Below are 71,106 nucleotides of genomic sequence, written 5' to 3'. Positions count from 1 at the left end.
GGCCAAAGAAAAGACTCAAAGTCCAGTATCCTGCACAGGGCCCCATGCTCGCTCTGCAGTGCCACAAAGACTCAAAAGCATTGCTAAGTTAACAGATAGCCCCAATCTTATAGGGAAGGCCCTAGAATAAGCTGTAATGCAGCTTTGTCACAGGCCTCTCCTGAGCTCTCTCTGAAATGAATGAAGAAAATGGACCCCCTCCACAGACAAGACTGAGGCCTCTCAGGTCTGTGGCTATGTCATGTGCAGTGTCTACCTGACCCAGAACTCAGGGGGAATAAGCTACTCTATAAACCAAGAGACAAATCCGCACTACAGGAGTGAAAAAACATGACCAAGACCTTGCGGGGGGGATGGGGGATAGCTGATATGGGAGGGCACATGCCTAGCATGGGCAAGGCATGAGTTCAATCTCCAGTACCCATGTCCATCCTCTACACACACACACACACACACACACACACACACACACACACACACACACACACACACACACACATGCCCTTGGTGGTCCTCAAGCACTGCCTGGTAAACTCACTAGCTGAGGAGGAATCAACCCCTATTTAAAAATACAGAAAATAAGAAACAGAGAAATAGTACAGTGGGCAGGGTACTTTCCAACCATGTAGCTAACAAGGATTTGACCCCAACACTACAGAGTCACTAAGAGTATCACTGAGCACAAAGCCTGAAGTTACCACCTTGTTGGTGTCTGATAATCTGGATGATCCAGACTCCGAACACCAGAAGAAATCATTTCAGCATTTTCCCCCTTCTTTAATGACCCACAATTTGGTAATATAATAAAGAAATGGCCACCCACGCATCCACCCCTTTGTTAAAAAGTAAAAGGGAAAAAGCTTCTGCCTTTCTGCAGAACTCTTCTTCAGGAAACCCCTCCCATAATCAGGGGATTTCTCTGCCTTCTTTCCCTTTTTTTTCTTCCCCTAATAAAGTCTTTCCTGGGGCCAGATTAATAGAAGAGTGGTAGGCCATTTGTCTTGCAAGCTACTGACCCTGAACAGACCCTAGTTTAATTCCCAGCATTCCATGTGATCCCCGAGCCTTCCAGGAATGATTTCTGGGCACAGAGCCAGGAATAACTCCTGAGAGCTACCAGGTGTGACCCAGAAACCATTAAATAAATAAAAATTTAAATGAATTTGAAAACAAATTAACAAAACTGTGGCCCTTTGTGACAGCCACCCTTGCAGGCTAATCAATGTATGGTTCCTATTCCCAATGACATTCTGGAACCTGATCCATGGTCACAAACCCTATTTCTCCAATTTCTGCCTACACTGGACCTACAGGGAGAGCACAGGCCCTAATTGTCCAGTATTATGACTAACTGCAGGGGTGAGAGGAAACTGTGGAGAGGAGATGGATTTCCCCAATGGTTCCTAAAATAAAGTCAAAACAGAAGGGCCTCAGGAGAGCCTCTTTCTGTCTTTCCATTCCCAACTCTCCCCACTGAAGCCAGACCCCAAGGAGGGACAAAAACCCTGTAGATATCACAGGGCTACCAGCAACAGAAGGCCGGGATACCTCCCAGAAACCTCATCTTCCAAGAGAAAGAAAGCTGGACTTGACTATCTCTCATGAAACTTGGGGGAACTGTGGAGAAAGTTTTCCCAGGTACTGGTCCTTGTATGAAGTAGAGCTTCTGTTGATAGGGAGTGGCCACATGGTACAGTGCTCAGGACTTACACCTGACTCTATACTCAGGCAGGCTTAGGGGACCATATAAAGTATTGGGGATGGAGCTAGATTTGGATTTGGATGCATGCAAAGCAAGTGCCTTAGCCTCTGTAAGACAGCTCTGATCCCTCTGATGATTGATTTTTTGTAAGCATGTGAATGTATTTCCAAATTGGGAGACAAATATAAATACAATAAAAGGATGCTCTAGCATGCCATGGAACATTGCTCCATTATAATAAGAAATAAATTAGTGATGCACAAAAATAACTGGGTTGGGTTGTAAAGATAGTATAGCCAGTAAGGTACTTGCCTTGCAAGCAGCTGACCTAGCTTCTATTCCCAAACCTGCCAAACTATATTCCTGAATATAGTGCCATGAATTGCCCCTGTGCACTGCCAGGTGTAGCTCAGATAAAGCATGGGTTAATAACATAAATAAGGGCCGGATTGATGGCACAGAAAGTAGGGTATTCACCTTGCACACAGCCAACCTGGGTTTGATTCCTGGCATCCCATAAGGTTCCCTGAGCTTGCCAGGAGTAATTTTTGAATGCAAAGCCAGGAGTAACCCTGGGCACCACCAGGTGTGAATAAAATAAAACAAAACAAACACACAACAAAGAAAATCAAAAGCAAAGTGTTGCTTTAAATAATAAAGAGGTCCTTTGGGTGGGCTAGAAGAAGATGGAGGCCTTTGTCCTTTAGCCCTGGCCACGTGGCTCCATCCTCCATTAACCAGCGGGTCTGCAAGTTCAGGCGGCAGCAAGAAGATAATCCACTCACTGCAGGCTTCAGGAAATATCAGCTTTATTCATGCCCTAGCCAACATGTGTGGCTTCTATATTATAACCATTTACGCATGCTATCCTTAGCTTGCCCTACGTCTTAGCCTTTTCCAGCCATGTCTCCTCCTATTACCTCTCCATGCTGCCAAAATCCCCTTACCCCTTTCAGTCAAAGCCTTATCTAACCTTCCCAAGACCCCTCCTATGAATGGGAGGGTCTTGCAGGTAAAGTTACATGTAAATCCGCTCCCCAAGACCCCTCCCCAGAATGGGAGGGTCTTGCACGTAGTTGCACGTAAATCTGAGGTGTGGCAACAGCAAAGCAAGATAAAACAAAACAAAAAACATAATCTTGCCTAAGACAAGCCACTCATACATATAGCATGGTTCCATTAATAATTATCTACCATGCATATTATATCATGTATTAATTTTGGTTGAATAAAATGGATTAAAAATAACATTCAGGTGAAAGGATCAAAAAGTGATGGCCTATATACACAATGGAATACTATGAAACCCTAAGAAAGAATAAAATCATGCAATTTACAGCAATAGGGATGAAACAAAAGGATATCATGCTCAGTGAAATTGGTCAAAGGAAAGGGACAGATACAGAATGGTCTTTCATATGTGGGAAGTAAAGATAGAGAGTGAGGTAGCAATAAAAGTTCAAAGGTAATATAAGAGAACTAATCCACACAATTGAATTGGGGGAATGTTGGGAGGGAGGAATGTTGGGGTCCTTGGAGAGGGAGTAGTGCTTATGCTCATAATGGCTGACATGCTGGTATTATGTCCATGAGAAACCATTGGTAATAACATTGTTAGCCACATAATCTTTTAATTATTTAATTTTTTAACAAATAAAAACAAAAAAGAGGAATAAAATAACATTGACAAAAGAAAAAAAATTCCCAAGTGTCTAGAGTCTAGTACTGCAGAATCCATTCACCATATCTATTGCCAGACTTGGCAAGACTGTGCCTGATGTAAGCGGAGAAGGAAGGATTCCAGTGTTAATGTGGGTAGTGAAAATTCCTGTTGGAGAGGTTGTGGTGACTCCCCTGCCAGGTTTCAGTCTATGGACAAAGAGAAATGCATGGAGGGTTTTCTTCTGGAGTGGGGGAAACCCTCTGCTAACTCTGGGCTGGAAGAGGAAGAGCTAAGAGTTTGTCGCAACACTTCTGTTATTCTTGGGCCAGAAAAAAAAAAACTTAAAAGATTTCGCAATTAATTTTCTTCCCTCCTCGAATTGCTGTTCAATGAATTACCCCTGTGTTGAGCCCTTCCCCGCCCTCCTTTCCAGCTGGCTCAGTTCCTTATCTGACCCCTAGATTTATTATCACCTCAGCCTCTACTGGTACCTTTAGAGAGACAGAGCTACTGGAGAAACTCAGATCAGCCTGCACTGGAAGGACTTGAAGATAGGATGAAAACCAGGCCATTCTGTGTGTCCGTGGTCCTCCTGCTGCTGCTACAGCTCTTCAGGTTTGGAGAAGGGACCTCCAATCCTGGGTTCATAGCCAGGATCACCAAAAAAGGCATAGAATATGGTAAGGGGGTCCAGTCACTCCTTTGGTCCCACTCTAACTAAGCAAGACCGAATCAGAAGCTTGGATTTACTTTGAGCATGGCCCCTCTAGGCTTCCGTTTTTTCATTTTAGCTGAGATGAAGAAAAAGCCAAGAGAGGTCTGTGGTCTGTGGGCCACCCATCCTAGAATTGCTGAGCATGGGTTAAATCAGATTCTAGATATTCACTTTTGGTAGAGTCCAGGCATCCACTTTCTTACTTTATGACCCTGTACTAGAGCAATAGTCACGTGAGGAGGGCTCGTGCCTTGCAAAAGATTAACGTGGGATCGATCCCCCAGCACCATATATGGTCCTCTGAGAATCACCAGGAGTGATCCTTTTGCACAGAGCCAGGAGTGAACCCTGAGCATTGCCAGACTATATATATATATATCCCAGTGATGATCCCTAGAGTTTGGCCTCAGCATCTGAGGTCTGAGACAGAGATCTCAGTCTCTCAGTCTAATACTGAGACCTCAGGAGCCCCACTATAGTTCATCTTTGCCCTCATAATCTGGTTGAAAGGGTGAATAATAGTGATTGCCTTTAACCTGACACTTGAGTCCATGCTCTCATCTAATTCCAGACTGAGAATGGGCATCAGTATTATTTTACATTTTACAGCTGAGAGAATTGAGATGTAGGAAATTTAAGGGCCTTACTTGGAATGACAACTTCTGCGGCAAATCTGTATTCAGTCTCAGCTCTGTGGTCCCAAAGCCTGGCCAAGTGACTGTCAGCATGAAACCCCTCACTGAATGTACCAACTTCTTCCATCATATCTTCTAGCCCATCAGTATGGAATGGCCTCTCTGAAGAAGGAGCTGTCCACATTCAGGATTCCAGACTTCTCAGGAGACTACCATGCCGGTTGGTTTCTAAGCGTGAGCTATGAGTTTTACAAGTAAGCTCTCTGTTCCCCACCCCAGGGTTGGGGGAAGTGAGGGCACCAGGACTCTGGGATAGGGGGACAAACAAGGGAGCATCTCTTGGAACAAAGGCAAAGCAAGCATGACTGTGGGGCTTCAGGAGGGGGTTCTACATTTTTTGAATCAGGTTGATGAAGACCCTTGGAAATGTCACAGGGCCCTTGGTTAGCCCTGTGACCCCCCTGCCACCCCTTCAACTTTCCTGCTTGCACATATTAGGGACCTGTTTTTGAGATACATGTTTTCTTCCAGAGCCTACAGGGCATGTTGACCAAGGACTTTAATTCTTTCTATAAAATATTTCATTGGATTTACCCACCACCTCTCAAGGATAGCATGCTCAAATATTTCCAGTGAGGCATGAAAAGGGTGAACTCTGGTTCCCTCATCAGCAAGCCTGATTCCTCACCTCTCACCTCAAAAGGCTTAGTCTCCCTCCAGCTTTCAGACATTCAGTCTTAGAGTCCTCACCCTTATTCTTTCTACATTCTTTCCTTGGGAGCCTGGATTTTCCTTCCCCCTATGTTTGAAATGGATCGATCCCAGGAATCATTTTCCACCCTTGATACAAAAAGTTGCCTCCTAGAAACTTCCTCAGATCTCTTTTAAACAATTCCCTAAAGGCTGTGGGCAAGGGGCTATTTTAAATATTCACACACAATATCCAAGCCTTGCCACTGATTGCTCAGTTCCTCTAGCATAGCCCTAGAGCACCCTTACCCTTGGTTTTCTTGGTGGTTTCCTGGAATCTGTGCCAAGAATGGGGAGCTCTTCAAGGGCAGAAACTGGAATTTTTTTTAAGACTGGAATTTAGATTTCTGTTCTTCCAGTGTCTAATCGAGTTTTATAGAAAAGGATCCCCAGAACTGTTTATCGACCCACAAATGTAAATGTAAAAGCCCACTGGAAAGTGGGTGATGCAGCTGAGTGAACCAGGCAGAGCGATTCTGTCCATTAGGATCAGCCAGAAAAGTCAGCACCTAAACCTGGAACATTAATGAAGGGAATTTCATATAGGGCATCTGTGCTAAGGTGTTTCAAAGCTGAAAAGTTTAACAGAGAATGGGAAGCAACTCAGAAACAAGGAAAAACTCTAGTTCTAAGGTCTCTAGAGCAGGGAGGGCAAAGAAAGGCATTATCAATAGACATAGGAGCTAGGGCTTCAAAGAACTGAGATCACTGGCTGATTCCCTAGGATATAATTTAGCACTGCAAAGACACAATGCTGGCACGGAGAGGAGATACCTGGTTTCTTCTTACATCCCATCCCCTCTACTCTGTGCTTTCATTGGCTCATCCTTGAACTAGTTACAAAGGCTTCTGGGAAATATAGTTTGCACAGCTCATACCCATCTATTGTAGGTCAGAGCAAGAGTAGCACTGAGAATTGAGCTAAGAGCAAAGAGACAAATGGCCTGGGACAACATTTGCATCATTGCTGTTGGGAGTTGAAAGGGTACAGTTGCATTCACCCACAGAAACAGAGTTATAAAGGAAAAAGAATATTTGTTCTCCCTTAGTCTATCTGCACTCTCTCTCTCCCACTCCTTGCAGAAATCTAGACTTGTTTTTAATTCACATGTTTAGTGTAATATTTTCCAATATTAAAATGTTAGACCTATGGGGCTGGAGTGATAGCACAACAGTAAGGCATTTGCCTTGCATGTGGCCAACACAGGATGGACCCCGGTTCGAATCCCGGCATCCCATGTGGTCCCCTGAGCCTGACAGGAGCAACTTCTGAGTGCAGAATCAGAAGTAACTTCTGAGTTCTGCCGGGTGTGACCCGACTACACCCCCAAATGTTAGATCCTGGTTCATATTTTTAGAAACACTATACAGAAAAAATTTTTGAGGTCACTGATGGGTGGCTGAGATCTAAATTATGAGCCCTTGTTTGAAGGATGGAGTTGGGGGCAGTGGAAAAACTGATCACCTGACATGTGGAACAAGATAGGGGCTGAGCTACCAGACCAGATCAGAGCAGGTTGGGGGCATGAAAGGCAAGAGGAAATCTGGGGTGTCAGGAGTAGGGGAGCTTCTGGTGGAAGCAGAACCCAGGTGGACCTTAAGGCTGGGAATGAGAAAATTAGATCTTCCTTTGTAGTTTAAGAAATTTCATTTGAAAAAATATGGTTTGAGATGCAGGGGTGAGGGAGTGCTGGGGCTCCTTCAGAAGATTGATGTGCCCCTCCTTTTTCCTGCAAGTAAGAATTTCCCTTCCCTGCCAGTCTGCAGATTCGAAACTTCCAGCTGCCAAACTCAGATTTGAGTCTTCTCCCCACGCAAGGGGTCAGAGCTACCGTGTACAACAGTTACCTGTACCTCCAAGGAAGCTGGAAAGTGAAAAAGGGGTTCATGTGAGTACTACTTGGGTCAGAGGAGGTCTCAGTTCAGAAATCAGAGAGCTAGCTCAGGTGATCCCCCATGAGCAGAGCACAGGCAAGGCCCTGCTTGATCCAAGCCTGCCCACACCTAAGCACAGCTGACACGTGTCACCAAAAATAATACAGAAACAAAATAAGCCAACTCAGGGCTGGAGAGTTCGTACAGGAGTTAAGGCCCTCTCCTTTTGTGTGGCTTGCCCAAGGCTAGTCCTTAGCCCTATATCGTCCCTGGAATGATCCCACAACACAGAACTGGAATGTGCCCCAAAATAATTTGGTCAAAACCCCTCAAAAAAAAAAAAAGAAAAAAGAAAAAAAGGAAAGAAAAGAGTGGCAGCACAATGGTAGGGCATTTGCCTTGCACGGAGACAACCAGGACTGACCTGGGTTCAATCCCCAGCATCCCATATGGTCCCCTGAGCCTGCCAGGAGCGACTTCTGAGCCCAGTGCCAGGAGTAACCCCTGAGGACCACCGGGTGTGTCCCCCCACCCAAAAAAAAAGGATAAGAGCTCAGCTCAGAAATGCAGTGTTTAAAAAGAAAGAAATGCAGTGTTAATACAATAAAATATCTGTTGAAAGGCAATGGACAGTGTGCCTACTTTACAGCAAATTCACAATAAACATGGAGTGGTGTAAGAGAAACTCACAGCTGGTTGTGGGAGACAGGGAGACAAATCTAGGAGGGTTTTTCTTGGGTGTTGGCAATTTGGGCCATACCTGGCCCAAAATTGATGGCATACCTGTCATCAACTTACTCCTTGCTCTGCACTCAGTAATCACTTCTGGCAGTGCTCAGGGGACCACATGAGGTGCCAGGGATCAAACCCAGACCAGACTGTGCAAGCACATGTTCTCCTCACTGGCCCCAAATCTGGGAGTATTTTATCGGCTCCTTTTTCTGAAAGTAGCTTATGACCCACCATCTGCTTCTCCTCCTCCTCACCAGAACCCTCGAGGGTACCTTTGATGTGAAGGTGAGTGACATTTTCATCTCCGTTTCTCTGAACTTGGCCAAGGGCCCATCTGGCCGGCCCAGAGCCTCCGTGTCAAGCTGCAGTAACTCCATTGGCCACATTAGTGTTACCATCTCTGGACACTTAAGGTAAGTGACACCCCCAGCCCTGCTGGACCTTGTCAGTTCCTCTAGTCCATGCTGGCCCAAGTGCAGGATTGAAGAAGCTTCCCTATGAGCAGTGGGGTCCTGGGTGCTATGAGCCAGGCCCATTCTTTTTTTTTTTGGTTTTTGGGCCACACCCGGAAGTGCTCAGGGGTCACTCCTGGCTGTCTGCTCAGAAATAGCTCCTGGCAGGCACGGGGGACCATATGGGACACCGGGATTCGAACCAACCACCTTTGGTCCTGGATCGGCTGCTTGCAAGGCAAACACCACTGTGCTATCTCTCCGGGCCTGAGCCAGGCCCATTCTTACCTGTTTCTAAAAGCAGCATTGCACGTGGACACTGAGCACCCATGTCCTTACCAAAAAAGATCTGCTTTACCCTGAGCACTACTATCTTTAATGGCAAACCATTAAGTGACATTCTGGGCAGGGATGATGCTGAAGGAATAACATCAGGATGACAGGATGACCTCCGGGCCCTTTTGTTTGGGTAGTAGATACTACATCGCCAGCAGGAAATAGGATGACTCAGATGGCAGGCTTAACAGACAAGGAGCTAAGCAATGAATATTAACTGGAGTGTGGGCAGGGTCAAGGAAAGCATAAATGGGTGCTGAACCCTGAGGGACTAGACGAAGTAGAGAGCTATCACCTCCTTTCGGGCTAAAAGGGAGAGAGAAGAGGCTGTTACCAGGGCTGAGAAAGATCTGGAACTCTGAGGAATGGTGATGGGTTTTTAGCCCCGAGATACAGTGGGGAGAAGCTAAATCCTTGCTCCTTACTTCTGAGCCTCCCAGCAGCCAGAGCAGAGAGTGGGTCTGTAGGTTCACCACAGAATGCAGAGAGGGAAGGAGCTGGCAAGGAGCAGCTGCCAGCAGAGTCAGCCCTGCCTGGGACCTCTTTGCTTAAAACATTTTCATTAGGGGAAGAAGTCAAGGGAACAAAGAGCCAAGAGAGAATCTTAGGATTCTTTAATCCCGTCCCTTTCAGAGGAACTCATATTTGGGGGGTTCATTGTTCATTCATTCTGCTGGCAAATCTATCTTTTTTGCACAAATTCTACAGTCTTTGAATTTGAGTTTCCCATTAGAGAAAAAAGCTTTTAGTTAAGTTGCCCAGAAAGATAATACAGCAAGTTGGGTTCTTGCTTTACATGCAGCCAATCTAGGTTCAATAGCTGGGACACCATATGGTTCTCCAAGTACCACCAGGAGTAAGCCCTAAGTATAGCTATGGGTAGCCCAAGAACTAAAAAAAAGAAAAAGGGAAATGGGGAAGCAGGAAGTAGGCAGAAACTGTGATGGAGATGTCCCATGCTAGCAGGGTTGCAAGCCCAAAATGGGAGTGTCTCATTGGACACTTGTCATTGTCATATTGAAACTTTGAGAGATCAGCAGGAGCCAAGTGAGCTTCTTTCTAAAATTGGGCAGTAGAAAGTTTTGGGGGGTTTTGGGAGTCAGAAATAGAATTATATATTAGTATTTTGTTTTATTTGGGGATTTAATTGTTGTCTTGGTTTGGGTAAGGATCTTTCAATGCCAAAGATGGGATCAGGAGCTCCTTGTGCAAAGTATGCACTTTATTATTATCATTGTTTAATTTTTTAGTGAAGCAAGATTTTTGTTTGTTTGGTTAGCGTGGGGGCCACACCTGAAGCGCTCAGGTTTCCTGACTTTGCACTCAGGAATTATACCTGGTAGTGCTCAGGAGGATCATATGGGATGCTGGGGATCAAGCCTGATTTGGCCTTGTGCAAAGCAAGTACCCTATCCACTGTGCTACCACTCCGGCTTACCAAGATGGTTTTTATTGAATAGAACTTGCTTAAAAATAAATAAATGAGAAAAATAAAATACATTTTTGAGGAAAAAATATGGACTTCTCCAGAATAGAAAAAAGCAAAGAAGTATCAGAGAGAGAATACAATGGGTAGGGTGCTTACTTTGCACTAAATCAAAACTGGGGTGGATCCCTGATATCCCATATGTTTCCCTGAGTCCTTCAGGAATGATTCCTGAATGCAGAGCCAGGAGTAAGTCCTAAGTACTACCAATTGTGACCAAAACCCAATAAATAAATAAACAAACAAATAAATAGGCTTTTAAAAGGAAAAAGAGCAGGCAATGGGGGGCAAGCGATAGTACAATGGGTAGGGACTACCATGCATCTGATTTGGGTTCGAACTCCAGCATTCCATATGGTCCCCTAAATCTGAAAGGAGTGGTTCCTGAGTCCAGAGCTTAGAGTAATCCCTAAGTATTGTTGAGTATGGCCCATAAACCAAAAATGGGGGAGCAGGCAAAGATACATGCAAGTGTGTTCAAAGAAGAACACAGGCTTGAGGAGCAAGCCATCTTCTGGCCATGGAGTTTTAGCTCTGTTAAATGACCCCTCTCATTTAGATATGACTAGAGCAGTTGAATGGAGGGCAGGGAAGAAGCAGAGGCATTGTCCACATCAGCCTAGGGAGGTGAGGGCTGGACACAGGTCTGGTGCTTCAAGGTATATGGAGACAGTTGAGCAGAAGAGATCTCGAATGGTCCAGTATGGTCCTGCATAATCCGTGTGAGACAGAAACTTTAACTGTTCATCTATTACCCAGCATCAGGGCTCTGCTGACCTCAGAGCTGGCAAGCTTTTCTGGAAACCACACCCTAGTCACAGCTGTTGGGGACCCTAGTTGTGTTATCTCTTAAGCCCATTCAGAATACAGGATTGAGCCTGACTAGGGGTTCAATTTGCTGTTGGAACAGAGCTCCAGAAAGCTCTGCGTGTTTTCTGCAGAGGCACAGAAGCGCTTGTGTCTGAGATTACCCAAGAGTCTCTAACATGGTAATCACTCCATAGGCAGAGTCCACTAGTAAAGAAAGTGATATGGGAAAGAAAAGGGTTGACCTAGAGTCTGTCTAACAGTTTCCTGTCATCCACCCAGCCCCTCACGTTCTCTGGATCAGGGGAAATGTATGAAGCTGATTTCTGAGCCAGTGGTGACTAATGTGGGTTGAGATATTTTTTCTGAAGCAGGTTAGACTCACAGTTTGGGTCCCAGAAAGAATTCTTCTCAACAGCAACCATAGTGCTGAGCACCAGGCACATTTAGGAGCTGGTTGAGTCTATAAAGAAAGGGCTCATGGCTGAGCTAATGGGAAAGTTGTTGGGCATATTAGGAGGAGAGCTAGATTTCCTTCCCTTCTCCTACCTTAAAACACTTGGGAAATAAAAAACACCTGGGATGGGGCCAGATGGGTAACACAGTGGTAGGGCATTTGCCTTGCATGCAGCTGACCCAGAATGGGTACAGGTTCAATCCCAGGCATCCCATATGATCCCCCTAGCCAGGAGAGATTTCTGAGCACAAAGGTAGGAGTAACTCTTGAGCACCACTGGGTGTGGTTCAAAAACCAAACAAAAACAAAAACAACAACAAAACCCCCCCAACACTTGAGATGTTTTTTTTTCTTTATCTTTATTTAAACACCGTGATTACAAACATGATTATAGTTGTATGATTACAGTCATGTAAAGAGCACCCCCCTTCACCGGTGCAACATTCCCACCACCAATTTCCCAGATCTCCCTCCTCCCCACCCCCCTACACCTGTACTCGAGACAGGCTTTCTACTTCCCTCATTCATTCACATTGTTATGATAGTTTTCAGTGTAGTCATTTGAGATGTTTTTAAGTGGATAATTCAGACTAAGAAAAAGGTCTCTTTCTCCCTCTCCTTTTTTTTTTTTTTTGGTTTTTTTTTTTTTTTTTTTTTTTTTTTTGGTTTTTGGGCCACACCCGGCATTGCTCAGGGGTTACTCCTGGCTGTCTGCTCAGAAATAGCTCCTGGCAGGCACCGGGGACCATATGGGACACTGGGATTCAAACCAACCGCCTTTGGTCCTGGATAGGCTGCTTGCAAGGCAAACGCCGCTGTGCTATCTCTCTGGGCCCTCTCCCTCTCCTTTTAACTCTCCTTGCCATCCCCCTACTAACCAATTCTTGCCAGAAGCAATCTACGTGAGGATTATTGTTTGTGGTGCTGGGGATGGCACCATATATGTAAGGGAAGTGCTCTGCTCTAGCTACTCTCCCTGGTCCTTAAGCAACCAGAGTCTAAAGTAGCAATCCTTAGAGACAGAGAGAGAGAGAGAGAGAGAGAGAGAGAGAGAGACAGAGACAGAGAGAGAGAGAGAGAGAGAGAGACAGAGAGAGACAGAGAGAGAGACAGAGAGAGAGAGACAGAGAGAGAGAGAGACAGAGAGAGAGACAGAGAGACAGAGACAGAGAGACAGAGACAGAGACAGAGAGATAGAGACAGAGAGACAGAGATAGAGACAGAGAGACAGAGAGAGAGACAGAAACAGAGAGATAGAGACAGAGAGACAGAGATAGAGACAGAGAGAGCGAGAGAGAGACAGAGAGACAGAGTCAGAGACACAGAGACAGAGAGAGAGGAAAACTTTCTGCCATAGAGGCAGACTGAGGGTGGACAGAATGGAAACTGGGAAAATTTGTAGAGGGAAATGAACTCTGGTGAAGGAATGGGTGTTGGAACACTATATAATCAAAACTCAACCATCAGCAACTGTACTTCACAATGATTCAACAGTGTTATGAAAGGAGAGGCACTAAGGAAGTTCTCTGTTTCCCTCTGGGGCCATACACCCATCCTGGGCTAGTGATCAAGGACTCTATTAGCTGAATCAGGAACTAGGTAGGACCCATTCAAGACCTGGCTGTGCTAAGCCAAGGTCTGTCTGTAGGGAAGAGGCTTGTTAAGGTAAAAACATTACAGAGAAGTTCAAACTACAGTTACACATGGTTAACACCCTTGCATTTCTGATTCCTAAGAACAGTGTAAAATTCATCTGGTTGAATTTATTCTTGGAATAGAATAGAATAGAAGTGCAGCACATTGGATATCCTTCCTCTTAGCATCTTGACTAATCAAATGAATTCTGACCTTCTTTCCTCATTCTTCTAGCTGGATCCTGAACCTCTTCCATGAAAGAATTGAAAACAATTTGAAACAATTCTTGGAGAAAAAGGTAAATATAAGGATTTCAAAGCAGCTCTATCATGAGTAACACAAAGCACATTGGCAGGTGGAGTTGGTATTTGGAAATAGCTCTCTGAAGTACATGGTTATATGAAATTTCCAATTCACCATGCAGAGGCAAAGTGCAAGGCCATTTCTAGGATTGTATGGCAACAGATGGGCATTAGGAACTGACTGAGGGGTTAGTAGCTTGTTCTTGACGATATTGGCAAGATTTGAGAAACTTGGGGCCAGAATGGTGGCGCAGCGGTAGGGCATTTGCCTTGCACGTGACTGACCCAGGACAGACCACAGTTCGATTCCCCAGTGTCCCATATGGTCCACCAAGCCAGGAGCAATTTCTGAGCAGATAGACAGGAGTAACCCCTGAGTGTCACCAGGTGACACTTGAGAAACTTGCTCCTATCTTCACACCATATACACTCACAGAAGGAAATGTCAAACAAAAAGAAATTGCTTTTAGTTTTTGAGCCACATCCAGCAGTGTTTGGAGGTTGCTCCTGGCTCTGTACTCAGGAATTATTCCTGGCAGGTTCAGCAGATCATATGGAATCCCAAGGATCAAACCCAGATTGGCTGTGTGAAAGGCCAGCACCCTACCCACTGATCTACTGATCTGGCCCCCAAATCTAAATATTTTAGGAGGAAACCTAGGTAATCTTTCTTACTTTCAGGAAATAGTTTCTTTTTAAAAAAAATTGGGGGGACCTTGTTTTGCAAACCTGTTAATGCAGGATTTCATGTATAAAACATTCTCATGCAACACCTTCCATTAGAGTGTCCTCATTCCTCCACCACTGACCTGGTGCTCTTTGTCCCGCCCTGCATAGCCCCTCTGCCTCCTTCTCTCATTGAAAACTTCCTACTGAAGACCAGTTCTATTGCCCTAATATGTTTCTTTATATCCCTTATCTGACAGAGATCATTCTATCTCTGTCTTTCTCCTGGATAACTTCACTCAGTATGAAGCTTTCCAGATCTATCCATATAGCAACAAATTATATGATTTTATATTTTCTTAAAGATATTCATTGTCTATTAAATCATAGTTTCTTCATCCATACCACTGTTTTTTTGGGGGGAGGGGTCACATGCAGCAGCGCTCAGGGGTTCTTCCTGGCTCTATGATCAGAAATCGCTCCTGGCAGGCACGAGATCTCAGGTTTTGAACCACCGTCCTTCTTCATGCAAGGCAAACACCTTACCTCCATGCTATCTCTCATGCCATAGCACTGTTCTAAAACAGTTGTGTTGTTTCCAAATTTGGATTATTGTGGATTGTACTGCAGATGTCTTTTCTGAATAGATGTTGAACCTTGGAGTAAATGTTGAGAAGTGGTATTGCTGGTTCATATGGAAAATCAATTCCTAATTTTTTAGTTAAAAAAAAAGTTGGGGGCCGGGAAGGTGGCACTAAAGATAAGGTGTCTGCCTTGCAAGTGCTAGCGTAGGACAGACCGTGGTTCGATCCCCCGATGTCCCATATGGTCCCCCCAAGCCAGGGGCAATTTCTGAGCGCATAGCCAGGAGTAACCCCTGAGTGTCACTGGGTGTGGCCCAAAAACCAAAAAAAAAAAAAATTCTTTAAATGGGCCCAGAGAGATAGCACAGCGGCGTTTGCCTTGCAAGCAGCCGATCCAGGACCAAAGGTGGTTGGTTCGAATCCCGGTGTCCCATATGGCCCCCCGTGCCTGCCAGGAGCTATTTCTGAGCAGACAGCCAGGAGTAACCCCTGAGCACTGCCGGGTGTGGCCCAAAAACCAACCAACCAAACAAACAAACAAACAAACAAAAGTTGGACCAGCAATGAATGAGAGTCCCTTTTACCCTACATACATCTACACCAATACTGGTTTTTATTTTTTTTGTTTTGTTTTGTTTTGTTTTGTTTTTTGGTGATAAGTGCTAGCTTCAGCCTCCTCCCTTGGCTATTAGGTGCACAGTGACCAGTGACAGGGTCACAGATGGCACTGACAATCTCCTTGCTGGGTCTCCTTGCTCTTCATCTTCTTATCACTAGTCAATCTGCTTCATAAGGCAGAGAATGATGCTTCTACAGCCTTACAATGTGTGTTTTGACTCTGCCTCTTTGACAGACAAGACTCTGTTGGAGTCTGAGAGACCAAGGTGGAGGGCAGAGCTGGGATTACATCCAGAATCTGACTGAGAACCCAGATACCCATCAGCAAAGATTCAAGGAGGTAGCATGCAGTCAAGTATGATCCTGGTGCAATACTCATGAGATACTCTCTGAACATGCCTTCAGTACTGGCCATCTGTGCACTGAATATCCAGGGCAACAGACTAAAGCTGGGCGTCAGTTGTGGTCTCTGTGCTTTGGGCCCAAAAGATCCAGATTATGTGTACCTAATGGGAGCAGAAGCAGGTGCCAGAGAGGCTCAGCCCAGCTAGTGGACAGACAATGAGCCACCCTCTGATTATTTAATGGATTGATACTTTGTTTGAGACATGATTGGGAAGTTTTAATACATGACTGGTAGTAACTGAGAGGTCAGTTCACCCTGTTTGCTTACACAAAGCTCAATTCCAGAGAAAGGAGGGCTGGGGGTGGGGCGGTGAATGAGAGATCAGCCAATGTGCACATAAAATGGCTAATGTCCTAAGATGGAGGAACTTATGCTAAGTCTTAATTCAGAGTGGTTTTACACAACTAAGTAACAGTATCTAGTCAGCAATTTTTTAAACCTTTGTATCATTTTCCCAGTTATATCTCTTTTATACAAAAATATACCAGTTTTCCATTGATAAGAATAATATCAATTTTATGGGGATCTTTTAGGGGTGGGTTACAGGCATAATAGGTGGTGCTCAGGACTTATTTCTTGCACTACACTCAGGGATCATTCGTGGTGGTGCTCAGGGAACCATATGCAATGCCAGGAACAAACCTGGATCTTCCACATGCAAGGCAAATGATTTACCTGTTGTACTATCTCTTGAGCCCCCCCCCCCCCAAATTCAATACTTTTAATTAAACAGATAACATTTTACAAAAGCAAACATATAGTAAAAGGAGCTAAACACATGCCTTGTATCTGAATGATTTCAATTTTATTCCTACTTGCACCTGATCCCCTGAGCATTGAATTGACTGTCCAGTTGGCCAACAATTATTGGAACAACACTCCCTTCATCCACCAAAAAAACTATATAAGAGGGACCTGAGTGATAGTACAGTTGTAGGGTGTTTGCCTTGCATGCAGCCAACATCAGATGGACCCCAGTTCGATTCCCGGAATTCTATATGGCCCCCCAAGACTGCCAGGAGCGATTTCTGAGCACAGAGCCAGGAGGAACCTCTGAGTGCTGCCGGGTGTCTCCAAAAACTCAAAAAAGAAAAAGAAAAAATAAAACTACATAAAGAAAATACTAGGGACAAGAGCAATAGTGCAGCAAATAAGGCTTTTTGCCTTGCATAGAGCCAACCAGGTTTCCATACCTAGCATCCCATATGGTCTCCCAAACACTACCAGAAGTAATTTCTGAATGCAGAGGTAGGAGTAACCCGAGAGTGATAAAGTGTGACCTCAAAAGAACATTAAGGACACACACACACACACACACACACACAACTAAGTAAGTAGATAAGAAAATCAAGGTTGGGCTGGAGCAACAGCACCATGATAGGGTTGTTTGCCTTGCACTTGGCCAACCTGGGACTGATCCAGGTTCCATCCCAGCCCCTCATATGGTCCCCCAAGCCTGCAGGAGTGATTTCTGAAAGTAGAGCCAGGAGTAACTTCTGAGCACCGCTGCGTGTGGGCCAAACACAAACAAACAAAAAAAGTCAAAGTTAGGAAATATGGCTATGGGCTTCTCTTAGGCTGCACTCCTGTGCTCCCTTGGCAAGTAAATTGATGGCTGCCCAGGAATGGAGTTCTCTCAGTACTTTCTGACTTTGCTTTGGCTGCTTCTAAAGACTCAAACTGGTAAACCAGACCCTTTGCCCCTTGGCAGCCACCTGATTGATCCTAGAAGAGTCCTGGGGTGAGGAAAGGAGCTTCTGGCCAGCGGGTGAGGCTCTGATTCATTAGCTGCCGCTGCACCTCAGAGCTTTTGCTGTGTCACCACCACTTTGGATGTTCACATTCCTTACCTCTTAGCCACAGGGACTCCATGAGCACTTTCTTCCCAGCAATAGCTGAACCCTAGACTGTGACACATGGTATGCCCACATTTTTTTTAACTTTATTAAAAGATTTTTTGTTTTATCAAAGAGGCCTGATTTACAAAGTTGTTCATAGTTAAGGGGAGATTGTTTTATTTGTTTGTTCTTTTATTTTTAAGGCACTGTAGAATTACAAAGTTATTTGTGTTTGGGTTTCAGGCATGCATTGCTTCAACATCGACCCTTCATCAGTGTCCACATCCCTCCACCACTGTCTCTCTCCCCACACCTCTGTCTGTTTTCCACCTGCCAGTCTGCTTCTTTGAGAGGCACTTTTTATTGTTCCTTAGATTTTGCACTGTGGTTTATAGTAATGTTACTGATAGGGTTATATCCATAGTGTTTCCACACCTTTCCACATATTCTGGTTGAATACTTTCCTCCACCATAGTTGTTTCCCCCTCCCTGTCCTATCCACCAGCCCCTTGGGTGGCATGTTTCCTACTGAGTACCAGTTCTCATGTTCTTTGTTTCAATTGCCTTTGTATATTCATTATTCCACCATTATATTTCTTTATATCCTGCATATGAGAGATCATTCTATGCTGGTCTCTCTCCCTCTAACTAACTTCACTCAGCATGATATTCTCAGGTCCCTCCAAGTAGCAGCAAATTGCATGATTTTATCTTTTCTGATGACCAAATAGTTTTCCACTGTGTGTATATACCATAGCAACTTTATCCAGTCATCTAGTCTTGGACATACACTCTCACTTTTTTTAAAAGTTGTTGATAATGGTCATACAATATTCCAATGCTCATTCCTTCATCAGTGCTCATTTCTGGGTACCTTATGTCCCTAATTTACCTCTTCTCCCTTTCTCCCAGTCTGCTTTTAATGGCAATCTCTCTCTCTCTCTCTCTCTCTCTCTCTCTCTTTATTAGGCACTGTAGTTTATTACTGAAAGGGTATCATGCATATCACTTTACCTCCTTTCAGCACCTAGTTCTTGTCCAGAGTGATCACCTCTCACTATCAACACTTCCACTTTTACCATGGATTCCAGAGTGGTCTGGAGCTCCAACTGATCCCTGTGAAACAGCTCTGCCCACCCCTACCCCCCATCACTGGGAGTAACTGTGTGCTACAGTCTGTTCTGCCCTTTCTTTTTTTTTTTTTTTTTGTTTGTGTTGTTTTGGGCCCATGCCCCCAGCTGTGCGCAAGACTTTCTCCTGGCTCTCAGGCATCATTTCTGGCAGAGCTTGAAAGACCCCATGGGTGGTGCCAGGGATTGAATCTGGGTGTGAAAGTCAAGCGCCCTGCCCACTATACTATCACTTTGGCTTGCTCCTTGGCCACACTCTTCTGTCCCTCACGTACCAGTTGCCTCACATAAGGGGAGATATTGCCCCCCAGAGTGGTGGAGGCACCTAGGCTCACCTAATTTTCTCATCTTCTTTTCGACAGATCTGCGAAATAATCAGGACAATGGCAAAATCACAGCTTCAGCCCTATCTCCAGACCCTGCCAGGTTTGAGACCCCTTCTTCACTTTCCACATAGCTTGGGGACCACCCCTTTCCCCTAGGCTCTCTCCATAGACACCACCTTGCTGTCATCTGCTCTCTGCAGGTGGGAGAGTAGGGGGTCAGAATGTCCCTGGGAGCAGGAAGTGAGCAGGAGATGACAAGGAGGTCTCATGCCAGTTCTGTGCCAGCTGCTTTAACAAGACAGGGTGCTGTAGGCCCCCTGTGAAGGGGTGGCCCTGACCCTGCCTCCCTGGCTGCCACAGGCACATTCATGGCCCCAATAATAGGCCTGTAAATTTCCTCACTTCCAGAAATACATCAACTGCTCCCTTGACTTAGCCACTGGGCAATAAGCCATGCAAGAGCTAGTCTGGCCATAATATAACCTCTACCAAGTCGCCCCATCATCCACAGTTCCACTGTCATACAGGTGATGCTCTATGTGGCTGCAAGATCTTGCAAGAGTCCCTCTCCTGCCTGAAATGACCCTCCACTTCTCCTTCAGCCAGTCAACACCTGCTTTCCTCAGATCCCAATCTCAACAACACTGCTTTACTCTCCAATATGTGGCTGGCATCATTCATCACACATATGAACTGTTTGCTGAATGATTGACTGCCTTCCCTCCACCCCTTTGAATTGTCAGCTTCAGGGTGGGAACTCTGATCATCTCTCCTGTAGCTGCAGACAGTTGCTTCATCAACTGGCATAGATCTGGGGGTCAAACCATAAGTAAATAAAAATTAATGAACTAAAAGCAAATATGGTCCCAGAGACATAGTACAAAAACTAAGACATTAAAAAAATTAAGACATTTACCTGGGCCCAGAGAGATAGCACAGCGGTGTTTGCCTTGCAAGCAGCCGATCCAGGACCTAAGGTGGTTGGTTCGAATCCCGGTGTCCCATATGGTCCCCTGTGCCTGCCAGGAGCTATTTCTGAGCAGACAGCCAGGAGTAACCCCTGAGCATCACCGGGTGTGGCCCAAAAACCAAAAAAAAAAAAAAAGACATTTACCTTATGCACTGTCATACCAGTTTGATCCTCAACACCACATATGGTCCCCCAATCCCTGTCAGGAGTGATCCCTGTGCACAAAGCTAGGGGTAAGTCCTGAGCACAACCAAAAAGAATAAAAATAAAAAAGGAGTTAATTTTGAACAATGAGGGAGTGAATAAAAGAGTTAATAAAGTAAATATTAAATGAAGGAGAGAGTGAGTGAAAGCAGCACTTCCTCTGTTTCTGAAGGAGCTGTGAGTGAGGCCCAGTCTTATCTTGGAAGAAACTTCATTATCCAAAGATTAAAGGCCATGGGACTTCCTGGAGTTGTGCAATGCACAGCTTGCACAACTGTATTGGGCTGCCATGTTCCTAATAGTGTCTCTTTCTTATTCCATAGTCACCGCAGTGATCGATAGTGTTGCTGGCATTGATTACCGTCTCATAGATGCTCCCAAGGTGACCTCTACAACCCTAGACACATTCTTCAAGGTAAGGAGCTATGGAGAAAAAGGACTGATGGCTAGAAAGAAATCAGTAGAGCCTTTAGAGTCAGTTCCTACCCTCCTTCTTCAGTGCATCTACTTCTCAGTCTACATCCTTGCCTGGTGCCCACTGTGGGCAGAGGTGATAATTGGCACTGAAAAACAAAATCCTAAAATAAGTCTGTACTAACATGGTCAAAATCTCTGGAGTCCAGCAGACCTAAGCTCAAATCCTGCTTCCATGCCATGGTACTACCATTTACATGCCTGAAGCCCTTGCCAGAGACATTAAGTTAAGGATCTTGGATGACCAGAATACCCTGGATTATCCAGATGGTCCCAGGTAATTTGGCAATCCTTGGAGAAAGGAGCAGAGCATCTGGACAGTCCAGAAAGAGAGAAAATGAGAAGGGGAGCCTTGGGTTGGAGCCATGGGATGCAGAGGGTCTTTTGAAGGGGCCAAAGCCACAGCTCAACTGACTGACCACATGCCTTTCTGTCTGGAGGCATCCCCTGCTCCCTGAACTATCACCACTGAGGAACCGAGGAGAAGGAGGAGGAGGAGGAGGAGGAGGAGGAGGAGGAGGAGGAGGAGGAAGAAAAGGAGGAGGAGGAGAAAAAGGAGGAGAAGGAGGAGGAGGAGGAGGAGGAAGAAAAGGAGGAGGAGGAGTAGAAAAAGGAGGAGAAGGAGGAGGAGGAGGAGGAGGAGGAAAAAGATCCATAAGGAACTAGATTCACTCTGGAAGATGTCAGAAGGGGTCTAGACTTGCCAGTGTCCTTGAGATTAGTTTTCTAGCTTCCAAAATCAGAAGGGAACAGAGCCAGGAAGAGTACAGTAATGGGTGGAGGCAGCAGTGACAGGAGATAGTTGGCTTCCCTTTAACCCCTGTCTCTTCCACTACTCCCCTGTGGGTTAAGTCAGGCCATGGGAGCAGCACCTCTGACCATCTATTTTTTTTTGGGGGGGGTCACACCCGGCAGCGCTCAGGGGTTACTCCTGGCTCTAAGCTCAGAAATCACCCCTGGCATGCTCGGGGACCATATGGGATGCCGGGATTCAAACCATCGTCCTTCCACATGCAAGGCAAACACCTTACTGCTGTGCTATCTCTCTGGCCTAATTTTATTTATTTATTTATTTATTTATTTATTTATTTATTTATTTATTTATTTATGACAATGCCAGATGATGTTCTAAGTATTTATATGTTTAGGTCTCACACCACCTCTGAGAGAGAAGCCGTGGCTTTGTCTCGGTCTATTGATGAGAAAGTTGGACACTGGGAGACTGCCACCAGAAAGACAATGAACTGGCTGCTTTGGTGGTGCCTGTCCATCAGGGTCAGTCAAAAACAATGAGACAGAATCAGTGAGTGGCTTGATCAAATAATGACAATTTAGCCTCAACAGTACAGAAAAGGCTTTCTGCCTTTTTTAGGTTCAGTCTCCATTTTTCTCCTCCCTCTAGTCACATACATTGCACACCATGTAATGAGTTAGAACAAAGAACAAAGGAATTCTGTTACTGCAGCTATGATCATGGGGATTCTGAGGTACTTAAACAGAGAGCTTGAGGGGTCAGAGAGGTAGCATGGAGGTAAGGCATTTGCCTTTCATGCAGAAAGTCATTGGTTCATATCCCGGTGTCCCATATGGTCCCTGAGCATGCCTGAGCCAGAAATACCTCCTGAGCGCTGCTGGTGTGACCCAAAAACCAAAACCAAAACCAAAACCAAAAACAAAACAAAACAAAACAAAACAAAACAGAGAGCTCGAGGATCTGAGAGGTTCTGCTTCTATTTTGACAGAACTTTCTATCCAGGACTGTCTACGTTAAGATCTTGGTATGTCTATGCCAGCCTATAAGTCTTTATTTCCCTAGCAGATTTTATTGCAGATACTGCCTGTATCTTACTGCCTACATTTAAAGGGCCATTCCCTATATAGGACACAAGAAATCAGTGTTTTACTTAAGGTCCAGTTTGTTTATATATATATATATATATATTGAGGGACAGTTCATTTGTGTTGGAAAGGGGATTGTGAGGCATTTCTCAGCTCAGCCCAGCTCTTGCAGCCCCTATGGTCTGGCGGGTCTGAAGGTTGCAGGATGAGGGCAGAGAGATTCAAATCAAAGCAGTCAGATGAAGTTCCAGGAGTCAGCCAGCTTTATTTCATGGTCCTAACCACCATGTACATTTTCTCACATGGCTTCTTTTCTTTCCTTTATTTATTTTTTTGGTTTTTGGGCCACACCCAGTGATGCTCAGGGGTTACTCCTGGCTATGTGCTCAGAAATTATTCCTGGCTTGGGGGACCATATGGGATGCTGGGGGGTCGAACCATGGTCCGTCCTAGGTCAGCACGTTCAAGGCAAATGCCCTACCACTTGTGTCACTGCTTCAACCTCCTCACATGGCTTCTATGCTAAGCCTTACCCAAGCGGCCACTTCTCTGCTCCTTCTCTGGCTCTCTCTGCCTCTGTCTCCCTTTTAGCTGCTCTTCAGACTTCCATGCTGACTGACTCTCTCTACTGCTTCTTTGCTGATCCCTTGCTGATTCTTTTTGTTGATTCTCTCTGCTGATGCTCTCTACTGATTATCCCTTCTCTTCTTTTTTTTTTTTTTTTTTTTTTTTTTTTGGTTTTTGGGTCACACCCAGCAGTGCTCAGGAGTTACTCCTGGCTCCATGCTCAGAAATTGCTCCTGGCAGGCACGGGGGACCATATGGGACGCCGGGATTCGAACCGATGACCTTCTGCATGAAAGGCAAACACCTTACCTCCATGCTATGTCTCCAGCCCCCTATCCCTTCTCTTCTAACTCTTCTTAGCCCCTCTCTCCCTAAGCAGACTCCTCCTCCCACCCATTCCAGGTGTGTGTGGTTCTGATCATTCAGGTGGGATAAATAAGAAGTTGAGGGAGGGGATACCCACAGTCCACACACACACACACACACACACACACACACACACACACACACACACACACACACACACACACACGTCCCCAAGAGCTGACTCTACTACCACAGGGGAAATTCAGGAAGTCATCAGAATTAGAAGAAATCATTCAGGTCCCTGGCCTTACTTTCTGAAAGAAGCCAAGAGGTCCTCCAGACAGGCACTGGGGGCCTCTGCCAGATGCTCTCCTAGTAGGAATCTGGGGTGTCTGATCTGTTCTTCTGTTTGTAGGCTGGATTCTTTCACCGGAGTGGGCTCTTCTCCAGCCCCTTCAGTGCTCCACCCATCCAACTGCCTCAGGTGCACAACCACATGGTCTACTTTGCTGTTTCTGAATACGTCTTCAACACAGCCAGCTGGGTTTACCACAAGGCTGGGAGCATGAACTTCACCATCCAGAATGAGCATGTGAGAAAGGAGAGGAGGAGGCTATAAGGCTGTGGGGTGTCAGGGGGTAGAGAAGTGGGGAGGCCAGGAAAGGGTATCTAGAGGGTCTACAAACCTGCTTGAGGGTCTCTAAGGAACCAGGGAAGGAAGGTAGACTTGGATCTTGCCAAACAGTTTAGATCCAGACTTGCCTTAATCTCTCTAGATGGCCCCATAATCCCCAAAGTGCCCACCTCCACCCCCGGATTATCTGAGCAATAATCAGCTTTGGCAGCTGATACATTTCCATATTAGCTTTTCTTTTTTTTAATCAGTGGAACTTCGGGTGGACAGACAGGCTGGGGCTTTACAGCAGCAGTAGACTTGGAAGAGATTTCAGGGGAGGAAGAAAAGGAGATGGATGGAGTCCTGGGGTCAACACCTGCTGTCTGGGTTCATACTCTGACAGCTCCTGTGCCTTGGACCCAGTGTAGCCAGGGGCTAGGAGTTGCAGTCCTGGAGAGCCTGAATACACATGAGCAGCTGAGCACTTGGAGTACTAAGTGGCTCTGGAACAAAGGGGCCTTTCAGGGACTGTAGTGATAAAATAGGGTTGGCTTTGCCTTGCATGCAGCCAATTTGGGTTCTTTCCTGACACCCCATATGATTCCCCGAGCTCCACCAGGGTTGATCCCCTGAACACATAACCAGGAGTAAGCCCAGAATACAACCAGTTGTATCTCCAAAACCAAAGAAGAAGGAGAAGTTTGAAGATTAGCTGGAAAAGGTGAGGCATAGACAGGACTGGGTAGCACTTGCCAGACTGCACCGTGAGCCAGTCCCAGGACTGGGCAGCACCCCATGAGAGCTGGCTGAAACAGGGAGATGCAGGGGGTAAGGAGCTATCTCTGAAAGCACATTAAATTAATGCATGGTGGTCAGCAAGGGGCTCCCTTTGGGAGAGCAGCCCTGAGCCTTCAGAGACTAGGACAATGGGGGTCCCCTGGGAACTGTTTCCCACCTTTGTCACTAGATGCCTTGTCCAGATGAGCTCAGTCTGTGCTTTTTGGCAATGCCTGTTTTGCAGCTTAAGGACCTCAAGAAGCTCTCCGAGAGTCAGCAGGCTCGGGAGCTGCGCAGGAAGTATTTGAACCCAGGCTGTCCAAAGTCCATGCCCTCAGCTTTTACCTCGATGGCCTCCTGCTTCCTGAGTAGCTTCATACTGAACTTCATGCAGCTGCCCCTGGACGCCAACATCCGTCTGAATACTGACTCCTTCCAGGCCGCCATTCCACGAGTAAGACTCTGCTCCTCCTCACCATACAACCCTCTCCACAGGGGCCCAGGTGGAAACCATATTTGGATATCAAGAAGCTGGGTGTAGACATGTTCCAAACAGTTTACTTATTTGAACAGTGAGTGAAAACAAAACTCGTTCAACTCATTTTCTGCACCCAGTTCCCATCATTTTGACTCCTTGTAGCCTGGAGATGCACGATGCAGATTCAGGTGGCCTGAGTTTGAGTCCCGCTGTTTTCTATCTTGTGGGGCTCCTCATTTATCAAATAGGATGATGACGCTTATCCACAGGGCTGTACATTGAGATAAACTAGAGGCTTGGGTTTAGGCCAATACTAGGCATCTGCTAGACGCAGAGCACAGCTGAAGCAGGATGGGAGCATAGCAGAACAGAGCACTCAGAAGCCCCTGGCTTGTACTATAGAGTCCCACACTGGCCCCAGACTTGTACTTTAATCCCCAAAAGCTGATCATAGAAGGTGGTGGAGGGGCTGAAGAGATAGCATGGCAGTATGGCGTTTGCCTTGCACATGGCCAACCCGGGACAAACCCGGGTTCAATCCCCAGCATCCCAGATGGTCCCCCAAACCTCCAGGAGAGATTTCTAAGTGTAGAGCCAGGAGTAACCCCTGATCACAGCCGGATTTGCCCCCTTCTCCAAAAAAAAGAAGGTGGTGGAGATAGTAGAGGCCCAGTAATGGTTCTAGGGCCAAAGCACCTGCTTTGCAGGCATGAAGCAGAAGTTTCATTCCCAGTGCCTCCCACATGTGCCAGTGTTGCCTGCAAGGACCCCTCTCCCAGCACCTTACCAGTTGGCTATTAGTTCTCCCAAACAGGCACATGTGAGAACCGTAACCGAAGGAATGATTATAAGCACCAGTTAACACCTTGGGCAGGAGTAGCCCCCTGAGACAAGTATGTGTGTGAGCACCACACTTGCTAGTTCTATAATTAGAATGGCTGAAAGCATCACCCCTAAAAAGTGCAGCCCGATGCCAGTAAAATAACACAGGGGCTAGACTCCATTTGCCTTACATTGCAACTGACCCCAGTCAATCCCTGGTACTTCATATGACTCCTAAACACCACCAGGGTGTCAGTCCTGATAACAGAGCCAAGCCATGGAGACCACTGGTATGGTGTGCAATCCTTAGCGAGCACCAGTGTATGAGCAATGCAGCCAAGTATGATTCGTCACTGCATCAGAAGGAAGAGAGGGGAGAACATCTGTTAAAATGGAAAAAGACAGTAGAGTGACCATCCACTGTTATGGAATATACCCATTGGCATGTCTTACCCATCCCAAACCTTTGATCAAAGCCTCATTTCCAACCACAGCAGCTTCTTGCTAGAAAATAGTTCAGGGAAAATAACTTCTTCCAGTCCTGGATGTTATCACTGCAAGTCCCTGAAGATCTGAGTCTTGGAGCTGGAGTGATAGCACAGTGGTAAGGCATTTGCCTTGCATGTGGCCAACACAGGATAGACCCTGGTTCGATTCCAGGCATCCCCTGTGGTCCTCTGAGCCTGCCAGGAGTGATTTCTGAGTGAAGATCCAGGAGTAGCCCCTGAGCGCGTGTGATCCAACCCCCCTCCTCCAAAAAAAAAAAAAAAAACCTGAGTCTTGAAATTTCCCATCCTCACTATAGCTCAGGGTCTGCCCATCCATTTCCTGTCCTTCCCTGAGCCTCAATCTTTTTTCTCCAGCTGACAAGACTATACCCAAAAATGGAGCTAGAATTGGATGTATCTCCTGAATCAGCTCCACTCCTAAAGTTCACCCCTGGGAATGTGACAGTCCAGGCAGTGATAGATGTCCAGGCCTTCGTGGTCCTGGCCAACTCATCTGTGCGCAAGTCAGTCTTCCAGCTCAGGGCGGTAAGTCTGACCCAGGCCAGGAGGGCAAAGGGTCATGCATGCTGGGGTGCAAAATCACTCAGGTGAGAACTTAATATACTCCAGATATTTAAGTGGGTATTGTCTTCCTTATCAAACCAACTTCTGGGTAGCATGGTCTATCAACTCCTTTACTGGTAGAGTGACAAGAAATCTTAGAAGTCATCACTTCTGTAGGGCAAACTGATAGAACAATGGGTTTGAAAGTCGCTGGCTCAGATTTGATCCCCAGCACCTTACATGGTTCTTCAAGCCCCACCAGAAGGAAGCCCTGAAAAGACCTGAAAAGCCAGGAAAGTCCCCTGAAAAACAAAGTCATTTATTCCTGGTCAGTTCCTTGTCCTGCTAGATTTGTTCTAAAATGGTGCTTCACTGGGGTGGAGAAATAGTATAGCTTGTAGCTTGTATTTGGATAACCAAAGTTTGATCCCTGTTATCCCATTTGGCTTCCTGATCCCCACCAGAAGTAATTCCTGAGTGCAACACCCTGAGCATCAGGCCCCAAAACAAAAATTTTAAGTGCTTCCCTTTTTTGTTTTGTTGTTGTTGTTTTTAGGTAACATCCAGCATTATTCAGGGCTTATTTCTGGTTCTGAGCTCAGGGATAACTCCTGGTGGGCTCAGGAATGTTATGTTGTGTGGAGATTGAACCTGGGTCAGCCATGTGCAAGAAAAAATGCCCTACCCACTATACTATTTCTCTAGTTCCAAAAGAGCTTCACTTAAATCTGAAATTTTAAGTAAAATGATTTTATGGAAATGGTGATCAATAAAAATAATCACATCTCATGAGCCAGAATGATAGCTGGTAAGGCATTTGCCTTCACAGGCAGACCTGGGTTCAATCTCCAACATCCCATATGGTCCTCCCCAAGCACTATCAGGAGTGATCCCTGGGTATAGACCGAGGAGGAGGAACTGAGCACTGCCAGGTATGACCCCCAAACAACAAAATCATCACATCTCTTTGCTTGAATAAGGTATGCAACTTTTACAATGGCAATATTCCCCAATTAATAGACAGATTCAACACAATTCCTATCAAAATCCCAGCTGGTTGGTATTTTTGTGAGCCAACCAAGCCCCAAATTTACCTGTAAAAATTGTACCTGTTTTGAGCTCTGTCAAATACAACCCTGAGAAAGAAAAAGAAAGTTGAAGAATTCATAGTTCCTTATTTCACAACTGAAGAGAAGGTCACAATCATCAAGACTGTGGTCTGGGCCAAAGACAGATGGGGAGATCCAGGGAATCAAATGGTTGAGACCAGAAATAATTCTTCAATTTACAGTCAGCTGATTTGTAACAAGGGGATCCAAACTATTCAATGGGGAAGAATAAATTTCCAAGACACTGTGCTGGGACACCTAGATCCCACAGATTCATAGGCTGATTCTTTCCTTATATCAAGTACACATGTCCCTCCATAAGCTCCAGACCCCTAATTGTGAGTATTAAAACTTCCCTACAAGGGAAAACTCTGGAACTCTCCAGTCCTCAGGCTAGGTAACACATCCTAAGAGTGATGTTTTTCTTTCCCCTTCTGGATACTTCCACTCAAATAGTTGCCCCCATACTCTGCACTTCCAGTTTGTCATCCTTGACAAGTTGCCTCTGCCCCCTGATCTATCCCTATAGTCCCTATTTTCAGCAGCATATCTACAAGGGCTGAAAGTTGGGGTCTCTTCTCTTCTAGAGCACCAACATCTCTGCCATCATCACTGTGCAGTCCACCAGAATCTTGGGCTCTGTGTCCACAGGAAGGTAAGAGGCCAGGCAGTGAAGGAGGAAAGGGAAAGGTGGGGAAGACTAGAGCACAGTCCAATCACTGATGGAGCTGGGGCTGACCTTCAGAGTTAGCATCCCTATGGTCAACTATTTCTCTAACCTGCATGGCCCTCTGGAAACACATGTTGACCCAACCCCTGGGAAAGCCAGAAGTCCAGTTCAGTGGCCTGGTAGCCAAGATCACTTCAGCCCCTTATCATGGGGCTTCCTATCAGTGGAGGAGCACTCTACAGAGGCACCCCAGGAGGAATAGTTTAAGGACTTTCACATGACTCCAGCACATGTGTCTCTTTGCCTACCTGACCCTGGTCACACTTAGCATCCTAACCTAGAAGGCAGATCTGGACAAGAATTTAAAGGCCAGGAAGATGGATCTAAAACTGTGTTTGTGAATGGTTGACACTTAGGATCCAGAAAGACTCTCCAGAAACTAAGAGGGAGATTATTCAGGAAGGTTTCTCAGGGACCACATGAAAAGTTGGATTATGAAGACAAACTAGGGGAAGAACTCACAAGATGATTTTATCAAAGAATTATCAAACTTCCTCTACTCCAGGAACAGTGAGTTGAGACTTCCATTGGGTATTTGAAGCCCCTGGAGGAAAGATCCAGGAGGGAGTAAAGGGGCAGTTTAAAGGTCAGCTTCTATTGTTCTGAAGTCTAGGTTCTCCACTGAATGCCATTTGCCAGACAGCAATATTTGTAGCACTTCTCTGCTTTGTATTTCTCTGCTCCCATTGCAAGGAAGAAGTGGAAATATCAAAATTATGGAAAGAAAACAAAATCACCCATCAGCTCAGCAGACTCTCCCAGGGACAACTCCTGCTTCCTTTCATTCTGGTTTGTCTCAATTTGGACAACACTAGAGTCATAATCTGCAGATGTTTTTGTTTTCCAATTTTCCAGCATAGGTTTAGACTCCACCTCTCTTCATTCTCACTCAACCTCTCTCTTTTTCATAGTGCAGCTCCTGATGCATGTCAGAGCATGGGCAGAGCCTTCAACACAAAAACACCCTCCTACAAATGCCCTTACTCCAGCACTGCACACCCCATTGGGGTGAGTAGGGCAGCATCCCAACCACAGCTGAGGGTGACTCTTCTATCTCTCTTTCTCCCCACACAGCAAATTGAAGTTGGAATTGAAACGCTCTGATATAGGATTCTTCAACGTGAGTGACACATCTCAGCTGTCATCATCTCCTCCAGTGGGCCACTCTGACTCCACTGAGATGAGCTAAAGGCTGGCAGAAAATAGGCCCTGGTTGCAGCTGGTGTTAGTTGCCTCCAGAGAGACACTGCCTGGGGTTGATGGGGAGACAGGATCCAAGAACATGGGCTCTGGAGGCAGCTGCTCTCTGAATTCTGAGCCTGGAGATCAGAGACCCAATGCAGCTGTGTGATTTTAGTCAAATCACTGAACGTCTCTGAGCCTTAGTTCCTTAGACTATGAAATGGGAATAATGACAGCATCTCCCTCCAGAGCTGTAGTCTGCAGCAAGGCAAGGAAGTCATGAAGACATTTGGTCCAGGCTCACACACAAGGCTCCCTGCAGTCAGGAGAGTTCACTAAACACCTGATGGGTGCAGAACTGGCCTGTTCAGGAACTGTTTGTCTGTGGTGCCATCACTTAGATTGTGAGTGGGAGGGCAGCCCCAAGTTTCAGAACAAAACCCATCCTGATTCCTGTTTGTTTTTCTTTTTTCTTTTTTTTAAGTTTTGAGTCACACCCCACAGTTCTCAGGACTTACTCCTGGCTCTGTGCTCAGGAACCTCCTGGATGGTGCACAGAGGATATATAGGATGCCAGGGATCAAACCTGAGTTGACTGCATGCAAGACAAAAGCCCTACCAGCTATATTATTGCTCCAACCCATTTCTTATTCAATTTTTGTTTTGCTTTGGGGCTGCACCGGGTGATACTTAGGGGTTACTCAGGAATCACTGCGGATTATATGGAATGTTGGAGATCAAACCTGGGTCAGATCCATGCAAGGCAAATAAGTGCCTTCCTCACTGGACTAACTCTTCAGCCCCTTCTTTTCCTCTTACCTGTCCCCCTCCTCTGCTCCAGGTAGAACTGATGGAAAGTCTTCTCAACTACTTTGCACTTCATACCATTTACCCTGTTCTCAATGGTAAGAAAATGGATTACTGATGGTCTCTCCCCACCCACAGGATGTTTCTCACTCCCCTGGAGGATGTGAGGTTCAAATATTTATTCATTTGTTCATGCATCTATTCATTCACCCAGTGTGTGAAGTCTCTCCCTAGCAGTGGCCAGAGTTACAGCCAATCCCTGTCCCTTGTGTGTCCTTGTGAGGTCACTGACAATAGGCAGTGGCCCTGTAGGGTGACAAGTGTGAATGCAAAAGGAAGTGCAAGGGGTTTTGATGCTCTGAGCCATGGCTCAGGGATCAGGTCAGGCTCCCTGGAGGTGGGGGTAGATCTGAGTTCCAAAGGACAAGAGTGGGACTGAGGCAGGAGCATTTGGGAAAAGATCATGCAGAATCCCTGGAATGAACATCCCTGGGCTCCCCCCCTCATTTACTGCTGGATGACCTGCAGGAAATAATGCTGGGCACAGTGACCCCAGCAAGCCTTCTACTGGCCCAGGCCTCCCATCTGCCTTTCCACTCAACACAGAAGAGCAGCCAGAAAGACTTGGGAAGGGAAATGGAGGGAGGTGGAGGGCCTGAGGCCTGGATTCTGAAAATGGGCCTGGTCTACCCCGCCCTACCCTCTCCACTCTGCATGGTGAATACAGAAGCGGATCCCTGGGACTCATGGAGCTTGAGATGTCAACTTCTTCCAAGAGGCTGCCATTGAGTGTCCCCTTCTTCCCCATTGAATATTCAGTGGCCCCTGAGCCAGCACCCTCTATCTTCTCTGTCCTGTCACATTTCTGTGTTTCTCTTGCAGCCAAGCTGGAGGAAGGCTTTCCATTGCCTCTACCTGTGGACACTTCCATCAACAGCCCTGTACTTCAGGCCTACGAGGTCAGTGGCACAGGTTCTCAGCTCCCAAAAAGACTGGGGTAGCCTGGCCCTTATTATTATCATTAGAAACCTCATTTGCTGGAGAGAAATGACAGGACTGTGATTATCCGGAGCTTAGCTTCCTGTCAAATTATCCCATTCAGCAGGTGCAAGCACTAAATGTGTCTCAAGCACCAGACTTTGGGTCACAGAAGACAGGAGGAATATCTGAGGGCTCAAACATGTGGCTGACGGTCAATAAGTACAAGTCCAGAATCTTTCATTTGTTTTTAATAATTTTGCTTCTCCCCCGCCCCTTCAGTTTAAAGGCCATATTCAGCAGTGCTTGGGGACTCACTCCCTGAAGAGCTTGGGGACTGTGCTGTGCAAGCAATCTATCTAAACTGTGCCTCTAGCTCAATGAGTATATGTTATGGATGTAGGCAGGAAGTTTGTGTTTGATCCCTGACTTCATGTGGTTTCCCCAAGCACAAAGCTAGGAGCAAACCCCTGAACATTGCCTGCAAAGCATGTGCTCCAGCTCTTTGAATATCTCCCTGGTCCCAGAATCTTCTTAGTGTGAAAGGAGATGGGTGTGGAAATGCCTATCGGGCCATGGCCAACCTTCCCTAGTACAGCTGTAAACAGAGATCTGGGAGAGGAACCAGCATACCTCTGAGTGGGAGAAACCAGGGCCAGGGCAGGCATGAGGGCACCCTAGGGACCCAGTGGGACTTGTGTGCATTGTTGTCACTGTGGCATGTGTCCTGAACTTTCGTGGTCCCTCAGGTTCTGCTGGACTTCCTTTCTGTGAGAGGAGAAATCGGAACTGTGCTCAGGTGCATGCTGCTCTCCTGGGAAGAGAAAAGCTGCACTGGGGACCTTGTGTAGAAAGGCAGAAGCTGGGGGAGGGCAAATAGGACCCAGGATCACAAGTACAGGAGAGACCATTTATCTCTCCCAGAAAAGCTGCCTTTCCAGGGTGGTGGCTGTATGACTCATGAAATAACCCTGCGTCCCTCATCTTTTCTCCAGAACTACTTGCTCCTTAGTGCTAACATTAATTAAGGCTGAAGACAGAGCAGTGACTGTGGCAGGAAGAGTGAAAGAGAGGAAAGCCCTCAACCTCCTCTTCCTGGAGTGCCCCATCCCATGAACGCACAGCTCCCACTGCATCCCCACCTGTCCCCACTTTCCCAGGACCTGGCCTTTCCCCCTTGCTGCTGGTTGAAGCCTGGCTTGGGGGAATCTCAGGTTTGACTCCTCACCTGTGTGTCACTCACTTATCTCCAATAAACTTCAATAGAGGAAAAAGGCAGCAGCCTTGGCTCAATGTCACTCAATGTCAACACAAAGAGCCAGTCAGAGGCATGTGTCATCTGCGGCCATGGTTGAGGGAACAAGAGGCAGGCAGTGGGACTCAAAGCCTTGCCGGGCCATTTCCTTGGTGTGAACTATTTATGGCATGGAGCCCCCTGCCATCCTGTCCCTTCACACATGACAAGCTTATGCAGCAAGGCCAGAGGGTTTAGCTTCACTGGCTTCCCAGGGCCATGTACAAGAGGAAGGAGCCAACAGTGAGAACAGTCAGGGCCTCTGCCTCATGAGTACAGTCCTGAAGAGAGTCCACAAACACTTTCTACAAAGATGCACCTTATGGGCTTTGCTGTGGCCTCGTTTCTGTTGCTGCCTCTTGGCATTGTGGCAGCAAAGAATAGCTATACTCACGAGCAGGTGTGGTAGCTGCAGCGCCATTCAGTGATTTCCCTTGTGCTGTGTTGATCCAGCAGTGTCTTCTGAGAGAAGAATCCAACAGGTCGATAGAATAAACAAGCTAAATGGTATATGCTTGTGTCTTTGAGCCATAGCCCAAAACATGAGAAGAGAGAGGGAGCAGAAGGTGAAGCACAGGCTTTGCATGTGCAGCCCTTTAAGGACTCCCAGGAATGACCACTGGGCATTGAGATGGGGTGTATCCCTCTGAGATCCATTCATTGTGCTCCCAAAGGAAGCAATTTAGGAAATGATTTAGGGAGAATGTTGCAAAGATGTCCCAGTGGTTCTCAGGATAGTGAAAAAAAAAAAATAACGCCTAAGGTCAGGTCCATCCATAGCTAAATTGGCTGGAACATTGCATGGTCCCCCCAAACACTATTGAGAACAACCTCCAGCACATAATTAAGAGTAGCTCCCAAACACAATTTTCCTGGGTATGGCCCAAAATTAAACAAAACGAGATGTTGACCTCATAGATACTTCCTTTCATAGAAAGTATTGAAGACCTTAGGCACATATCTCAGCACTAGTTTACTGTTTGGTGGGAGAGGTGGGGATGACTCAGGGGGGAAGGGCTGACTTGGGCTTGCACTCCAAGCAGTGCTCGGGCCTGGGGTCATTCTTAGTGGTTCTCAGCCAATAGTAGCAGAAGACCCAAAGATTAAATCTAGTGAGACAATGCTGCTCAGGCTTAATAGTCCTCAGGGCCATGAGGGACCCCTGACAGTGCTCAGGAGACCAGCAATTGAACCTGGGACTCCTACATACATAGCCTGTGTTCAGCCCCTTGAGTCCTGTCTCTGTGACCAGGCCAGCACCTCTTCCACAGAAGGAGGGTGGGAAATGTCTCATTCCTTAACTGAGCTAAATCAGACTATCTCCTCATCTCCACAACTCCCCTAATTTCCACAGGAAACATATCATCATTGTGGGAGTGTCCCCTTGACACATGTCCCCTTGACACATGCAGGGGGCCCCTGTGTGTCTGCAGCCTCATCTATCCTCTGCTGATCCATACACACACTTCCACAATCCTTGTCTATGCCCACACCCACTCTGGAAAGTGTGTGGTCCTGGCTTTGTTCTTTGGCCCCTGATCACATATGTACCCATCTGTCACCTCTGGGCAGGAGGTGGTTTTAATGGAGGATCAACACATAGAGTTGAGCATCTCCTCAGGAGCAGAAGACCTTCTCTGCCTCCCTGAGCTCCTATGTCCAGCCCAGGCCTCCTCAGCTGGGAAAAAGAAAAAGCCTCTTTCTCCAGCCCCTATCCTTGTGGAAAAGCTCCAGTGGTCCTGGGGCTACCTCTCTGGTCTGTCCTGGGACCAGTTTGAAAGATGGTGAGCCTGCAGGAGCAAGCTCATCATGTCCCCCTCCTCATGCAGCTGAGCAAACTGACACTGGACAGGTCTGTCATGGCTCAGTGGATATAGTGCCTGCTTGCAAGCAGGAGACCTTGAGTTGCATGCTCCATTTTGCCCACAAACACCAAGCACATTCCCAACAGTACTAACATCTGATCTTCACTGCTGTGACAGCTTTTTAGCCACACCAGGTATGGGAGAGAACCACAACAAAAGGGTGAATCCCTATGAGCATTAAAAAAAAAAATGAACAGGAGAACACTATGACCAGGAGCATGAGGTCCAGTGAGCACCACAGCAGGCACCACAATCCTGAGGAGGCAGAGCCCCAGCGAGCCCCACACCAGATGTGTAAGCATCGTGACCAAATGTAGGTGCGATTCCCATTGTCACATCAGAGCAGGAATGAGAGGAGTGTGTCTGGTGTGTCCTGGGCACTCCCTGTTCCTAAGGAGGATAGGCACAGTCTTCAGGCCTCCCCATGCTGGGTGCAGGTCTGATCTGCCTCCTCCATCTCACCCCAGTGTGTAATACAACTGACATTTTTCTATCTACTTGATTCCTATTTCTCTTTCTTCAACAGGGGACTCAGATGGACATTTTTTAATGGTGTCACCCTTAAAAGACATTTGGGCACATGGACCAAAGAGATGGGGCTAAAGAAGTTAGGCCTTGTATGTAATGGACCCCGTTAAAATCCCAGTGTTACATCTGGTCCCCTGAGCCATGCCAGGTGTGATCCCTGAGCACAGAGCAAGGGGTAAGCCCCAATCACAGGCAGGATGTTGGTCCAAAGCAAAAATAAATAGGGCATAGACTTTCCATATTTCCTCTGACACTCAGTGTTGAGAGAGGTCAGAGATAATACAACAGATAAAGCCCCTGCCCTGGGCTTGAGCCCCAGCAGCACATATGGTTTCCCAAACCACCAGGAGTGATCCTTGGGCAGAGTCAAGAGTAAGCCTCAAGCCCAATGGGTATGGTCCCAAACTTTAAAAATACATATATATGTATATAAATACATTTATATATTGTATTATATAAATATTATAATTTTATACATCTAATATATATAAATTATACAATATATTATATAATATATATATTGGTTTTTGGGCCACACCCAATGGTTCTCAGGGGTTACTTCTCGCTCTGTGCTCAGGAATTGCTCCTGGCAGGCATGGGGGGACCCTATGGGATGCCGGGATTTGAACCACTGTTGGTCCTGGGTTGGCCACTTGCAAGGCAAACACCCTACCACTGTGCTATCTCTCCGGCCCCACATTTATATTTTAAATAAGACCTGAAGAAGGTACAATTTGATTCCTGGCACCACATATTCTCCAAGCATGGTCACGGGCATGGTCAGGTGCAGCCCTGGAAATGTGAGCCAGGATGGCCCAGGTGATTCCAGTACTGCAGGGCCCCAGAAGCACTGTGCCCTCAGACCCCAGCATTTAACACTAGCTCAGTTGGCCAAGAGTCCCCAGTGGGACTCTGGAGCACTGCATGGGAGCCCCTCCCAAAAAAAAAAAATTAAATGTCCATCACTAAGCCTCATTTTATTTTATTTGTTCTTGGGGCCACACCTGGCAGTGCTCAGGAGTTACTCCTGCCTCTGCATTCAGGAATCACTCCTAGCAGTGCTCAGGGGACCATATGGGATGCCAGGGACCATACCCAGGTCAGCTGTATGCCAGGCAAAAGCTTTAACTGCTGTGTTATCACTCTGGCCCCATAAGCCTCATTTTAATGTATCCTTTTTTTTTCTTTTCTATTTTTTGGACACCTGACAATGCTCAGGAGTTATTTCTGACTATGAATCAGGAATCACTCCTGGCAGTGCTCAGGAGACTATATTGGGATGCCAGGGATTGACCCCAGGTCGGCCGCATACAAGGAAAATGACCTACCAACAGTGCTATTGCTCTGACCCCCAATTTATCATTCTTCTTATACACTTATTAAAATGTCAGAAATTGGGGCCGGAGAGAGAGCTTGGAGGTAGAGTATTTGCCTTGCATGCAGAAGGACAGTGGTTCAAATCCTGACATCCCACATGGTCCCCCAAGTCTGCCAGGGGTGATTTCTGAGCTCAGAGCCAGGTGTAATTCCTGAGTGATGCCGGGTGTGACCCAAAAACAATAAATAAATAAATAAATAAATAAATAAATAAATAAATAAATAAATAAAATGTCTAGAAATTAAATGGATATGCAAATCACTTTAGGTGGTGTTCTTATTTTTGCCATCTTAAAATAATACTAAAGGTATATTAATGAAGAAAAATGAGTTCTTATCTATCCATGCCTAGAGAAAAAGAGGTATTTGTTTTGTTAATGAAAGTAATTAACAAAATTGATTGTCTTTTTGGTGTAATTAGAGACATACACACACACATATATATGTACATATACCACAGTTAGTATAATTAAGGGAATTAGTCCCTTATTATCATGATAATTCAATATGCTTACATGGCTTTATTTAGTATGTTGATAAGGTATCTTTTGAAATTAAAGAGCTTTCATTTTATCATGTTTGCACAGCTTTGCATTTGTGTGTGTCTCAATGGGCCTTGCAGGTATGAGGCCCCAGGTCTTATCCCAGCACCATTTCAATGCTGTGTGGTCCCAGCTGCACTGCCATTGGGATCCCCAGTATCACAGCCAAGAGTGTTACCCCCATCATTGCAGCAAGAAGAAAGTGATTTTTTTTTCTAGTCCTTCATTTTACTATTTTTCTTTTTTTATTAATCATTTTTATTATGAGAACAAAGATGCAAAGAAAGAGGACAAGGTGGGAAGACAATCACCCATAAACAGAATTCTCAAAAGAAATCCCCTTGCTGACACCTTAATTTTGAACTTTCAGCCAAAGAACATTAAGAAAAATAAAACAAAACCCATGCCCAATTACTTTGTCCCTCAAGTCCCCAGATTGTAGTACATTATAACATCTCTTAGCAAACAAAGCAATCTAAAGCCACAAATTTATTTAACTCCTTTAACATTGAAGGCATAGTATTTTTTTTTTACAGTTCCATGCACATACATATTAGTTTAAGTTAACCTCAAAAGTTTAAGTTTTGCAGGGGTCCTCAAACTTTTTAAACAGGGGGCCAGTTCACTGTCCTTCAGACTGTTGGAGGGCCAGATTATAGTAAAAACAAAAATTATGAACAAATTTCTATGCACACTGCATATATCTTATTTAGAAGTGAAGAAACAAAATGGGAATACATACAATATGTGGTCTGCAGGCCGTAGTTTGAAGACCATTGGATTAGAATTAAAGGAGCACAGCAAAATGGTGTTAGAGTGGCAACTGTTGTTTGCATAGGCAGAGCAAAATATGGGGACACAGAAAGGAAAAGCCTGGGCCTAAATACAAAGAGACCTTCCCCTGAAGTTTTCTGGCATAAGACCAACCCTCGGCTCCGGTTTTTTTTTTTTTTTTTTTTTTTTTTTTAAGTAAAATGTCTTTTTTTGTTGTTTTCTTTTAAGTTAGCTATAATCTTTCATTTCAAGTGAAGGGTTGGCGGGGCCGGAAACATAGCATGGAGGTAGGGCATTTGCCTTGCATGCAGAAGGATGGTGGTTCGAATCCCGGGATCCCTGTGCCTGCTAGGAGCGATTTCTGAACATAGAGCCAGGAGTAACCTCTGAGTACTGCCGGGTGTGACCCAAAAACAAAAACCAAAAACCAAAAAAAAAAAAAAAATGAAGGGTTGCAGAAATAGTACAATGAGAAGGGCACTTGCCTTGCATATGGCTACCCAAGTTTGAACCCCTGTACCCCATGTGGCCCCCCAAGACCTGTCAAGAGTACTTCCTGAGCACAAAGCCAGGAGTGAGCCCTGAGCATGGCCAGGTATGGGCCAAAAGACAAAATAAATAGAATGTGAAAATTTCTTTTGTCTCTTTCCTTTTGGGGGGGGGGTTGGTTTTTGTTTTTTGGGTTTTGTTTTGTTTAGTTTTGTTTTTGGACCATACCTGACAATGCTCAGGGATTACCTGGCTCTACACTCAGGAATCACTCCTAGTGGGTTCAGGAGACCATATGGGATGCTGGCAAGCTCCCTATTTGCTGTGCTGTCACTCCAGCGCTTTTGTCTCTTTCCTTTCCCAAATTCAGAAGAGCAAAAATGGTTAAAATATCATTTATGCCTAAACTCTTATTGGGTTTCCTTCAAACAATAATCCCTAAATTTATCTTTTGAGATTTCCAGATATCACTGTTTGCCTTAAAAGAGATGAAGATAGGACTGGGTTTTTAGCATTTCATGTGTAAATTTGTTGTTTTTTTTTTTGGGGGGGGGGGTCACATTCAGTGATACTCAGGAGCTACTCCTGACCAAGTGCACAGGGGCCACCCACAGCAATGCTAGGGGATCATTTGGTGCTGAGGATCAAACCTGAACTTTCTACATGTGAAGTATGCATTCAGCCCTTTGAGCTATCTCTCTGGCTTGGATTTAGTAATGTACCTTCTAGACTAAAAGCATACATTATAATGGTAAAAAGAAAAAATAGACAAAAACTGTGCATAAGCATCTACAGTAAACTCTCCAGTTCAATTCCTATCACTGGCAATTCATTAATATTGCTCTCCTTATGATACAGACCTAGTGGGATTGGTTTACCAGTTTCTTCACTACTCATATTCTCATAACCAGGTCATTTTTTTTTTTTTTTTGTTATTGTTGTTTTGGAGCCACACCTGGTGATGCTCAGGGGTTACTCCTAGCTATGTGCTCAAAAATCTCTCCTGGCTTGGGGAACCATATAGGATGCCGGGGGATCAAACCGCAGTCCGTTCTAGGTTAGCATGTGCAAGGCAAATGCCTACCGCTTGTGCCACTGCTCTGGTCATTCTTGAAAGTGACCTTCAGAAAAAACATTTTGTACCTATAACTGTCTCTTCTGCTCCTATTACACTGGGTGGCGCTGTGGAACCAGTGGTTGCATTCAGAAACCCACAGTTCCTAGGGAACTGGGACTGATCACAGACATCATTTTAACACCAAAGCATCAAGACCCTATTCCTCTTTTCCCCAGGGACAGTATTGTCTGCGCTTGTCCCCGCAGCAGGAGGAACGGTCTAGATCTCCTTTGTTCAATTTGGATACGGTTTTCTGCCGGAAAACTATTTTATGACAGTTGATGTTACCACAGGTTTAGTCAGACTGCTCAACTCTATCAGTGAGTCTGTCTGTATTACATTACTCCTTTTCCATCTCTGAGTTTCCCATTCCCTGAGGCATTCTTGTTTTCTAGAAAGTTGTTCAATTTGTCAAAGTTCAAATTCCTATACCAAAAGATAATTCATGTCATTGCATGCATTTTTCATAGTGCTTTACCACAAGAGAAGTGCTTTAGCACTGAGTCCAGACAGGGCTGTGCATAGAACAGAAATCCATTACTGAGTATAGGACAGTAATCTATTCATAATCTAGTCTTAATCCTGCTATCTGTCCCATGTCCTGACATTCTAAAAATTCTCATGTTTCATCTTCTACATTTCATGTCTTTAAAAAACCAACTTTTAACCAGACTGGTCTTGTTTTATGCCCTTTCAGTTTCAGCCAATTTTTCTTACTCTATTTTCTCTTGCTTTACTCAGATTAAATTTCATCCTTTCTTCTAGTAGAAGCATGAAGATTTAAATTCCTTTAGGCTCTTAGTTACAATCATGTTTGGCATATAGAAAAGAACTATTGTTCTAGATCCATTTAGCAAGACTTCACATCTTGCTAAATGGATCTAGAACACGTTACCCCAAAATTCTAGTACCACTCACTACTACTGTGTCTTCCACAGCTATCACCCAATTACCATTTGTCAAGAAAGCTTAGCCTTTAGTTATAAGTAGTTAAGTCCCATTAATGGTATTGCCTTTGACAAGATTTTTTTTTTGGGTGCGGGGGTACCATACCTGGCACTTCTTAAGTGTTACTTCCAGCCGTGCTCAGGAATGACTCCTGTAGATGCTTCATGGACCCATCTACAGAGCTGGGGATTGAACAGGGGTTAGCAGCATACAAGGCAAGTGTCTTAACTCTATACTCTGTCTGGCCCATTTTTGACTAGTAATTTCAAAATAGACTTTAAATTTCCCAGACATTTTCTCCAAGTATACTACTACCCAAATCTTTTTTTGTTTTTGTTTTTTTGTTTTGTTTTGGGGTCATACCCAGCAGCGCTCAGGGGCTGCTCCTGGCTCTACACTCAGAAATCGCTCCTGGCAGGCTCGGGGGACCATATGGGATGCCGGGATTCCAACCACTGTCCTTTTGCATGCAAGGCAAACACCTTACCTCCATGCTATCTCTCCGGCCCCTACCCAGATCTTTTATTTTAAATGTAGGACTTTGATTCTCTAACATGAGATTTGTTTTTTGGGTCACACCCGGCAGCACTCAGGGGTTACTCCTGGCTCTATGCTCAGAAATCACTCCTGGCAGGCTCAGGGGACCCATATGGAATGCTGGAATTCGAACCACCGACCTTCTGCATGAAAGGCAAACACCTTACCTCCATGCTATCTCTCCTGTCCCGAGACTTGTTTTGTAATCAGTATCTGTAAGTGCTTTTTTGTTTTTGGGTCACATCCAGTGACACTCACGGGTTACTCCTGGCTATACGCTCAGAAATTTCTCCTGGCTTGGGGGACCATATGGGATGCTGGGGGATCGAACCACGGTCCATCCTAGGTTAGCCTTGTGTGCTGCTTGCGCCACCACTCCAGCCCCTTGTAATTGTTTTTGTTGTTTTGTTTTTTGGGCCACACCCGTTTGATGCTCAGGGGTTACTCCTGCTAAGCGCTCAGAAACTGCCCCTGGCTTGGGGGGACCATATGGGACGCCGGGGGATCGAACCGCGGTCTTTCCTTGGCTAGCGCTTGCAAGGCAGACACCTTACCTCTAGTGCCACCTCGCCGGCCCCATTGTAATTGCTTTTTATATGCTTTAGGAAATCCTACTTCAGGATTTTTTCTAAGCACCTATTTATTTATCCTTGTGTTCTGCACTTTGTTGCTTTTCCTGGAAACTTTACTTTGGGAGCTATCCTTCCCAAAGCCCCTAGGAGGGGGTATGTCTGATCCATCTTTTTCATTTTAGCAATGGGCATCACTCTCAGTAATGCTCAGTTTACTCCTGGCTCCGAGCTCAGGAATCAGTCCTGGCAGTGCTCAGGGGACCACATAATTTATTGGGGATCAAACGCAGGTTGTCCAGGCACAAGGTGAATGCTTTACCACTGTACAATTACTCTGGCCCCAGGATATTATCAATCTCATGGTGTAGGGAATCCTAGGTGAACAGTGGTAACAGCTATTCTTTACTGGGCTTTCTTTTTCTTTGGGGGGAGGAGAGGGAATATTCCACAGTGCTCAGGAGTCTGTCTATGGATGCCATAGATCAAACCGAGGTCTGCCACATGCAAGTGATAGCCCTACCCACTGGTGCTATCACTCCGGCCCCAATTGGGCACTTTGTCATGCCCATCTGCTTAATCTTTGCATACCCCTTTAAATACATAAATAAGTCATTTTCCAAATCAAGATTGAAGGCAGATAATTAACTCTTCACCTACTATACTAGACCCATGTCTAGACTCCTAGCCAGTGATCTCACACACTTCCATGCTGCTGCCAGACTAGGGGCTCACACCTCCACAACCTCAGCAGACAAGTGGTCCCTAAACCAGGTTCTAGAAGGGGCCCCCTCCACAGCACCAGAAGAGCAAGCTAGTCTCTGTGAGACATGGCAAGCTCTAGCCAGGATCCTTCCCTCATAACCTGGCAGCACTGAGCCACAGCTCCCAAGAGAACCGTTTTTCTTCTCTTGCCACCAGCAACCCAACAGCGACATCACCACATTGTCAAGATGATCATGGGGCAAGGTAGAAAAAGGGCTTGTGCAATCAGTCAGCTCCCGAGAGCTGGGGCACAGCTTTACATCTAGGTTTGATCCCCAGCATCAGTGCCATGATTTTCCTAAGCAGTAGACTAGAAAATGAAGAATTAAGAGTTCCCAACAGGGTGGTAGCTGAAGGAGTATAGAGTCAAGCTGTCATGTGAGACCCATAGTCCCATCCTGACAACACAAATGCCTGGTAGTTCTTGCTGAAATGGTCATCCAAGGTTAGCTCAGGGCCCGAATCCTGTTCAGCTCAATCCAGGTGGCTTCATTTCAAAAGCAGAAGAGAGCACTGACCCCCAGGCAACTAGCCTGGCCTCAAGATGCACATCTGGGCCAGGTGACAAAAAGATCCCACATCTGATGTTCACACACCTTTGGTGCATCAAAGCTTGGTTCCCCCAAAGCCTTACTGGGGACACGGGCCCAGCAGCAACTATTCCCCCGTTCACTCTGTTGCCTCAGGCACCCCTTCACCTAATGTACTATTTTATAGCCCAACTGAGTAGCTGATCAACTCATGTTTTTATCTGGTACATTTGCTTTACGTAGCATAAAGCCCTGCACATCCTGGGAAACCTCAGAATCTTTGGTCCCCACCTGCTTGACATCAGTCGTGTCTTGGTCCTTTTGACCCTGTCATCCCCCACCTTTACAGGACCTAAATCTGAGTCCTTGTCCTGACACTCTCCCTCCGCCAAATGTCAGTATGCCTGCTGCAGGAATCAGATGACTGGGTAAGGCTCAAAAAGAGGGAAACACACCAGCCTGTGATTCAGTGGCAGACAACACTGCAGAGGACACTGCTTGTTAGTGAATTCAGGAGACAATGCAAGAGCTTGTAAAGTTTATTGGCTCAGGGTCTGGAGTGATGGTACAGTGGTTAAGGCATTTGTCTTGCAAGCGGCTGACCTAATTTCTATCCCTGGCAACTCCTATGGTCAACCAAGTACCACAAGGAATGATTCCTGAATACAGAGCCAAGAGTAACCTGAACACCATCAGGTGTAGCCCAGGGAAGAATTTTCTTTTATTGGTTCAGTGGCTACTGAGGAAAGGGATGAGCAGTTGGAACAGCTGACTGGGAACCAAGAGCAAAGCTCTTAGCCAGTCATCTCGAGCACAGGCAGAGGGGAACCATAAGGCCTTCTCTGTAAGGTGCTCTATGGGAAGAGTTGCCAAAGTGCTGGGGCTGCAGTCTGAGTCAGTCCCCACACTGACCTCCCCAGAAGCTGGGAGCAGGCAGTGGGGAGGGAGCCGATGATTCCTTCAGAGATGACGTCACTCTCCATTTTCCATCCCATGAGGCCGAGGGTCTGCAAACAAGAACAGTTGGCGGTTGGAACTCCCTCGGCATGAACACACCAGTTCACCCCCTTGTAATGGATTCCTGACCCTTGGCAGCCACTCACCTTGGGGAGGAATCTCAGTTCCTGGCTCATCACAAGTTAGCCATTCAGGCCATGTGACTTCTTCCACACTAGGTCCGAGTATGGTAGACCTAGGAGCCAAGCAGGCAGGATTTAGATGGTTGGGATGAAAAATCTCTTCCAGCACTCTTCCCTCCTCAAGGAGCCTTAGTTCTTGCAGCTATTCACTGAGTTTTCAATTTTTTTTGTTTTGTTTTTTGGGCCACACCCGGCGATGCTCAGGGGTTACTCCTGGCTGTCTGCTCAGAAATAGCTCCTGGCAGGCACGGGGGACCATATGGGACACCGGGATTCGAACCAACCACCTTTGGTCCTGGATCGGCTGCTTGCAAGGCAAACGCCGCTGTGCTATCTCTCCGGGCCCTCAATTTTATATCCTTGGCTTTGCACACAGCTGTGACAATTCATACCCTTTCCCTAACTGTTTTCACAAAAGTCCACTGTGGAGTTCAGACTTCACAATAAATTTTCTCCAATAATCATGTGGCCAGGCCAGAGGACACAGATGGTCACAGAAACCCTCAGGAGTCCTCACACCCACGAATCTTCCACACTAGGGCCTAACATATAGGGGCCCCTGAAGGGGTGCCCTGGCCTGCCTGGGGCTCAGCTGCATCATCAGTCTGGTTGATGAAGATGCCACTTGTGCAGGCAGGAAGGCAAGTGAAGATGAACCTCTAGAGACACACTGGTGCTCAAGATGGTCAACCCTACCTGAAGGGTGAGAGAGGCAGCACCATAAACGTTTGCTTGAGGACACGACACTCAATCCACAAGAAACTCACAGGGTTCAGTTTGTGGTGTGGGGAATGCGAAGAAGCGATCTTCCCAAATCAACCATCAGCTGAACAAGGACGGCCAGGCCCATGGCTTTAGACTGGACCAGCCTGATGCACAAGGGGCAGAGGGCAGAAGTGAAAGACCAGGAAGACCTCAGGATTCTTTGATAGCTGCTAAGTTCCTGTGCAGGTGTCTCACTACTTTCTCATATATCCCCATAAAAGTGAAGGGGCCAGGGGCCAGAGTGATAGCATAGCAGTAGGATGTTTGCCTTGCATGCGGCCAACTTGGGTCAGATCCGAGTTTGATTCTCCGCATCCCATATGGTCCCCCGAGCCTGCCAGGAGCGGCTTCTGAGCACAGACCCAGGAGTAACCCCTGAGCACTGCCGGGTGTGGCCATAAATAAATAAAAAGCAAAGGAGTCTGAACACGGGCAGAAGAGGATTCAGGAACATGGATGAGGCTTTAGAGGCTGAAAGGGCCTCTGTTCCTCCCACCTGTCATTGGGAAGAATACAAGCCTTGGAGGCTGCACTGCAACTCTTGGGTCTACAGTGAAGACGGCGGCCTAGGGCTTTTGCCTCCATAGGCCAGGCTGAAGTGAAGCACAGAACAGATTGGTCACCCCTCTGACCTGTGGAGGGATGTCACAGCCAGGACCCAGGACAGCATCCCAGGACACAAATACAGGCTTCTCACCCTCTGTAAAGAAAACCTACAGTACTGGGACTAGAGCAATAACACAGTGGTAGGGTATTTGCCTTGCATGTGGCCAACCGTGAAGGGACCCTGGTTCAATTCCTGGCATCCCATACGGTCCCTTGAGCCTGCCAAGAGCAATTTCTGAGTGCAGAGCCAGGAGTAACCCCTGAGCACTATAGGTGTGACCCAAAAACCAAAAATACCTACAGCACAGACCATGGGCAGGGGAGACAACACCCCATGGCTCCCGGAGCACTACTAGCTGTGGCCCCCAAAACAAAAGACCCACCGGCTTCGGAGAGCTTCCTGCAGGGTGCCAAGTTGGGGCTTCTCACCCTCATCAAAACTGGGACAGTCCTACAACATGACAGATGCTTCAGAATGGACAGAAGCCCCCAATACCTCTCTACCTGACGCTTCTGTCCCTCCATTTTCTCTGCTGTTCTTTCATTACCGCAGTACCATATTCAAGCAAGAATAAAAAAGAGGGCCAGAGGGATAGCATGGAGGTAGGCATTTGCCTTGCATGCAAAAAGACAGTGGTTCGAATTCCAGCATCCCATATGGTTCCCTGAGTCTGCCAGGAGCAATTTCTGAGCTCAGAGCCAGGAGTAACCTCTGAGCACTGCCATGTGTGACCCAAAAAAACAAAACAAACAAACAAAAAACAAAACAAAAAAGGAATAAAAAAGGAGCCAGGGTGATAGCCCCACACACTGGAGCACATTCTCTGGGTCCCATCCCTGGTACCAGTCCCCCACTACTGGGCCGGACACAAGCACCAGACCCACATCTATCTTTTGTTTTGTTTTTTTGTGCCACACCCGGCGGTGCTCAGGGGTTGCCCCTGGCTCTGTGCTCAGAAATTGCTCCTGGCGGGCTCGGGGGACCATATAAGATGCCGGGATTCACACCACCTAGGTTGGCCGCTTGCAAGGCAAATGCCCTACAACTGACAGAATGACTGACTGCATACGATGGATGGGTGACTGACAATAATATAGCTGACAGTATGACAGTAAGACTGAGAGAATGATTGACAGTATTACTGAGAATAAATGACAGCATGAAGTATCATTGAGAGTCTATGACCGACAATGATTGAGAGTATTGTTGACAGCATGACTAAAAAGAAAGCCATCTGACCTGATTCCTGTGGGAGGTTCACAGAGGAATGTACAGGAGGGTCCTTAACCTCAAGACAAAGAGGTCCCCCAAGGTGGCAGCTGAGCTAGTAACACCAGAGCATTAATAAAGGTCCCGGCTCTGAAGCAAGAGAAGAAAAAAAGGTGAGCAGAGTTTTCCTTCGTGGTTCTGGGGGTTGAATCCAGGCACCACCCTCATGCACATCAAATGCTGTACCACTGAGCTACCTGCCCAGCCCAAAACTAAGTATGTGAAAGCTTCAGGGTTCAAAAGGGATAGGGTGACCCTCTGAACACGGGGAAAATGCTTTCTGTGATTCCTGTCCCTGTACTATCAATGACTGGGGCACAGACAGCCCATGGTCACTTTCGGATACAGGAGCATAGGACAGAAGACAGCAAGAAGCAGGGTCTGTGGAACAGTCTGAGTGAGGAGCATGCAGCCCTAGCAGCTTCTAGTGGCCACCAAGACCCTACCAGACCTCCTCTATGATGCAGAGTTCAGAGGGGCAAGTAGACTGTGTCTGAGGCTGGGAAACTAAGAGCAAGAGGTCAGGATGCCACCATTTCAAAACAGAATGAGGGGCCGGAGAGATAGCACAGTGGCGTTTGCCTTGCAAGCAGCTGATCCAGGACCTAAGATGGTTGGTTCGAATCCCGGTGTCCCATATGATCCCCCGTGCCTGCCAGGAGCTATTTCTGAGCAGATAGCCAGGAGTAACCCCTGAGCACCGCTGGGTATGGCCGAAAAACCAAAAACCAAAAACCAAAACAAAACAAAAAAATCAAAACAGAATGAGCTGGCTGCAAAGGGCTGCAGCATATGGTTGCACAGAACCACTGGAAACAACCCAAAGACAAGGAAAGAAGGGAGGGAGGGCTCAAGAACAAAGGCTTAGTAATTGTCCAGCTTTGCTCTGAGCAAGAGGCTAAGGGGCAGACTTGGAGCCTTCCACTATCTCCTCTTCAGTATGCTGCATAACTCGGGGACCAGGTACCTCAGAACCAACTGCAGTCCCACAGCAGGACACAACTGAGGGTACATAGAAAGCCACTTATCTCACTTCTCCCGACTCCTCCCAAGCCCAAGATTGCACATGGCTTTTGTGCTCACGCACCCCATGCCAGGGACAGGGAGAAGGGCTGAGTGCCTTACCTGGCTCCACAGAAAGAGGCCTCTTGGACTGCCGCACACAAACCTCCACCTACAAGAGACAACCTGATGAATATGACCCACAATCCAGAGTAGGAGGGTAGAGAACACTTCCAGGGAGTAGCAAGGAACAAATATGTATGAAAGCACCAGGGTTTGGAAGGGACAGGATAGACCCCCCAAACACGGGGAAAGGCTTTCAGTGGTTCCTCTCCCTGCACTATCAATGACCAGGGCACAGGCAGCCCGAGATCACTTTCGAATACAGGGGCCGAGAGGACGGCAAGGGAGCAGTAAGGGGCTGACCAGAAGAAGCCAGATACCTACCTCAAAACCCCAACGTGAACATCATCAGAGCTTTGTTCCCTAAACAATAAAAAACATAAAGTTGATTTTAAAAAGACTGTGAGGGACTAGAGCAATAGTACAGTGGGCAGTATGCTTGTCTTGCACATGGCCAAACCAGAGCTGATCCCCAGGAGTGATTCCTTAGTGTAGAGCTCAGGAGTAACCCCGAGCATTGCCCAGTGTAGTCCCAAAACAAAAGGACCTGAGGACAGTGCTTCTCACAAACGGAAGTGGGATCCTCAAGTCTGGTGTGGGTAGTCCTGCGACTGAGCATGACAGGATGCAGCTGGTCACCAGGGAGGACTCAGGGTTAATGGAGACCCGCAAACTGGCCAGGCCAACACACTCCAAGTCCCTCAGCATCACAGCACCGGGGAGAATGGGGAGCAGGTACGAGAATCAGCTTCCACTCCAGGAAATGGGCTGGACATTTCCCATGCCTTCCCAATCTGGCTCTCCTCACACACGAAGTATTGAGCCCTGGTGCTCCCGCAGGGACCCCAGGACAACCCTGCAGGTAGGCACAATTGTCACCACACCCCACACACCCAGTAGCCAAGTCCATCAATAGGAAACATGGGGGAAACCCAAATGATCTAAGCACTCAGGGACCCTCAGCCTCCTGCTCATGGCCATACACACCTAGTCTACCCCATCTGAATTCTGTGCTCAGGAAAACCTCACCACTTTCCCAGTACCTGCAGTGCCCAATCCCACATCCTGAGCACCCTGGACAATCAGTTGGGGCAGGAGACAGCTCAGTGTTAGGGCAAGAGCGATAGCACAGTGAGAAGGCTCTTTGCCTTGCACTCGGCTGACCCACGTTCAATCCCCGGCACCCCACGTGGTGCCCGAGTGCAGAGCCAGGAGTAACCTGAGCACTGCCAGGTGTGGCCCAAAAAATTAAAAACAAATGTTGGAGTACACAGCTGGCAGGCAGGATTCTTAAGGAATAGCAGAGGCAGCCCTGGTCATCACCAGTTCCTTTGAGGAGCATCCTCAAAAAAGTAGGACAGGGGGATCTGAGAGATAGTACAGTGGATAGGTCAGTACAGTGGATAGGATGCTGGCCTTGCATGGCTGACCCAGACTCAATCCCAGCATACTATAAGGTCCCCGGGACCCCCCCCCCCCCCACCAAGGGGTGATCCCTGAGTACAGAGCAGTAGTAACTCCTGGGTTTGTAGCCCCAAAACAAAAAAAGCTGGGCAGGAAAGCAGGGCTGCCAAACCTGAAGCCCAGATCAAAGACCACAGCTGCGACTCTACAACCCTCTCTCCCATCCCAGCAGGACAACCCCTTCTCTCTACCAGAGCCTGATGGAAGCCTGCACCCCCTCTAGGAAGCAAGTGCTCCAACCCCTCCCCCAAGAAACAACATACTATCCCTTTCACCCTGGACTATAAGTACCCCAAACCCCTGGGGCAGCCAGAAAGCACCAAAACCCTGTTCTAAGTGCTTGGAGACAGTACACTTACCCCCCAGCATGGTGGAGAGTGGAGGGCGGAGGGCATCGGGCAGTGGGATGAGAGTCCTGAGAGAAGGGAAGCTGGCGACTGCATCATCCTCAAAGCCATTCTGGAAGTGATGTCATCCATCTCCAGGACAGCAGCTCCACAGAAAGGTAGGCAAAAATCAAATGGTTCTTGACTATTCCAGGCTGCAAAAGAATCAACAGGGAGGAACAATGAGCCCAAGCCAGATTTTATCTCTGCCCCATAAACACTGGTACACTGAATCAGCAGTCCAGAAAACAAAACCACACAATGGAAATTGGTTGGGCCAGGGAGACAATGTGGGAGGGGGTACTTAGGGGGTGTGCAAGGAGGCTGGCTCCAAAACACCACATACCACTCTCAACAGCCAGTTTGACACTGGGTGGGCCAGCCCTCCAGGCCCAAACATATCCTTGGGTCTTGGTCTGGCTGGCCAAGAACCACTGGGGGTGGTCCCCCAGGGGTGGGCATGGGGACACAAAGCTCGGAGTGGTCCTGAGCTTGGGAGTTCAGTGAAGAGCAGGCATAAATATAGCAAAGCCAAAGGCACATTCAGTCAAGCACAGCACACATCAGAAGAATGAGTGCCCCAAGTGGTGTTCTCAAGAGTACACAGGTCCCCTCAAGGTCACACAGGGCAGAGTGCACACTAGCTGGGCCTTTCTGGTCTGGCCAGTGGACGCCTTCTTCCTTCTGGCTGGGATTTGGTTCATTACCCATGTAACTCCAATCTAAAGAAGTGAGGGGAGCATGAGGATCTGCTTTCTGAATGATGAAGAAACTATGGTCCCTGCAAGGGGTGTCTTGGGGGAACAGCAGAAACCCCCCTTCCCCGTGGGACGACTCACCATCTCATGGGGGTAGTATTGCTCAGGGAGAATGACATTCCAGCCTGGCCTTCATGGAAAACTGCATTTCTTCACTTTCTGCCCCTGACCTTGAAGTGCAGAGTACACACCTTCCCTTGGCTGGTGCGGACCTTCCTAGAAGTATCTCTCACTCTGTGTGGGGAGCACGTGTACTGAGAGGCCTCACATACTGCCTGGATTGCTTTCCTAAGTGGGTTAATCTGATCAGGCGATCAGGCACAGGGACCCAACAGGGACTGACAAACTGATCTTCAAGGCCCCCTGGTCTGATCTGATTTGGGGGCCACACTCAGTGGTGCTCAAGCCCCCTGCTGGCTGCGCTCAGGAATCACTTAGTGGGAGTGGGGATCATAAGGGGTGCCAGAGCAAACCCAAGTTGGCAATGTGCAAGGCGAGTGGCCCTACCCGCTGTTTATCACTCTAAGTCCCTGGTTTAATTTACGAAGATGAGGTTCCTGCGTCAGGGAGGCTAGATTTTACTACCATATGCTCGCCAGGCTCCTGGCACTGGCCTTAGGTTTATAGGTTACCTGGTCAGGCTTTGCAGATTGGATCCAAAGCCAACAAAAAATGGGTTCAGGTCAACTCCAGTTTTCCAGACAGTCTGGGTTCTGGAGAGGGTTCCCTAGGGGTCTTCATGCTAATAGCAAACCTGGAAAATTGCTGGCAGTTTGGCAACGGGGCCTGTTAGTAGAACAGCGAATTCCTTCTCCCTTTCCAGCAGGAAGAGGGTAGAATAAATCTACTCCCTGTAGCCATACAAGGGCCCATATCACTTTGGAAAAGTCCAAACAAAGTAGGCCAACCGAGGCATGATTTGGAAGGTCCTGACCTCTTCAGGGTCTCTTTCAGTCCTGACTGATAGGATTGGGCAGGTCAACGGTCAAGCAATCTGCACGTCTCTGTGCAGCCCGTAGCCAGTACAACCTGGACCGTTTCCAGCCAACATGTAAGGTTCGACAGATTCAGGTCCAGCAGGAGGGACAGCACGTAGCCATGTTCCGGCCAGATCTCGGCCATTCTCTCTACCCACCACCCCATCCCTAAGCCTCAGTTAAACCCTGAGAGAGGGCGCAGACCTCACGCCAAACGACACCCAAGTGCACTCACCCGACGAAGTAACTGATCTCAATGGCAGCGGGAAGACGACGGTGCAAGAAGTCGCGGATGTCGGTGGATTTCGAGAGATGCCTTCCAACAACTCAACCACGCGGCCGCAAGACCTCGCCAGCCGCTCCGCGCCGGTGGAAGTGCCGCTGAGTCTGGGACTGTGCCTAGAGCGGCGTTTCCGCAGACCGAACGTTCTGCCGCGCCCCCTGGTGCAATGGAGCTGAACTGCGGACCCTGAAGGTTTAAATTTTTTTTTTTTTTTTTTTTTTTTTTTTTTGGTTTTTGGTTTTTGAGCCACACCCGGCGGTGCTCAGGGGTCACTCCTGGCTGTCTGCTCAGAAATAGCTCCTGGCAGGCACGGGGGACCATATGGGACACCGGGATTCGAACCAACCACCTTAGGTCCTGGATCGGCTGCTTGCAAGGCAAACGCCGCTGTGCTATTTCTCCGGACCCAGGATGAATTTTTTGAACCGAGTCCCTCCGTGGCTTTGCCTTTCTCTTTGTTCTCTTTAAATCTTCTCTCATCCAACAGTCAGAGACAGAAACGCGAGGCTGCCAGAGACATGAACCCAGAGAGATGGACAGGTGTCGCTAAACTTTGTGCTGAAATGAGACTTTGCAGCAAAATAAGGGACCTGATAAGACAGACTCAGTAGCAGAGTAGACAGAGGTCTCAGGCTCCCAAAAGCACATTGAAAGGTCCCCTTTTCTCTCAAGCACTGAAAATACCTGCATCCTGGGCCAGGGGGGAACCCGAAGCACCAACGCTGTCCATCATGAATAACAAGTAACCCACCCTTCTCCCATCTAAGAAGGAGATTCCTAGGTCAGAATCCTGGAGTCAGGGCGGGTTAGCATCAGGTGGAAGGAAATCCAGAACACAACAAAGCCCCCCAAAGTGGGAATGCTCCATACATGAGGCCTCCAGGTCTGAGGGAACGTTGGGGGGGATCTCAGTGAAGAGCTGGGGCCAAGGAATGCACCTGGACAAGGGTGCACCTTTGGTTATCTCCTTCTCTTGTCCTCAGGCTCTGTGACTTTGGCTAAGTGACAACATCTCTTTCCAGCCTTTGTTTCCCATACCATTGCTATGAAAACTAAGGGGAAAGGATTATGCCAAGAGCTGAAGTACAGAGTCAATCTCCAAATGAGGCTGCTAGACTTCAGAATTTTTGAGCAAGGCCTTGGTAGGTGTCTCGAAAAGCTGGAGTATTTATCTGGCTTGCACAGAACCCCTCATTTGATTCCTGGCGATGTATAGTCTTCCCAGCATCATAGGAAATAGACCATGAGAGACTCATTCCTCCACCCCTCAAAAAAAAAAAAAGCACACAGACTTTCTTTTTTTTTTTTTTTTTTTTGGTTTTTGGGTCACACCTGGCAGTGCTCAGGGGTTATTCCTGGCTCCAGGCTCAGAAATTGCTCCTGGCAGGCACAGGGGACCATATGGGGTGCCGGGATTCGAACCGATGACCTCCTGCATGAAAGGCAAACGCCTTACCTCCATGCTATCTCTCCGGCCCCGCACACAGACTTTCTAAGAAACCCCCTTTCTGTGAATATGAGACAAGGGAAGAAGCTATTTTTGAGAAGTGCAAAGCCACACAGTCCTACAGCCAGAAAGCAAAAGATTGGAGAAGGATGGTAGGGTGGGTGATACTGGGGATCAAATCCAGGATTTCACACCTGCCAGGCATGTACCATATTGATGAGTTACAACCCTGGCCCTCAAATTTTTTAAGGTGAGATTAATTAATAATTAATTAATAAGACATTTTATGTAACCAGATATAATGCAAACACAATCATGTCATGTGTCATATGTCATGAGCATAGCACCCGGCTATGCTCAGGGGTTACTCCTGGCTCTATGCTCAGAGATCACTCCTGGCAGGCTCAGAGGACCATATGGGATGCCGGGATTTGAACCACAATCCTTCAACATGCAAGGCAAACGACCTACCTCCATGCTATCTCTCTGTCCCCTGACAGAACCAACTTTTTTATTTTTTGGAACCAACATTTTTAAGTTACTCATGAATCCCTCACCCCCAGCAGCAAACATCAGCACAAGTCTAAGGCCATTTGGCTTTTTTTTTTTTTAATCTTCTGGGGCCATACCTGGCAACGCTTAGGGTTTCCTCCTGGCTCTGCGCTCAAAAATCACTCCTGGCAGGCTAAGAGGACCTGGGGATCAAACCCAGGTTGGCTGTGTGTAAGGCAAATGCCCTAACCATTGTGCTATTGCTCTGGTCCCTTTGCTTTGATTTTCAAGCCCTCAGCAGCTGAGAGAAAAGTGGCTAAGAGGAGGTAGCGTGTGTAGTCCTCCACAGTCCCCATGCCCAGGATGGACCTGAGACATCTGTGTGGGGAGAGTTAGGGTAGTACTGGGCCTCATATACTGCTCAAGTTGGGGATGCGGGTGTCCCATTGTATACTAAACTGGAGACTATAAGGTTCCTGCACTGGCCTAGGCTGACAACTCTGGGCTGTTCTCAGAATGAGGGTAGAATCCCCTTTCTGTTTGAAGGCACAGCTACCCAGAGCCATATATAACACCTTCTAACATAGAAAGGCCCACCGCTACAACTGAACCTTATCAAACTGCCAAGACACAAATCAATCCAGCTCTATAGATCCTGGACTACATGACACCTTCAAACTTTTCAATAGTTAGCCCATAGTGTCACAGTATATCTAATGAAAAAACTGCATAGAAGTCCACCAAGATCAATGAGCAAAAGCAATAACACAGAAGGCTCAATTACCACCAGCCAGCCCCCCAAAATCCTCAATTACTTCAGTAATACCATTGTGATATAAGTTATCACAAATTGACTTATTGACCTAAGTTTTGATAAATCCATTAGCCTGGATAGTGTGGCAATAGGTAGCAAGTTTTTACCTGCTAGGCAGTCAGGTTTTCAGGGTGGATGGGAAACTGGGGACATTGGTGGAGGGAAGGTCACACTGGTGGTGGTATTGGGATTGGAACATTTAATGGCTGAAACAACTGTATTATGAACAAGTTGGCAAGTCGCTTGGTTATAATAAAACATTTGAAATAAGTAAAAATATATCTACTAAAACATTTTTTTAGAAGGTGCCTGCAGGGAGCCAGAGCGATAGCGCAGCAGTAGGGCGTTTGCCTTGCATGTGGCTGACTCAGGACGGACCTGGATTGATCCCCAGAGTCCTCTATGGTCCCCCAAGCCAGGAGCGATTTCTAAGTACATAGCCAGGATTAACACCTGAGCATCACCGGGTGTGGCCCAAAAACCAAAAGGGAAAAAAAAGGTGCCTGCAGGAGGTTTGGAAGGGAAAAAAAACCATGAATCAAACTTGATGGTGGGGCCTGAGTGATAGCACAGTGATAGAACCGGATTTGATCCTTGGCATCTTATATGGTCCCCGAGCCTACCAGGGACAATTCTAAGAGCACAGGCCAGGAGCAACCCCTGAGCGCTGCAGTGTGTGACCCCAAAAACTAAAAAATCTTGAGGAAAAACTGAATGATTCTTCCACACCCTTTCCACATAACTGGGAGCAGATCTAGTCTACTTCATTATATATTTTTGTTTTCAATTCTGGGGCATGTCCCCAAAATGGATTATGCTCAGCGATAACTCTGACTCCACTCAGAAATTACTCCTCCCATATAGGTCAGTACTATTACTCTGGCCCCAATCTATTCAATTTCTGCACCCCAGGTCCAATAAGATACTGTGCAGCAAATAAGTGGTTTTTGTTAGCAGAACATGAGTTTCAGATAGACATTCAAGCCAAGGTACCAAGAAGCACCAGGATATATGGGCGAACTTCATAAAACAAACATCTGGAATATCCGATTATTCTGGTGAGAAGAAAGTAAAAATTTCAAGGCATGGGAGACCATTGAACTGCTCAAGGCAGTTCAATAAAATGCATCTCATAGGGCCCGAGAGAGAGAACCACAGCGGCAGAGCATTGCCTTGCATGCAGCTGATCCAGGACGAATGGTGCTTCAAATCCCTGCATCCCACACAGTCTCCCTTACCTGCCAGGAGTGACTTCTGAGCACAGATTCAAGAGTAGCCCCTGAGTGCTGCCGGGTGTGACCCCAAAACCAAAAAAAAAAAAAAAAAGATAGAAAGAAAGAAAATGCATCTCTATTGAGATTTTATTAGTCAAGAAGGATTTTTTTTTCTCTGAAAATATTGTCCACCATGTGGAGAAGGAAAGTCCAATGCTATTCTTCATCTTTATCTTTATCTTCATCTTTAGCTAGAAACTTGGTCATGCAAGGCCTAATTCTGCCTGCTTTCTGAAGGGACAGACTGCTTGTCATCTGCTCCCATGACAGGGGCTTCTGCCCTTTTCAGCTCATTGAACCAGAGTATTCAGTAGAGCTGCTGGAAATATCCCCAAGTAGGTCCAGAGTCAGTCCATGGAAGACAGAGGCTCTGGGTAGTGCTTAACCTGGCCAAGGTTCTCGTTCTGCCTCAGCTCCAGCTTGTGGGAGCTCGTCTATTCCTTCTGGTAGATGAAGCAACAGAAGAGCAGAAATAAGGTGAGGATGAGGATGATCAGGCACAGAGAGACCAGGAAGATGACGGCCATTCTGATTGTTGGATGGGGTCTGGAGCTCCTGCAGGCTTAGCAATTCAGGTATGATAACTCCCAGGGACAATCTGTTCAGCATCTGTCACTCTGTCTCCCACAGGGAAGGGCAGTCTGAGTCATTGTGAAGTCATAAAGTCCCATAAAGTCATAACACCAACTTCTATTAGTTCAACTGGGATGTCAAAAGTAGAACTCTTGGTTGGTAATCTTAACTAAATTTTTTCCCATAATTTAATTTTTTTTTTATGTGAGGGCAGGCTTGAAGAACTGGAAGACATTACTTTGCCTACAGGAACCTTGGTTTCACCCCTGGCATTGAGCTGAGAGTAGCCCCTAAGCACTGCAGTGTGGCCCCAAAGTAAATAATAATAATAGTAATAATAATAATAATAATTGAGGGACTTCCAAATGGAAGTATTTATTCCCACTGTCCCTAGGAAAAATAACAGGTAGACCTCCTAGCATTCTGGATACATCCTTAGGTAAGAAGTTCTATAATTACGGAAATTGAGAATCTTTTCTAGTTGGTTGTAACAAGGATATATTCATGCATCAGTCTAATCTTTGTCTTGGTCATATTTTTTCTAGCTTCTTTTCTTTTTATTTGGTAGACACACTAGGTGGTGCTCAGGGCTTACTTCTGGCTTTGTGCTCATGGATCACTCCTGATCAGAGAACCAAATGAGGTACTGGGGAATCGAACCAGGCTGCATGCAAAACAAGTAGCTAACTCCCTGCAGCTCCTTTTGACCCTTTACAGGAAAGGCTTCTCCTCCTTCCCCACCTCCAGGCCTGCTTTGTGCTTGAAGGGGCCCTCTACTCTCTTTTCTCCTTCGGTGAGTTTCTCTTCACCACTCACTCACTCTTGGCTCATGAGTACAGGCTCAAAGCAGAAAGTGTGGGAGGAGGGATGACTTTAGGAGAATCCCCCTCATTACAAGACCCTCTCACCCCAGCTGGGTCCTTTTTGGGCAGGACCCCATGGGCAGTGGCTTCACAGATCTGCCACAGATTTTTGCAGCTGCTGAAGGAGGTCAAAGACCTTGAAGCGAGGCAGGGGGTTGCTGGACACCTGTCCTCTATGTTCCCTGTAAATACTGGGGTCCACCAGACTGGCTGCATAACTAGGTTCATCCATGTACCAGTTTTCCCCGAGAAACGGGACTCTTGCAACATCAGGCAATATTTGGGCTGGAGCCCAACCTCCTGTTATAAACTGGAATATCTATTCACGTTAGTTCTCAGGCCCTGCTCCTTTTATGCCTGCCTGCAACAGGTTTGCATAAAATCTCCCATTCAGCTATGTTGAGGCCTGGGAATCCCACTTTAGGATCTAGTGGCCAGTCCCTACACAGTCCACACCTGGGTCTGGGGATGGTTTGGACCATCACCAGAGCTGGTCCAGTGGTGGCATCTGGAACACTGCCCTCTGAATGCTGCAAATGTTGCTGCTATATCTGGTGTCCAATCCCAGGTGGTCTCTTCTGGGGATCAGCACATCCAAGGCACACAAGGCCCGGACAAGGAGGGCTCAAAAGCCAGCCAGCACACATTAGCCACAATTATTTGCATGAGTTTGGTAGCAGGGCACATGACCATTGCAAATCTCTGTGACCACTTCTGGGGTGACTGTGTCTCACCCATCAACCCCCCCCCCCAACTCGACTTTTCTTTCACCAGGCCACACCCTAAGGCGGAGGAAAATTACGAAGTTGTGAAAAATTCAACAATCCCATCCCCAGATCACACCCTAGGGTGGTGTATGAATATTGATTAGAATGGGAAGAGTAATTCAACATACATATATGTTATGTATGTAAACATTTCCATAAGATTATTATGTTACTGATCCTATCCTAATCAATAATTGTGCCCATTTTGCTGCGGACATGCTGCTTCCCTAAGCAAAACCTTCATAGGGTTCAAGAAGTTTTATGGGAGAAAGAGGGAGCACGAGGTGAACGAATATGAAATATGAAATAAATGAGAACACATAAAATGCATTGTATGGGGACCCATGTCCATGAGATGAGAGACAAATTTTACTGTTCAGCCAATGATATTTTAAGCACAAACTCTGGTATGCAAGGTGTCTTCAGGAAAAACAAAGAGCAGAGGATCTTCCAGAGGGACAGTACAATGAGACCGGGCCCTAGAATCTACATATCAAATAACTATCCTATGTAGGTGAAAAAGAGCCCTGCTAGAGGGCTGGGTGAAAAGATGAGGTGGAGGTGCTTTTGGGTAAGCAAAAATAGGTTTTTAAGAAACCAGGAGGAAAGAGACAGTTTTGGAAGAAATGTATTTGCAGTGGCCAGAAAATGGATTTTTGGGGTGACGGAAATAATTGTTTACTACCATAGAGCTAGACTCAGAAAAACAAGCTGCTGGCGCCAGGTTATACTTGAAGTTAGAGTCACAAATAAACTAGCCAGCAGGGAGCTTTTGGCGGCTTTCTTTGGTACCAAAATTTCTTTGTGCTGCAAGATAACTAGGCCGAATTACTGTAGTAGAAAAGGAGACAAAAATCAAAATAAAAGAAAAAGAGAAATATAATGTCACAGCCATGTCAGAAATATAGCTAGTAATTCATGCAAGAGTCAATGATTGAGTATTTCAAATGGGCCTTCTGGCAGATATTTCTTGGGAGAAAAATTAGACACTGCACCAGGAAAGCCAAAAGCCTCATCTGGTGCATGTTTCCTTAATAAATGGAGACATACCTTTGCAGGTAGTGACAGAACTCCTAGGAAACAATGATGTCAAGAAAGAGAAAAATTGGGCCCAGAGACATAGCATGAAGGTAGGGTGTTTGCCTTGCATGCAGAAGGGCGGTTGTTTGAGTCCCAGCATCTCATATGGTTCCCTAAGCCTGCCAGGAGACTGTACCCCGTGGAAGAAGCGGCTGCTGCCTGCACTGCCACCCTGGCCCTGGTGTGCAATGCAAGCTCTACTGGTGGGGTGTCTAAAGATGGTCTGAAACTCATCTTTAGAGTCTCATCTTAAGGACTTGTAGCAACAGTGAGGATAAATAGGCAACACTGCCATGCTCAGACTAGAAAATCTCTCTGACTGTTTAGTTTAAGTTTTTAGGTAACACCCAGTGTCACTCAAGGGTTACTCAAGGGTTACTCCTCACTCTTTGCTCAGAAATCACTCCTGACAGGCTCGGGGGACCATATGGGATGCTGGAGATTGAACCCAAGTCCTTTCTGGGTTGGCAGCCTGCAAGGAAACGCCCTACCACTATGCTATCACTTCAGCCCCATCTGTCTGTCTGAGTCCAAGATCGATGAACTGGGTATGTAAGATAGGATGAGATAAGAAATTTAAGAATTGCCAAGAGAGGACGCTCTGGTGTATATAAACTCCTGATGGGTTTCCCCACCACCACTTGTTATGTTTGTTTGCTGGGCAACACCTAGCTGCGCCCTGGCTCTGTGCTCAGGGATCACTCCCAGTAGGCTCAGGGGACGGTATGAGCTCCCATGTCAGCTGCTTGGAAGGCAGGTGCCTCCCCCACTGAACTACCTCCCCAGCCACTCCATGTTATTTCTTCTGGCTTATGACCCCCTGTACTCCTGCACTGGCTGAATTGATGGCCCCCTGGCTCCCTGTTTATGCATAGGGATTCGGGGGACGAGGGATGGAACCCACAACTTCTATGTACAAAGCACAAGCTCCAGCCCACTAAGATACCACTGTGGATTTCCTGACTTACTCCAGGACGTACAATGCATGTGTCAGTCCTTCCAAATCCTCCTCACTATTCCCACATTTCTGTGCTCCCACTTTGAGTCTGGAGGGGCTTGGAGGATCCACTGGAGGAGGCATTAGCCCTGTGCTCCCCACCCAAGAGAGGGGATTTATGAACTAAATCTTTGTTAGAGTGCTCATCTGCCCAGTCCCATTCCTTACTACGGAAGTCACTGGGGGGTCCTCATCCTACAGGCCTGGGGTCATGCCCTTCTGCAGCCTGGGTCTGGAACAGGAGTACTGGCAAGTGGTTGAAGCTGAGTCTCAGACGGTCAATGTTTCAGCATGGAATGTGGGGAAACCAGTGTGTATCCAGTCATGTCAGTGGGGGATGAAATGTGGTCACCCAGGCACCTTCCATACAATTGTCCACCAATTGCTTCTTGACTGTAGAGCAAACTAGGATCCCAAATTTGCAGCAGCTCCTTTTCCTGTCATTTTCAGGAGTAAGTGCTCAGGGCTTATTCCTGACTCTGCATTTAGGGATCACTCCTGGGGGTGCTCAGGTGGACCACATGTGGGGCTAGGATTGACCTGGATTCACCATATACAAGGCAAGAACCTTACTCCTGTACTATCTCTCCACCCAAATTTCAGCATTTTTTTTAAATTTTGTGCTTGGTGTCTTCTGCTGGGACAATTAAAAGATTTTTTTCAAGGGCCACACCTGGCTGTGTTCATGGCTTATTCTTGGCTCTGGGCTCAGAGAACACTTCTGACTGGTGATGATGCTTGAGCAATCCCACAAGATGCTGCGGATCAAACCCAGATGGAATGCATGCAAGGCAGTGCCTTTTCTGCTGGTGCCCTACGCATTGTTACTCTCACCTTTCATTTTCTTTTGCTCTATTATTTACTTATTTTTTTTTAGGAAGTCCATGCTCAACACTGGGGAAGATAGTTCCACTTTCTCTGGTGTGGAAGAAAGCAGGGACAGAGACAATGTCTGAGGAAGAACACGGGCTTTCTACCATTTTCCACCCTAGGCAAGCTTTTGTGCTTTCACAAAAGCAAGTATTTCAAGGTAAGCACCAAATAGAAACTGGCATTTCATTATTTATTTGGGGGGATGTGGACGTATATGTGGGGGTGCAGGGATAGAACACCCCACCTGCATGCCAAGCACAGTCTCATCTCATTCTGCTGAGCTGTTTGTTTTTAATAGAGACTCAAGAAGCAATGCTCTCCGGCATTGCTCCCACTCATCCTGATTGTGTGGAACTTACAGCTCTGTTTCTGAGTGACAAGATGGTACTGGGGGCCAGTATGGCCATAGCCAACACAGCTCAGAGGGCCACACATTGCCAAAGGCCTTCACATGGAAAGCATGAACCCATTCCTTTCTGCTGGTCCTAGAATATCCCTGGACCTAAATTTTTGTTTTACTTGGGTGGATGGTATTGCTGTGTTGGGAGTGACTCATGCTTAGGACTCAGGAGTGAAACAAATTAAAGGGAGAGAGACAGACACAGAAAAGTTTCATTCATCCAAGAGATATAAGAAAAAACTTATTACTGTCATTTTACAGAGACAATAGAGATGAAGACTGCCCATGAGATGAAATTTACCAGAGTGGTGAGTGCAGTCACAGTAATAACTACACCAACAACTATCAAGACAATGGTAGTGAGTGAGGAATAGAATACCTGTCTGGAATACAGGCAGGGGGAGGAGGAGGAGGGTGATGGGGGGACATTGGAGGTGGGAAGGTGGTGAAGGGGGTGTCCTTTTTATGAGAACTGAAACCCAACTAAAACATGTTTGTAATCATCATGCTTACAGACATAATTAAACGGAAAAACTCAAATCTCAGAAAAGTGAAATCTTGTCTTCGAGGGAAAAACTGAGAAGCAGACAGCTTCACCCACTTTTTTTCCCACACCCACAGTCTCACTATTGCTGTGCTGCTGCTCTGCCTTTTGTAAAAATGAATTTTTTTTACTTCATTTAAACACTGTGGTTTACAAAGTTGTTCACAATGCAGTTGTTTCTGGCATTCCAAAATCCAATACTGATCCTACCCCAGTGTGACCTTCCCTCCACTACTGTCCCCAGTTTTCTACCAGTCCCAAGCCAAGTACAAAATATTTTACACATTCTGTGTGTTAATGTTTAACAATTTAAACACATGATATACAAGGCTTTTCGTAAGTTATTTTCACAGATATAGTTGTTCATGATTGACTAAGTCATGCAATGTATTGTACTCCATAGTGTACCCCTATCCTCTCACACTTCCTGCTGCAGTCTTCCCTCCCCCCTCTAATAAGGGGCAGAAGTTTTACTTCTCTTTCTCCTTTTTTCTCTCTATGCTTTTCTGACAATGTGCTTTGCACTAGTGTTCAAGAAAGCGTGCTGTAGCTGCCATTTTCCCCGTTTCAGCGCCCAGTTGTCCAGAGTGATCAGTTCCAACCATCATTGTCATAGTGGTCCCTTTTCTAACTGCAACCTGCTGTTTTGGCAAGCTTCCTACCATGGACTGGTCCTCCAAATCTTCGTCTCTATTGTCTCTGGATATCACCACTACACTGTCTAAAATAATTTATTTATTTATTTATTTATTTTGGTTTTTGGTTTTTGGGCCACACCCAGCGTTGCTCAGGGGTTACTCCTGGCTGTCTGCTCAGAAATAGCTCCTGGCAGGCACTGGGGACCATATGGGACCCCGGGATTCGAACCAACCACCTTTGGTTCTGGATCGGCTGCTTGCAAGGCAAGCACCGCTGTGCTATCTCTCCGGGCCCTGAAATAATTTATTTTTCATTGCTCGTGACAACCAACTGGCTAATAGAACTATCAAAAAATACTTCCATAAAAGAAGTGGGTGAAAAATGAAATCTTACAATGGGGTCATTCCATCGCTGAGGGTTGACTTAGCTGTTTGTTGCTAGTTGGGCTTTCTGTGTTTATTGAGCACAGTTGGCTTTATACTACTTCCCCTTCTAATTTGCTCTGCTCCAACTGGTCTGTCAGGATTCAGAATTTGGAGGTGTTGCTCCAGGAACCCCAGGATCTTTAGAACTGGGGTATGAGCTTACATGGTGGCAGCTTTAGGGTGTGGGTGTAGGTGCTGGGCTACTCGCAAAATAGAGGTGGGAATGGCAGGCTCCGGGGACCATATGGAATGCCAGGATTCGAACCACCATCCTTCTGCCTGCAAAACTCCCAGTTAGTCAAATTTGGGTGTGAGCAGGAGACTATGTTAAATGGCTTAACAATAACACACAACCCTCGGACCAACTCAGCTTCCTTTTTTCTTTTCACCCATCCCCCCTTTCTTTTGGCAAGGGTGAAGGGTCAAACCCTGCAGTGCTCAGGGGCTACTCCTGGCTCTATGTTCCGAAAATTATTTGTGGTGGGCTCACGGGACCATATGGGATACAAGATTCCAACCACAGTCCTTCTGCATGCAAGGCAAATGCCCTACCACTGTGCTATCTGTGTACTCCTTCATCAGACACTAATCCCAATATGCTGAAGCATTTTAGAACATTTGATTTAGACCTACAGATTGGGCCCGAAAAATAGCACAACACAACAGAAAGGGAATTTGCATTTCATGTGACTGATCTGAGTTCCATCTGAGTATCCCATACAATCCCCTGAGTCTGCCAGAAGTAATCCCTGGGGCCGGGAAGGTGGCGCTAGAGGTAAGGTGTCTGCCTTACAAGCGCTAGCCAAGGAACGGACCGAGGTTCGATCCCCCGGCGTCCCATATGGTCCCCCCAAGCCAGGGGCGATTTCTGAGCACATAGCCAGGAGTAACCCCTGAGCATCAAACGGGTGTGGCCCAAAAACAAAAAAAAAAAAAAAACAAAAAAAAACAGAAGTAATCCCTGGGAGCACCTGGATGTGGCTACAAAAATAAACAAAAAGGAAGCTTTAGATTGACCGAGTCTTCCCTATAGAATTAAAACACACACACACACACACACACACACACACACACACACACACACACACACAATTAGAGAGGCTGGTGAGGGAGTACATTGACCAATGTACTGTTTAATAATAATGATTATTAATAACATAGATCGCAAATTGACTATTATGATTTGTGGGTTTTAGTGGTTTTGTTTTTGGTTTTTGGTTTTTGGGCCACACTGGTGGCACTCAGGGGTTACTCCTGTCAGGCTCAGGAACCATATGGGTCCCAGGGTCAAACCCAGGTCCTCCCAGGTCAAGCTGCTCTGCAAGGCAAATGCCCTACTGCTGTGCTATCATTCGGGCACCATTGTTTGTTTGGTTTTTGTAATTTCCAGTTGTGTTTTAACAAGCAATATGGAGTAAATTTGTTTGTGCCTGTTAAGGAAATCAAATTATGATTTGGAGGGAAGGTCAAGCTGGTATCACGGATGGCTGGAATACTGAATGCCTGAAACAACTGTATTATGAACAACTTGGTAAATCATGGTCTTATGATACAAATTCTTCAAAAAATCCAATGTAACATAGATTTCTTCTTCAGCATGTCTCAAAATCCAGTTGCCTAGAAGTTGTTTTCTGAGCTCAAATTCCAATTTAATTGCATAATGATACTTGTGACCTAAATTTTATTTATTTTATTTTATTTATTTTATTTCTATTTTATTTATTACTGAAACACGCAGTTCCTTCTGTCCTGGGATGCAATGTTGCCTTGTTTGGATTTGTTGTTTTATTTTGAGGTAGAAACACTCAGTGATGCTCAGAGAACTATGCAGTGTTGAGATTTGAACCTGGACCTTCTGAATGCAAGCCATCTGATCTAGCCCACTGAGTTATCTATTGAGTCTCAATGACTATCTTCCAGGATGTAATTGAGGAGCAAAGAATACGCTGCTGAATATTTCTTAGAAGCAATTAAGTTACATCATACATGATAAAAACAAAATTGTTGTCATTGGCAGATACTCTCGGCTATTGGTCTTCCATAGGTCTACTATAGATGAATGCTACTGGTGACATAGATAGTATGTTTGATGATCTGCAATGAACAACAATTTTTTTCCTTGAATCCATTTTATTTTTAAAGTTGCATTTTAAATCTCGAAAAGCAAATACATCAGAATGTCACAACTGAGATCTCCAATTCACATTAGTGGTATAGAGAAACAAATATCTTGGAGTCAACTAAAGAATTAAAGGACCTATACAAATAAAACTCAAAAAACTCCTTCAAGAAATAAAGAGAACACAAGGAAATGGAGACACATATCCTGTACATGAATTGGGAGGATTATCATTAAAATGATAATACTTTCCAAAGCATTGTATAGATTTAATGCAATTCCTCTGAGGATACACATAACATTCTTGAAAGAAGTGGATCAAACACTCCTGAAATTCATTTGGAGAAATAAACACCCATGAATACCTAAAGCAATCCTTAGGAAAAACAAAATGGGAGGCATCACTTTCCCCCAACTTTAAACTGTATTACAAAACAATAGTTATCGAAACAGCATGGTATTGGAATAAAGACAGACCCTCAGATCAGTGGAATAGACTTGAGTAAAACAGTAGTTGCTCATATACTTGAGGATCAGTCTCACAGTAGTTGCTCGTATATCTGAGGATCAGTCTCAGAATATTCAAGTCTATTTCACTGATTTGAGGGTCTGTCTTTATTCCAATACCAAGCTGTTTTGATAAATATTGCTTTGCAATACAGTTTAAAGATGGGGAATGTAAATGCCTCCCCTATTCTCTTTCCCAATAATTGCTTTGGCTGTTCGAGGGTGTTTATTGTTCCAAATGAATTTCAAAAGTGCCTGATCCACTTCTTTGAAGAATGTCATGGGTATCTTTAGAGGGATCGCATTAAAGCTGTACAATGCTTTGGGGAGTATTGCCATTTTAAAGATGTTAATCCTGCCAATCCATGAGCAGGGTATGTGTTTCCATTTACGAGTGTCCTCTCTTATTTCTTGGAGCAGAGTTTTATGTTTTTCTTTCTTTCTTCTTTTTTTTTTTTTGTATAGGTCCTTCACATCTTTAGTCAAGTTGACTCCAAGAGATTTGAGTTTGTGTGGCACTAATGTGAATGGGATTGTTTTCTTAATGTCCATTTCTTCCCTATTATTATTGGTGTATAGAAAAGCCATTGATTTTTTGTGTTAATTTTGTAGCCTGCCACCTTGCTATATGAGTCTATTGTTTCTAGAAGCTTTTTGGTAGAGTCTTTAGGGTTTTCTAAGTAGAGTATCATGTCATCTGCAAATAGTGAGAGCTTGACTTCTTTCTTTCCTACCTGGATTCCCTTGATATCTTTTTCTTGCCTGATTGCTATAGCAAGGACTTCCAGTGCTATGTTGAATAGGAGTGGTGAGAGAGGACAGCCTTGTCTTGTGCCAGAATTTAGAGGCTTTTAGTTTTTTCCCCATTGAGGATAATATTTTCCACTGGCTTGTGGCAGATGGCCTTAACTATATTGAGAAAGGTTCCTTTCATTCCCATCTTGCTGAGAGTTTTGATCAAGAATGGGTGTTGGACCTTATCAAATGCTTTCTCTGTGTCTATTGATATGATCATGTGATTTTTATTTTTCTTGGGAACAACAACTTTTATAGCTTGCTTGTAGGGTGTATAATTTTTAGCCTCTTTAAGCCAGATATTCCTTCTCTGGGAAATCGGACCATAATACTGGCATCACAATTTCTATAACCACAGTGGACTGTTTGTGGACAATGCTTTGTACTCAAAAATTTCTTGGAAGTAGCACCAGGATTTGAATTTAAAGAGATTCATTGTTGCAATGTGAGAAAAGTCAGAGCAGTCACTGGAGTATGGGATTTCTTTTCTGCAAGCAAAGACTGCAAACTCACTTGCTGCCCACTGTTCTTTATGGAGAGAGCTGAAATGACTTCAAACCAAAACACAGAAGTTCTTCACTTCATGTTTTCATTAGTGAGTGCAATAGTATATCTACAATATAAAGACTGATAAATGCTAACTTATTAACACAGAAAATCTGCAGAAAATTCATAAAATTATAGTAGCCATAATCCTTTTGATTCAAATATTAATTTTGTTAGCTTGTTAAATAAATATCATTCTGGTTACATGTAAAAATGGTGTAACAAATGTTAAACTTTGTTTTTCTGTTTTTGTTTTGGGGTCATACCCAGAAGTGCTCAGGGGTTCATCACTCCTAGTTTAGCATTCAGGACTCACTTTGACAGGGGACTGACTGTGTGGGAGGCCAGGCATCAATTCCAGATGGGCTGTGGGCTAGGGAAGTATAGATGCTCCCCCTTGTACTATCTTTCAGGCCCCAGCAGTTTGCTTTGGAAGGTCTGTATGAGAAAAGATCTTGGGGAGGAGTACAAGCTGCCTTTGGGAAGGATTATCATGAAGACCATCAGCCACGTTATTTAATGTTCTTTTATATACTTTTTACATGCTTTGTTTAGTTTAGGCAGGTGTCAGGGGTCAAACTCAGAGCTTGAAGATTCTGTACTACTGACATTCATACCCAAACTCTTCCAATTCCTCTTGTAAAGAAAAGAACCTGGAGATGGCAGACCTATGGCAGATGTTTCACTTGAATGCAAAAGACCTGAAAGACACTCTCTACGGAAAATGAGCATTTTTCTACCATGCACTAATGAACATTACATGGGTGTTATGCCATGGCAGCTGCATTCTTTCTTTCCTTTTGTGGAGCAAAATCTTAAATATTCTCATCGTAGCTACTGCAGAAATGGAGAAACCAAGAAAAGGATGTAACCTGGGTGTGGGTAGATGTAGACAAGAGTTGATTTAGGCATATCTACTTTGGATGTCTGTTGACTGGGAAAAATCTCAGATTCCACTGATGTGGTGTTGGGATTATTGTCACACCCAATGGTGCTACTATAATAATTAACATTAATTTTATGACTCCTCTGCAGGAAAAAGCAATATCCATCTGCCCTCTCCTACCTGGAGTCTTCTAAATAGTTTTGATTTCTAGTGGAACAAATTCCAAGTTCTAGGAATCTGCTTCCTTCCTTCCTTCCTTCCTTCCTTCCTTCCTTCCTTCCTTCCTTCCTTCCTTCCTTCCTTCCTTCCTTCCTTCCTTCCCTCCCTCCTTCCCTTCTTTCTTCCTTTCTTTTTTCTTTCTTTCTTTCTTTCTTTCTTTCTTTCTTTCTTTCTTTCTTTCTTTCTTTCTTTCTTTCTTTCTTTCTTTCTTTCTTTCTTTCTTTCTTTCTTTCTTTCTTTCTCTCTCTCTCTCTCTTTCTTTCCTTCCTTCCTTTCCTTCCTTCCTTCTTCCTTCCTTCTTCCTTCCTTCCTTCCTTCCTTCCTTCCTTCCTTCCTTCCTTCCTTCCTCCCTCCCTCCCTCCCTCCCTCCTTCTTCCTTCCTTCCTTCCTTCCTTCCTTCCTTCCTTCCTTCCTTCCTTCCTTCCTTCCTCCCTCCCTCCCTCCTTCCTTCCTTCCTTCCTTCCTTCCTTCCTTCCTTCCTTCCCCTTCCTTCCTTCCTTTCATTTCCTTTCCTTCTTTCTCTTTCTTCCTTCCTTCTTCTTCTTCTTCTTCTTCTTCTTCTTCTTCTTCTTCTTCTTCTTCTTCTTCTTCTTCTTCTTCTTCTTCTTCTTCTTCTTCTTCTTCTTCTTCTTCTTCTTTTTTTTTCGGTTTTTGGGCCACACCCGGCGTTGCTCAGGGGTTACTCCTGGCTATCTGCTCAGAAATAGCTCCTGGCAGGCACAGGGGACCATATGGGACACCGGGATTCGAACCAACCACCTTAGGTCCTGGATTGGCTGCTTGCAAGGCAAATGCCGCTGTGCTATCTCTCCGGGCCCTCTTCCTTCTTCTTTCTTTCTTTCCTTCTTTCTTTCTTTCTTTCCTTCCTTCCTTCCTTCCTTCCTTCCTTCCTTCCTTCCTTCCTTCTTTCTTTCTTTCTTTCTTTCTTTCTTTCTCTTCTCTCTTTCTTACTTTCCTTTCCTTTCCTTTTCTTTCTTCCTTCCTTTTCTTTCTTCTTTCTTACTTCCTTCCTTTCCTTTCTTCTTTCTTTCTTTCTTTCTTTCTTTCTTTCTTTCTTTCTTTCTTTCTTTCTTTCTTTCTTTCTTTCTTTCCTCTTCTCTCTTTTTTCCTTTCCTTTCCTTTCCTTCTTTTCTTTCTTTATTCCTTCCTTTTCTTCCTTCTTTCTTCCTTCCTTCCTTTCCTTTCTTTTTCTTTCTTTCTTTCTTTCTTTCTTTCTTTCTTTCTTTCTTTCTTTCTTTCTTTCTTTCTTTCTTTCTTTCTTTCTTTCTTTCTTTCTTTCTTTCTTTCTTTCTTTCTTTCTTTCTTTCTTTCTTTCTTTCTTTCTTTCTTGTCTTCTCAATAGTTTTGATTTCTAGTGGAACAAATTCCAAGTTCTAGGAATCTGCTTGCTTTCATTTCTTTCTTTCTCTTTCTTTCTTTCTTTCTTTCTTTCTTTCTTTCTTTCTTTCTTTCTTTCTTTCTCTTTCTTTCTTTCTTTATTTCTTTCTTTCTTTGTTTCGGTCGTTCCTTCCTTCCTTTCTTTCATTTCTTTCTTTCTTCCATTTCTTTCTTTCTTTCTTTCTTTCTTTCTTTCTTTCTTTCTTTCTTTCTTTCTTTCTTTCTTTCTTTCTTTCTTTCTTTCTTTCTTTCCTTCCTTCCTTCCTTCCTTCCTTCCTTCCTTTCTTTCCTTTCTTTCTTCCATTTCTTTCTTTCTTTCTCTTCTCTCTTTTTTCCTTTCCTTTCCTTTCCTTTCCTTCTTTTCTTTCTTTCTTCCTTCCTTTTCTTTCTTTCTTTCTTTCTTTCTTTCTTTCTTTCTTTCTTTCTTTATTTCTTTATTTCTTCCTTTTCTTTCTTCTTTCTTACTTCCTTCCTTTCCTTTCTTCTTTCTTTCTTTCTTTCTTTCTTTCTTTCTTTCTTTCTTTCTTTCTTTCTTTCTTTCCTCTTCTCTCTTTTTTCCTTTCCTTTCCTTTCCTTCTTTTCTTTCTTTATTCCTTCCTTTTCTTCTTTCTTTCTTTCTTTCTTTCTTTCTTTCTTTCTTTCTTTCTTTCTTCCTTCCTTCCTTCCTTCCTTCCTTCCTTCCTTCCTTCCTTCCTTCCTTCCTTCCTTTCTTTCTTTCTTTCTTTCTTTCTTTCTTTCTTTCTTTCTTTTTCTTTTTCTTTTTTTAGATTTCTGTGTGACATACAGTCTGCTGTCCCATGGTGGCCTCTGTTCTTTTTCTCTGTTGAGTATTAACCCAGACACAGCCTAGTGACCGACTACTCAGAAAGACTTTCTTTTGTTCTATTTTAGTTTTCCTGCTTTTGTTTATTCAGTCAAATACAGCAGTGCTATGTGTTTTCTCCTGGCTTATCCTGAGGGATCACAAGGCTGGCACTGGCTCAGATCATGTTCTGTGCAGGGTATTGAATTCTTGTAAAATATGTGAAGACAAGTATTCCACCTACTCCATCATCTCTCGGGGACCACAGCAAGTCTTGAAAGGCACATTCCATGTAATTAATTCATGTGTGTGTGGGGGGGGAGTGGGAGTTTTGGATGACACCTGGTCTACTCACAGGTTATGACAGGTAATGCCAGGCTTGATGCTTTGGGTCCTTCCTGGAGCTTGAATGAGCACCCTCTAGCATCAGCCTTGAAGGTCAAACCAGAAGCTTCCCATTAATAAAGATCAAAGTTCCAAACTTTGGTCTATCTTCCCAAGACCCAATTTGATTTTGAGATAACTCTCTCTCT

General features: G+C 45.8%; 1 protein-coding gene, 2 long non-coding RNA genes and 2 other non-coding genes across 5 annotated transcripts; 2 read left to right on the top strand and 3 right to left on the bottom strand.

Annotated features, from left to right (window-relative positions):
- Nucleotides 1-4,910: 4,910 nt before the first annotated feature.
- On the top strand, nucleotides 4,911-8,604 carry LOC126017526 (uncharacterized). Its single transcript, XR_007498891.1, has 3 exons — nucleotides 4,911-4,969; nucleotides 7,226-7,354; nucleotides 8,330-8,604. It is a non-coding gene; the product is annotated as an uncharacterized LOC126017526 (long non-coding RNA).
- Nucleotides 8,605-13,046: 4,442 nt separating this feature from the next.
- Nucleotides 13,047-33,304, top strand: LOC126017403 (lipopolysaccharide-binding protein-like). The gene is made up of 11 exons (XM_049779325.1): nucleotides 13,047-13,543; nucleotides 19,152-19,215; nucleotides 20,613-20,704; nucleotides 23,891-24,067; nucleotides 25,113-25,322; nucleotides 27,032-27,202; nucleotides 28,917-28,984; nucleotides 30,134-30,179; nucleotides 31,083-31,146; nucleotides 31,931-32,007; nucleotides 33,022-33,304. The coding sequence occupies exons 2-11, from the start codon at nucleotides 19,173-19,175 to the stop codon at nucleotides 33,052-33,054; spliced, it is 981 nt and encodes a 326-aa protein (XP_049635282.1). The 5' UTR covers nucleotides 13,047-13,543; nucleotides 19,152-19,172; the 3' UTR covers nucleotides 33,055-33,304.
- A 10,732-nt stretch (nucleotides 33,305-44,036) lies between these two features.
- Nucleotides 44,037-48,332, bottom strand: LOC126017523 (uncharacterized). The gene is made up of 3 exons (XR_007498889.1): nucleotides 48,267-48,332; nucleotides 44,465-44,553; nucleotides 44,037-44,368 (listed from the first exon to the last, which is right to left on the bottom strand). It is a non-coding gene; the product is annotated as an uncharacterized LOC126017523 (long non-coding RNA).
- LOC126019201 (small nucleolar RNA SNORA71) lies at nucleotides 47,359-47,491 on the bottom strand. The gene has a single exon (XR_007498945.1). It is a non-coding gene; the product is annotated as a small nucleolar RNA SNORA71 (small nucleolar RNA).
- A 68-nt stretch (nucleotides 48,333-48,400) lies between the features above and the next one.
- On the bottom strand, nucleotides 48,401-48,533 carry LOC126019200 (small nucleolar RNA SNORA71). Its single transcript, XR_007498944.1, has one exon. It is a non-coding gene; the product is annotated as a small nucleolar RNA SNORA71 (small nucleolar RNA).
- Nucleotides 48,534-71,106: the final 22,573 nt, after the last annotated feature.

This window comes from Suncus etruscus, chromosome 9 (genome assembly GCF_024139225.1).
Source record: "Suncus etruscus isolate mSunEtr1 chromosome 9, mSunEtr1.pri.cur, whole genome shotgun sequence".
Classification (NCBI taxonomy): domain Eukaryota; kingdom Metazoa; phylum Chordata; class Mammalia; order Eulipotyphla; family Soricidae; genus Suncus; species Suncus etruscus.
The sequence above is the reverse complement of the archived record's forward strand: the minus strand, read 5'-3'. Positions and strand labels throughout refer to the sequence as shown.

What these genes read in the sequence shown, in the direction of transcription:
- LOC126017403 (XM_049779325.1), top strand. Translation starts at nt 19,173, where the DNA reads ATGGCAAAATCACAGCTTCAGCCCTATCTCCAGACCCTGCCAG. An exon ending in TCACCATCCAGAATGAGCAT is followed by an intron (nt 24,068 to 25,112) that starts GTGAGAAAGGAG and finishes CCTGTTTTGCAG; the next exon opens with CTTAAGGACCTCAAGAAGCT. An exon ending in CTGATATAGGATTCTTCAAC is followed by an intron (nt 30,180 to 31,082) that starts GTGAGTGACACA and finishes CCTCTGCTCCAG; the next exon opens with GTAGAACTGATGGAAAGTCT.